Here is a 72,089-nt window from a genome sequence, read left to right on the forward strand (position 1 = left end):
GAAATTAAGTTGATATTTAGAGTTAGCAATGAAAGAGAGTACGAGACTTTAATTCTTACTTTACGTCTGAGACTTTAGATTTAATTGTTAATTTAATTCAATAGTCAATCAACAACGTGACGCAGTCTTAACACGAAAAATGTTTTGCAATTGTGTTGTGTGACATTTTTCGGTCTGGCCAAAATTGGTGGAATTGAAATTTCCAGCTTTGCCTTGCATCATTGGATAAAACTAAAATTGGTCGAAATTTGTAAAACAGAAATTGGTCATCATGGGATTGGTAAAACTGAAATTGGTCCCTACGCAGTGATTACATTTTTTTTATATTAGAAACTAATCTTTGTTAAATACTTAATCAGATTAAGTGCGTGCCGGTGTCTACCCAACTATTCACTTAATCAATTTAACAATTGATTAGGTGAATAAGCTGCTGGGAATATTCAAGGAGCTCTTCAGTATGTATTTTTTAGATGAATGATATTGAAATTTGATAAACAACGATATAAAAAAATATGATTAGATAAATACTGATAACTGTCGAGTTACTGGCACAGTAGAACTCTTAAGAAAATGCACAACTATTTTTTCCAAAAATATGTTTTTTGAGAAAAAGAAAACTACATTCGAGACATCACAGAAAAAATTACAATGTTCTTCTAAAATGCTTTAAAAATTTTATGATTGTTAAACAATTCAAAATTTTTTTATTGGAAACCACATTTAAAGTAACTTTTTGCATTTATACCTGAATAATGAATCATTTCATGAATGAAGGTTAATTCAAATACATATATAAAATTTCTCCAGGGTCTATTCCATCAGAAATCAATTTACTCGAATTTTTCAAATGATTATGTTTCCACTTTGCGAGAGAATATCCAGACGAGATTTTTCGAAGAAATATTACCCCACAATTTACGCACGCAATAATTCACATGATATAATTAACTTTATTATATATATTTGCTTATTATTATAAGCTTGCCGATATAATCATTTATCAATCAATTATTCATTCTTGTTTCTCTCATCGATAGTGATCAATTATAGGATATGATAGAATGCATATGAAATGAGGAAGCATTGAAAATTACTATATTCATTCTTTCACACATTTTTTTCAAGTTCCTATGACAAACATTTTAGTTCCATAACACTTTCACTCACCACAAGATATTATGGGCCATTCAATGTATTAAAAATTCCTTGTTACCATATTTGTAATGCCAATGTATTAAAAATACATTATGACCATATTCTCGATGACTATGTCCCAAAAATACATTCTCATCACTAATATACACGGAACAGCCGTACATAAAAGCCTTTATTTTAGTATACGCAAAAAAAAACTTTTAGCTCGCAAAAAAGAGGAGTCGGGATTTCCATGCTAGATTAATAATAACTTTTATCTAGGCGTTTCTCACATTGATTTCATTAAGTCACCATTAAACTATTATAAAGTAATATATGTCTAATGTAAGCAATAGAAAAAAGTTATTTCGGAAAATTCACAGAACTGAAGACATTATGACATTTTAAACGAGCTTTACAGTAAATCATTTCAATTGTCTCAGTTGAGTGACATAATAAATGAATTAAATTATTGGTACGTCCTACCACCTGTAAAACATCAAAGTTGAAAATTCCTGTACTAAACTGCAAGTTGCATTTTGAACGTACCAGCCCCTGAATTCAGAACAGACATTATTATTCAGGGTGGGGCAGAACCGATTGAGCAGTTTTGAGGCGAAATAAAAGAGTAATAGAGGTACATAAAGAAGATAGTTTATTTTCTTCGAGGTTAGCATAACATACCATTTAGAATAGTTATGTTTTGAAAACAATATCAGGAAGATGGTGGCCGTTAGCTGCAACACACTGTTGGAGTCGTTCTCGGAGGAGGGAGTAACCGTGACAGTGAATTCCGATCGCTATGCTGCAATGTTGCAAAATTTCTTGCAGCCCATGATGAAAAACATTGTTGAAAATGAAGCATTGGGAGACGTGTGGTTCCACAGGATTGGGCTACAGCTCACACAGCCCGAATGTCACTCAATGTTTTGAAACGCATGTTTCCCGGACGTCTGGTGTCTCTGAGGGTTGATTTACAGTGGCCTGCGAGGTCACCTGATTTGAGCATTTGCGATTTCTTTCTTTGGGGACATCTAAAAGAAAGGGTGTTCAGAAGTCGCCCTCACACCCTACCACAGCTAAGGGAACGGATTGTGGCTGAGGTTATGGCCATACCTCGCCATATGTGTGAATGTGCTGTAGGAAACTTCCGAGAACGGCTCCAACAGTGCGTTGCAGCTAACGACCACTATCTTCCTGAAATTGTTTTCAAAACAAAATTATTCTAAGTGGTATGTTATGCTAACTTCGAGGAAAATAAACTTTCGTCTTTATGTACCTCCATTACTCTTTTATTTTGCCTCAAAACTGCTCAATCGGTTCTGCCCCACCCTGTATATTGTCACATTTACTTCGAAAATTTATTTTCAATATTGCAAATAATATTCTAACGCTGGCAGTTCTTCCAATTAAGCATACATAATATTATTATGTAGTCATAGTGTCGCTGAATTTTTTCTTATTATTGCAGGTTACAATCTAACTTTGATAGCTCCTTGAATATAGTAAAGATACTATTATCTATTATAATATTTCTTTCGATGATACTCTATAGACAATCAGCTATAGTCTAAAATTGCAATTTACTAGAATTCAGCGCAGATATTATTATCTATCATCATACTTGTAATTTATATTCTAACATTGCCATCATACGTAGGTATGGGTTATGTCAAAGAACCCGAACCTGTAAGTTCTAAAAAAGGCTGGGATGTTACAAGATCAACAGCTGTGTTATTTGCACTTCTCTTGATGCTACAAGTGGGATCATTCGCTACATTGCTCCATCTCCTGAATATTAGCAATACTCAGCTCTCTACTGACCACCGAAACCTAGCCGAACAACTTCTACAGTTCGGAAATCAACTTAAAAAGTTAGGTCAACATTGGAAGAAAAATAATCATGCCACGAGCAACATTCAGCACTCAAGTGTAAGCCAGAAAAATTATTTCCAATCCCTACCTGTGACCGATCAATTTGAACCACAACATGATTACTTGATTGAACTTGTGAACGGAAAGAACCAACGCTCTGGCGGCGAGGATGAAGGGGCCAGCCCTCCATATGCTAGAGGAAAATATTTCAGTAATGAAGTCAGACAAAATTCCATGAAGGAAATTGAAATTTTTGGAAGCAGCACAAGAAAACTCAATGTTGGATCCAACAAGGAATCTGAAATGAGCAATTTCAATAATGATCGCTTTAGAGAAAAAACAGTAGCCTTTGAACCAATTGATGGGAAAATGGATATGGGAAAGCACTCAATAGAACAAGAAACTCCAAGAAAAGCTTGGGAAAGCAATGTAATTAATTCAAAGATGACAAACCATTTTAATTCAAATTCGGGATTGCAAACACCGAACCGTAGATCGAATGCCGAAGTACAAATTCATGAAGAAAAATCAGAAGTCCAAGATATTCCGCGCAAAAATTTCAACGGCAGTTTTGAATACGATCGCACCAGCAACCTACATCCGGAAATCATGATGGATTTTATGAATATGAATAAAAAATCACATGCAAAAATTTTAGAATTCAATCAATTAAAAGACGGAGTAGGAAAATCCAATCAGGGGTTTAAAGAAATCTCCAGTGACTTTCAGAGTAACAACGAAGAAAGCGAACCGAAAAATTCACTTTGGTTCGTTTCCCAAGATGACCTGCCAAACGCGAAAAGATTCAACATCAATATCGATGGCCAACTTGTGCAAGATAATTCGCAAAGAAAGCATTCCCCTGAATTTCCTGAAAATCCTAATAAATTAGACATTGGTGTCCAAGAAGGCATTTTAGGAAGTAAAAGAATACTTAAAAGACCTGAACGATCGACGCTGCATTCAAAAATAAGAAGCTTGAGGTCCCTGGACACATACGAGGGTTTCCCTCAAGAAGGCACCGCTAGTGCTACGCGACCCTGGCTTGCCCTCACTGCTCTCAGCGACATCCCTGTGAGTCTTAAATATAATTATATTATGAATTGATTTAAAATATTAGAATAATGTTCTCTTTTTATGTTTTCTTTAGATTTTTTCTCCTGCGCTGTGAGTTAACGTCAGCGACACTTTGGTCACCACACTGCAGATATTGAGTCATGACTCTGTATAAATCACCGCTCGTAACTGAAAATCGTATAATACTGAACAGACCTATTATTTTTGGGTTTCAATTGCCGCATGTTAACTGCAAACATTTTATGATCTTAATAGAAAGTTGTTGTTCTATTTTATTTATAGAATAAATCGATTCTGCAGAAGGCCGGCAAAATAAGTGCGGTGCCGACGTAGTTTTACAGTCATTTGTGCACTGCCAGGCTTCAAGGTTAACTGAAATAAATTCAATAAATTATCTAGTCACGTTGCATGGACTTTATGCTTTCCCCTTACGAGAAAGAACAATGCAACATAATTCTCTTGATTCAATTTCTCGGTTGAAGTTACTACTTCAAATCTCAGAAGCAACAGAGATTATTAAAAATAAATGAATAATTTTCTTTTAGAAATTCTTCTTCTCTGAATTTGTCACAAGTTCAAATTTATTGTCGGCTCAACTCGAACTTTAGGCAAGGCATTCGTTTTAGATTTGTAAGACAATACATTATTTTTATATATCTCATAATAAGCACATAATATTTTAGAATACCTTAATTGTTCATATTATCTACAGTTTGAAAAACGATAACACAGGCAATAATTTCCCCAAATAATCAATTAGTTACAACGCAATGATAGATATATTTCGAGTCAAGATCCCGTTACCTAAATAAATACCTACATTTTTTATTGTTATAATTTTAGGATCATCTAAGCGATGCTATGTGATGTTTTTTATATTACTAGGGTACAATTTTCGCAATATCCTATTTTCAAGATTTTGTAAGAGCGATTTCTTCAGATTTCCTTTGAATGTAACACAACTCAACAACAACACGCTTCAGTAAAGGCCCTCAAGCTACCTCCACTTCCTGTGCACTCTGAGAAATTAGTGAGACTTTGTCCGAATATCGTTGCAACTTTTTTCCTTGAAATGTGTCTCTCTGACACAATTTGGCTCGGCAAAGAAGAGTATGGCATTCGGTTATTCTCGGCTCACGCTGCGGGTTAGAAACTGTTTAGATAAAATGATACATTAACTTTTCTCAGAGTATAATATTGTTGTTAAGACAGAAATTTTTGTATAAACTTTTTTCATACATGAACTTCTCACTTCGCGAAAAAAAAGTAATTTCAGATTTCACCGTCAGAAACATTTTTCCCGTATTTGCCGGACTCTTTCTCGCGAATATTCGCGCGTCTGCCACGTTTACTCAGAGCCAACCATTCGTACTCCCCTCGCCACTTAGCCCCAACCTGTGGACAACTAAAGACTTCCCCACTCTGCAAGTCATTTCTGCAAGTCATTTCTGCAAGTCATTTCTGCAATGCCTCACTCTGCAAGTCATTTCTGCAATGCCTCACTCTGCAAGTCATTTCTGCAACCATTTCTGTAATGCCTCACTCTGCAAGTCATTTCTGCAATGCCTCACGCTGCAAGTCATTTCTGCAATGCCTCACTCTGCAAGTCATTTCTGCAAGCCATTTCTGTAATGCCTCACTCTGCAAGTCATTTCTGCAATGCCTCACGCTGCAAGTCCTTTCTGTACCGCCTCACTCTGCAAGGCATCTCTGTAACGCCTCGTTCTGCAAGGCATCTCTGTAACGCCTCGTTCTGCAAGGCATCTCCGTAATGCCTCACTCTGCAAGGCATCTCTGTAATGCCTCACTCTGCAAGGCATCTCTGTACTGCCTCACTCTGCAAGGCATCTCTGTACTGCCTCACTCTGCAGGCTTCCTCTTCGAGAAGTCACTCAGAAATTCTTCCGCCTGCAGAAAGTCCGCCGCTAACAGGGATCCTTTCCTTTCTTTTTATGGAGCTTAAGCATGACAGAATATTTTTCAGTTTCTTCGTTAGTTGTCACGGTGAGGGAAAATAACGCGCAGTTTTTCAATGGTGGAAGCTTTTCTCGCTTATTCATTATTCAGGATTGCATTTTTCAGTTTCCCCGCTCGCTGGAAGACGAAAATGTAATTTAACTCCAAACTCGTCCCGTTCTGACTCCATAAAAATCTAATTAGGCTCGAGATAAGCCAAGAAACAACTTTTTTCTCATAACTGGAATATATTCTCATTTGTCTCGTGTCGAAATTGATTTTTCAATATGAATTCTGAGTATTTAATAATACTTTTCCCAGAATTTTTCTGTATACAAATGTATATTACTTAATCTGTTGGGATAAAAATTTATAAAAAAATCACCAGTTTTCTTATTAGGATCACAAGGTAAAATTTAATTCAATTATGCAATGAGGTTTATAGCGTTCGCGTAAGGGACGGCGATCCAATAAAATGTCAATGTCAATAAATTAATTTCCATGCCGTGTGAAAAGTTGAAAAAAAGATCCCAATTTCTCATTTTCCGCAGAACGATAGATAATTTCCGCTTTCATAGTGCTTTCTTCCAAGCAATACGTACATAATCTAACTATAAATTCCAGACGAATGTCGAAGGAATATTATATTCCAAAAATACTTGATGAAAAATTATTACTGAACAATTTCAAACTTGAACCCATATACATACATTTTTTTACCTGTATCATTAAAATCGTTCATTGAAACTTAACCTGATATCATGTAATATTTTATAAGGAAAAAAATAACAAATTATTATGAAGAAAAACCACAATAAAGATGTATTAATTAGGATTGTTCCCCAGAAAAATGTGTACAAACGTAAACGTCATAAACCGAGAGGTGAGAACACAATAATAGTAGTTATTATGCTGATAATAATAATTAATGATGATAATAATTGAAAATAATTATGGGAATACATAACAAAGTGATGTGTTCACAATTTCCCAACTGATCAATTGATGAGATACTTTCATTATATTCAATCTGCCGAAGTTCAACCTGAAGTCATGACGTGCAATTTGAACAGTTCAAAATCTACAAAAATAAGGAACATATCTAAGTATGGATAGCTTCACATCCTGAACATTAGACATTTTAAGGTTGATTTTCCCCATGTCTGCAAGATTAACAATATGCGTTTAAAAATTGCATTTTAAAAACAACACTACTAAAGAGGCTGTGTCTCCGATGTTTACACATGTTCAATTAATTTCTTAATTTCTTCTTAAATATTCAAAAAATAGTTTCTTAATTTATGTAATAGAAATTTCTTTTACTTTTTTAGATTATATATTTTGTCAATTGATTCAAGCATTGTCTCCGACTTTACGCAAGTGTACGATATTTCGGATCGATTGGACAGGTAGAAGCGTGCTGAACATCATTTATAAGATTTGCAACAGACAAACAAACAAACAAACAACAGGAAGCAAAGTTAATGAGAAGTGTTGGAAAATAAATAACTCAAATTTAATAATTTTAAACTTTTTTAATTTGCTGTCCTTTGAAATCAACAAAGGAATGATTTTCAAACATCAAAATTCGATCCAACAGGGAATGGTAAAATAAGCTTTAATTAAGTAAAAATGAACGTTTCGTAACAAATTATTCAAATATACGCGTCGGACAACATGTATAGGATAAAATAACTTTGCATCTACAAATTACCTTTTATTCAAAATAACAATTTTGTTTTATATGCAAGCAACAAATCGCTTAAATAAACGCAATTTTTGTTATAATAGTAATGCAATTAGCTCTAGAACTTATTTACAGACAAACTGTGAAACATAATTGGTTATAAAAAACAGTTTAATGTCATTACATTTTTTAAAGCGTATCATCCCGTAACAATGTTAGAACAATGCAAGCTTTCAATAATTTTCTGGCAATGATCAATCAGCCAATCGTTGCTGTTGGAAGCCGACAAATGATAAATAGTATAATCTTCATTTTGAAAATAAATTACGCTAAATCATTACTAAAATATCTATTATCGAAACTAATTCTATTTAGCAAATGCATATCAAATCCAAAATGGATTTTATTGATGCAATATATGGCGAATTCACAGCAGTAACAATTCCGGCCATATTCCATTTCGAATTCACGTTTTTATTCACGATTAATTCGGAATTTAATTACGTTACAACGCTGCGTTGCCATTGGGTGTTGCTCAACGAGATTCATTAAACTAATGGCCTTCCCAACCCATTCGTTGCGTTTTAAAGAATAATATTTCAAATAAACGCTGAAAACATTTTTGTAAATAAATTGCAACAGCGCAGCTCGCAGTTCATATTTTTCCAGAGGTCACGTCGCTGACATCTGAGTCGTTACAGACTGATGTGTTTGTACGAAAAGTGGTGACCTTGTTCCTTTTTGTGGGTCATCCTGACCCAGTTTGGCCCCTGCAAACAATCGGATTAATGCTACGTCCTCTCTCTGCTCGTGCTGTGAGTAAGAAATATTGTTGCATTGTTTGGACTAAATTACCTATTCATTTTCTGAGTTGACAATTTTCCGATCATTTTCTGCTTTACTTCCTGTGTTCCAATATCAAGAAAACTTCACTCAGTTCTCACATTTTTTCTTCATTATTTCGTTCATTAAATAATACTAATTACCATTAAATAAATCGAAATCATTCTGCTAAGGCAAATTAAATTCGATTGAGAAATTATTCGGGATTGGCCACCGCATGTCGCGGGGAATTCACGAGAAGACTTTAATCTAATTTTAAGAATGATTCTGAAATCACGGTACATGTTGAAAATTAAATTTTCAATTAAAATTCTGTTGCATTAAAGAAAAAATCCATCCCAAAGATTATGTAGACGTTTTGAATTTTCAAGCTTTATTGCTAGGTAACTTTAACCGTAAAAATGAACTTTTCCATTGCTAATGCGTTTATTGCAGTTTGGTGACATCTTGGACAGCGATATATCGAATCCACCTCTCCGATCAGGCTTGATGAAAAAAATCTAATATGGAACTAGGGATCAATGGGAGAGTCGGATTTCATTCCAGATTTCGGGCCCCAGAAAAAGACCTTGAAATTTCGGAACCCAGAGCCCGGGGCCCGCTTGAAATTTTGGGTCCATGACCTTGAGCCCGCTTGAAAATTTGTGTCCATGAGCACGGGGCCCGCTGAAAAAAGAAGGGGCCATGAGAACGAGACTAACCTGAAAGTTTGGGTCCATGACCTCAGGCCCAATTTTGTTCCTCGAGCGCGAGACCTGCTTGAAAATTTGGGTCCCGGAATTCGGGACCCGCTTAAAAATTTGGGTCCAGGAGCACTAGACCCGCTTAAAAGTTCGGGTCCCAAATCCCGGGACGCGGTTGAAAGTTCGGGTCCCGGAACCCGTGCTTCAAAGCTTGCCTGTTATCGCCATTTGAATTTCAAAGGAATCACTGATAAGATTTTCATTCGAGTTTCCCATGCAAGAAAAAATCTGAAACTCCGACCTTTTCTCAGCGAATAGAATTACGGCTGAAGCTTACGGGACATTTTTTCCAGCGAGCAGCGCTTAGGCGTCGTAAAGAATAGCCGGTAATGCACAGAACGGCCTGAAAAATATCTTACAAGGTCCTTTGACAGTTCATTTTCTCTTAACTTTGAAGAGAAACAAACACTAGGCGACTAGTAAATGTGAACTGACACGTTAATGGATGAGCTGAAAGCAAGCCCGAGCTGAATTTACGTTAACATAAATTTAATTTTAATACTGGAATAAATTGCAAAGTTGTTGTTCAATTTGCACTTCACACGGTTACATTTAATTTGATATTCAACCTAATAACTGGTAAACAAACTTATGCAAGATTGTGCTCAACGACAGTCATCGATAATTGAAATTTCAGTAATCCTTATAATGTAATATAACTTTATTATAACAAAAAAATTATGAATTTTCACCATCAGCTGTGCACGGCAACTGGCAATCGCGTGCTCTGCGTAATTTCCTATTGAATCTCTGGCTCAGAATGTTTAGCTCAGAGGTTACTGGCTGAAAATGCTTAACTTAGAAGTCTCTATCTGGTTAAAAATTTTTAGTTCCTAGGTCTCTGACTAAGAAGGTTGAGGTCAGATATCTCTGACTCTAAGTGCGTACCTAGAATGTTGCAGACTCAAAATTTTCAGCTTTGTGGTCTCTGGCTCAAATTGTTTAGCTTTGAGGTCCCTGGACCAGAATGTTTAGCTCTGACGTTTCTAGCCCTGAATGTTTAGCTCTGATGTCTCTAATACAGTGTATTTAGTTCCGATGTCTCTGGCCCAGAATGTTCATCTCTGATGTCTCTGGCCCATAATGTTTTGCTCTGATGTTTCTGGCCCAGAATATTTAGCTATATTATGTCTTTGGCTCAGAATGTTTTGCTCTGATGTCACTGGCCAAGAAAGTTTAGTTCTGATATCTTTGGCTTAGAATGTTTAGCTCTGATGCATTTAGCCAAGAAAGTTTAGCTCTGATATCTCTGTCTCAGAATGTTTAGCTCTGATGTCTCTGGCCCAGAATGTTCATCTCTGATGTCTCTGGCCCATAAAGTTTTGCTCTGATGTCTCTGGCCCATAAAGTTTTGCTCTGTTGTCTCCGGCTCAAAATGTTCAGCTCTGATGTTTCCGGCTCGGAATGTTTGGCTCAGCAGGATCTGGCTTAGAATATTTATTCATTATGTCTCTGGCTCAAATATGCCCCATAGGTCAGGCTCTGAATATCCATCTCGTAGGTCACTGACTCAGAATGTTTAGCTCAGCAAAACCTCATTTGACTCTGGCAATCTGGTGCATCAGAGCAGCTGCTTTCTGTGTAATCTTGATGCTCCGCTCTGCGATCAAAGACCAAAAAGTGGGCCCAAAATTACGGAGCTTTGCCTTGATCTTCTATGGGATTGAACTTCAGTGGCGAGGCCTGAAAAGTAAAGCAGCGATCATTGCAGGGCAGCAAGCGAATTAGAGTCGGGAAATGCATCCAGTACTTACACTACTTGCACTACACTAGCATGTAGTGCATGTAATTTCTACTACCTAAGTATCATTTCAAGTGTCATAGGATCGGTATATGTATCATCAAATATCAAGTAAGTATCATTAGAAGATGTCGTTAATATGTATCACTAGCAAGTATCATAAGTAGCATCATTATTAAGTATCATTAGCAAGCATAATTACTAAGTTTCTACAGAAAGTATCGTAAGCATTGTAATTCTTTGGTATAATTGGGGTGGATGCTTATATTATATTATATTATATTATATTATATTATATTATATTATATTATATTATATTATATTATATTATATTATATTATATTATATTATAAATGCCAAATTAACGTGCCAAACTGGGTCAGGATAACATGCATAAGAGCAAAACTTGCATCGATTTTCAAATAATGTCACTCAATTCTCTGAGTGAAGGCAGGGAAATAGTTAAATTGTTAAACGTTAAAAATAATTGTAGCAAAAATAATGGTGATTACTATATCATAAGTAAGTAACTGTTTCTGTAGAACAAACAAAATTTACGGTACATAATTGATCAAAATTCCAACTACTTTAATAAAATTCATAGAACGCTTAGACTTCTGCCCATAAGTCGCTACACTAGGTTTACAGTCTTTCTGGGTCTGCTTGTCCACCAGATCGAAATCAGTCCCTAATCCGCATCTCTTTTCCGACTTAATAGTCGCCTGAGAGTATATGACAAGGGTTGGCCGAGGCGAGTCTTACCGAGATTGCAAGCTGCCCAGAGTCTATCCTTCAAACCCTGAGCCGTAGCGGACATAGAGAAGCTGATTTACGTGCTTCCCGAGCCCCAGACGTCACCTATTGCAAAGTCGAACAGGCGTCTAAATTTTGTTTGGGATTATTCGATCTCACCATCTATATTATTAGAAATCGCTATCTCCATAGCTAAAACTCGTTATCTCTATCGTAGAACTAGTTATCTATATTGTTGGAATTAGTTATTTCTATTGTTAGAATTCATTACCTCAATTAATAGAACTCTTATCTCTATGGTTAAAATTTGAAAACAATGATTATCACGGTCACGTTGAAGAACTTGATATGCATATACAACGTGATATATGCATACACAGTCCAATTTGTTCAAATATATCGCAGATTTTTTTTCATATTGTTGTGGATCTACCTCGTCATTCCGCGGCATTCAAGTCATATAAGTTATTTCAGCTCAGCTCATCAATTACTCGATAAGAGATTAATGCAGAAATTTTATTCTGAATCACTCTAGAGTCTGGAGTGATGGAATTTATTCATAAATTATTAATGATTATTAAATTATTAAATTTTTCATAAATTATTAATGATTATTAAATTATTAAATTATTAAATTAAATTAAATTATTAATGTAATATTACCTGAATCATCCTCATAATGCCGGTTCACGGAGCTTTGAAGTTCTCCGCATTGTGCTGTGTTGTTCCTGCAACACAAAGACAATAGCGGCCGAACAAAGGTGCCTGTGTGCTTACGATGGTGAAGTCGATATATTGCCGTTCGTATATATGATCTGTTATTGTATATTGTTATTCGTAAAGATGACATGTTATCGTATGGTATTATTCGTAAAGATGACATGTTATCGTATGGTATTATTCGTAAAGATGACATGTTATCGTATATTGTTGTTCGTTCAGATGACCTGTTATCGTATATTGTTGTTCGTTTAGATGACCTGTATCGTATATTGTTGTTCATTCAGATGATCTGTTATCGTCTATTGATGGTCGTTGAGAAGAAATGTAAGAGATGAGAAACCAGAGTCCGTTCTTCAAACCCTGAGCCGCAGCAGAAATTGAGCGGCTGATTTACGCGCTCCCCGAGTCCTGGGCGGCGCTCAATACAGATTCGAATTGCTAATGCTTTATTTTTAGCTCATAAGAAAACACTATGCATTAAACGGTGATAATAAAAACAGTGGTGCAACTTCAATCGATAACTTAATATTTTCAGAGAAACTCGACATAATCTGAGCAGTTACTCTCGGATTCATATCATTACTGAACATTTTCCTCGGAATCGTTTTATAGTTAAAAATATCCCCTCTTACCTGTGTCATAACTGAACGTTTTCCCTCTAAATTGTTCTATAGTTCCGTTATATATAATCGTTATAAAGTTTAAAGTATATAATTATAGTTATATAAAAATTTTCACATATTTTTAACAGAACTTTTTCTTAGTACTTGTGTCATATGTGAACATTTCCTCTGGTCTCGTATCATATTCGGCATTTCCCCTCGCCAGCATTTCATCTTTCCGCCGTCAAGCGAGAGCTTAATTAAAGCAATTGCACGTAATTACAGCGATCCATCTAAAGCACTTGCGGGGCACTTCACTTTCATGAGAACCCGGACTGCTTTACTGCACTCAATGCACCGCACTCAGTGCACTGTATGCACTGCACTGCACTCAATGCACTCAATGCACTGCACTCAATGCACTGCACTCAATGCACTGCACTCAGTGCACTGCACTCAATGCACTGCACTCAGTGCACTGCACTCAATGCACTGCACTCAGTGCACTGCACTCAATGTACTGCACTCAATGCACTGCACAAAGTGCTTTCAATGCACTATATGCATTACGGTTTAAGAATTGAATGCACTAGCTAATGCAAAAGATCATCACCATTAATGCATCAAGTGCACCACACTTGATGCACTGAATTTAATTCAATAAATGCATCGATGTAGACACTACATTTAGGTCACTTTGTTAGACACGGAATTCATGAGATACTTTTTCATAACACTTTAGCGGATCAAAAATGTCAGAAAAAATTTTAAGGCAAATTTCATACACTCGAATAAAGGAATTATTCTTATTGTCAAAATATTGACCACTTTCTTGTTTACAGCTCGCTCAATGGACGGACGTAGTTCTGATAAACCATTTTTTCGGGGTAAAGAAACTGCATCGGAATGATCCAGTTGCTAGCACAATAAAAATAAAACTGGGTCTGGTTGACCCATTTTTTTACCCACGCCAGGGAGAAAATGGAATCGCTAGTTGGAAAAAATCTCACTCGTTTGTCGGAGTGCTAGCTTGGATGATAAAAAAATTAGCATTTTCTCGATTATATACTACCAATCCGATCGTGAAATAAATAAATTAAATGACTTTTTCCGTGAATATTAGAATATTAAGTTCTCCATATATTCGAATCAGATCAATCACTCTTAATATATGTTTCTGTCAAGGCTTCATCGGATTTTTTTTATCCCTTCAACAATTTGGGGCAACGAGCACTCAATATTAGTTGCTAAAACCCTCTAATAGACCGACTAAGATCATATTTTAATTTAAATTCCTTATCCTTTTCTTTCAGGACGACCAGAAGACGGTAAGTAGAGTAATATCACTGGCGTCACGGTAAGTTGAGTTGACTCCACTTATAAAATTTAAATTCGAGAAAAAATCCGTTGAGTTTACCAAAATGATCGATGTAATTGCTGTTTATTTTAACGGTAAGTCAAACTTAATGAGTTAGAAAATGTTCTCATATCTTATGGAAAGCTAACGCTTTTAATTTTTAAGGACAAGAGACCTTGGTTCATAAAATACAACAGTCTTCGTAGCTGAGGAGCTACAATCATTGTGGCAGGGATCAAAAATGATGCCCATTTAGCTAATGGCAATGATTCATCAGTAGTCATCTTCAAGTTGCATTCATGAAACAGAAGCTAGTACTACTGTAAAGTTATTTGTCATACACAAAGTGAATGAATGATGTATTAATGAAATAGAAAGCTGTTTTATGGCAAAATTGTTCATATACAAAAATAACGAGCAAAATACATTAATTTTTTATTGAAGAAAACACTTGAGAAAAAACATGTTTTTGCAACGTGGCACTGTAAACCTGCAATTTCTACGAGCCATCTTCCATATTAAATAAAGTAATGAATAATTATATCATTAACCATTTATTTCCTATACACAAGCACATAAGAAGCAGATAAAAAATATTTATATGTCAGTTTCAAAAATAATTTTCAAATCCCTATTAATATAATCCGCGTTTACTAGTACAAGGCCGTGGAGCAGTTCTGTGCGGCGTCCCGGGCGGCTTGTCCAGCGGTGCCACAAGGGCCCCCGGGCCCCAGGGGCCATAAGGGGGCAAAAGGGGACAGTGGGGACCGGGGCCTACCTGGCCCGCCGGGAAACCGGGGCCATCCGGGCCTGCCGGGCCCTGGACCCGGCAAACTCCTGGGACGTCCTGGTGAGGGCCAACGTTTTTGTTAAAATTAGAAAAAAATTAGACCACAGGTGTGACTAAAAAAATCTGAATGTATATGTAAGGACTGAAATTAATTAATAATTGTGAAAAAATTAATGTCTTTATATAACTTCTCTAAATACTTCATAATTCTATTTAATTCTCTGGATAATTGTTAATAATTCATACAAAATTAGTTTATTGCAAAGTGAGATTTTCAAACTAAAAAAATCGTTGAACTCAATCAAAGGAGGGAACATCTTTAATGGCTGAGAAATAAATTATCGATTATTTCATTTGCACATACAATTGCCGGTCATTATGCTTCCTAGAGACTATTACTTTGGACAATAACGTATGAACACAATAAGAGTTTCACTTAAGTTTTGAATATCCCCATAGAAATTCATAATCAAAATATGAATTTATCGGGGGTCACTTCCAATTGAAGTCATATTAGCAATATAATTAGATATATAACAAAATTTGTCTATGCGTTACACTTTAAATTCCAGAAATTCAGATACAATGAACCTATAAAGCGCCGAATGCTAATTTAGATATAAAATGATCATTTTCCGTTATATATACAGTATATCATCCAAAGAGAGTGGATCTTTTCGCTTAAATGAATTACTTGACCGCCACTCTGAAAATTCCAAAAATCCTTTAAAATTTCAGAGTATTTCCAGCCTGTCCATTTCTAAATTAAGAACGCCGCCAATTTCTTAATTACTGAAGTCCATTTTGTCCTTTAGAGCTGTTTTGTATCCAACGTTTTCGCAGCACAGTTAACATAATTTATACCTCAGGTATAATTATCTATACCTCAATTATGATTATAAATACCTCATTTAAAATAGTTTTATCTCAATTAAGGCGATTTTTATCATAATTAAAATGATTTTACCACCACCTGAGTATTTAAATGAACCACTGTTTTACGTACTCATAGATGTCTTCATTTTCTTTAACATTAACTTGTGTGGTTAATAAATTACTGATTATACCAATTAGTCAGTTTTTAGCGCATTTTCTCATTTATGGAAAAAATGCACTATTGTGCTAGTCATGTCCGTCTGTCTGCCCGTCCGTGACTTCATGTTTTTGTCGATGAGAAGATGCGGTCTCTGTCACTCACTGCAGTGAGTACTGAGTTATATTTTTTCAAGATTCACTATTTGAGTATCGACTCACTGGGCTGGACGTATAGATAGTCCCCTTGATTGGGGCTTATTCAATACGCATAATTCATATTTTATCATTTCCTGATATTTGCGTCGCGCACGGTTCACTATCTCAGTCACTCCCAACACAATATTATACGTACCCTAAAATACTAAACTTCGATATATGTCACTATAACTGCCACACTTAAGTATACGTCAACATAACTGCCACACTTAAGTATACGTCACCATAACTGCCACACTTAAGTATACGTCACCATATCTACTTCACTTCGGTATACGTCACCATACCTACTATACTTCGGTTTACGTCACCTAAACTTCGGTATACGTCACCATAACTACTATACTTCTGTATACGTCACCATAACTACTATAACTACTTCGGTATTCGTCACAATAACTACTGCACTTCGATCATTCAATTGTCAAAAATTACGTTCTCTGCATAAACAACTACTGATGAATATTGAAATGGTGACTCTGAAAATAAATTTCGTTGCTAACAATTTCACCATTGAAAATTGTAATCTTAGGTGAATTTTTGCTTGAACTTCCAGAGATACTTCAGAAAATTGTTCAAATACTTTTATAAAACAATAATGTATTACTTGTCAAGATTGGATACAGCTCATCAACATTCAATACTACCTACCGACATTAGATTCTTCCTATCAATATTGGATATTAACTGTCATATTTGGACAAAAAACCACGTTATAGAATTTAATGATAAGAATCTGATCCCAATTTATGCATTAATGATAATTCTATATATAAAATGGAATTATATTAATATTATATATATTATATTATCTATATTATATATAGAATATAATTATAATAATTCTAAATATTCCTGGATGGCTGGAGGTCCCCCAGGTCTGGACGGAAGGGACGGTCTGCCAGGAGAGCCTGGACTGGACGGAATCCCAGGACGGAATGGCCTGGACGGAATACCGGGGACGAACGGGATGCCGGGGCTGGACGGAATGCCTGGCAAAGACGGGCGGGACGGAAAAGACGGTAGGAACTGGAAAACTTGTCCAGTATTATGGATTTATTTTGTTTAGCATAACTCAACTTCATTAAATCCAACGGAGCTTGCTTTTATTTAGTCCAGCGGCGCTCGTTTTTATTTCATCCATCTCAGCTCACTTTTTATATATATATCATTTTAGTCCAGCTCACTTTTTTGATCAAGCAGATCTCACTTTTGTTTAGTCAAGCCGAGCTCACTTTTAATTGATTAGATCCAGCCAAACTTACTTTTGTTTGGTCCAGCTCACTTCTATTCATTGTACATATATTTATTCAGTAGACTTCAACTTATCGCACATATATATAGAAGTTTTAAAAATGTCACATCGGTTAATTCTGTTGAATTTCCAGCTCGGCGACGCGTACGTATTAACAAATCCTAAATTATCCCAAAAACCATCAAGCTTGGTAAATCGCTTTCGACTAAATCTTGGATTAGAAGTAAAGAACTTATAAATAAGCTTGGAATAAGGCAAATAACTTTTTAATACTCATTAGTATTGATAAATAAGTACCAAAGAAATCGTAAGTATGACTATTTAACTTCCAAGAAATCAAAAAATTGGACTTAAAAATCATAAATAAATAGTATGAAGTGATAAATGACTTTCGAATGAATCGTGAATATGGGAAAATAATGCCTGAAGAAATTCAAAGTTTACTAAATTAAATCTCACATAAATCGTGTGTATGAGTAAACAACTTCCAATGAGTGTTTCAATAAAAATTTCCCTGTGCTTAGCAAAATTCTTTAATGAAATCAAATGAAATTCACATCGAAATAATACAATAATTTTTACGAAATTTAACAATTTTCTACTGCGATATCCCGGGCAGGAATGAAAGGCAGTAAAGGCAGTGCTGGGGAGATCGGCCCCGTTGGACCGCCAGGTAAGAAATTCTGTAATTGAAATTTTTACGTTATTTTAATCATATAAGAAATCATGTAAAATTTTTAAAAAATTCTACACAATTTGCAGCCACTTGTAATTTTTAAGATGGAAAATGTTCTCTTCAATAATTCACCGACAAAATTTTTGTGCACCATGAGTTTTATATAAAAAATCATAGTCAAATTTCTAAAATTTTTTATAAAATTAATTGACTCTCATAATTTTCAGGATAAAAACTTTCTGATGAACAATATTCTAGTGGATGATAAAACAAAACAATTTCCAGTAAGCGTTTAGGGAATCAAACCAACTTTCATAAAATTCTTTCTAAAATTTGACAAAGAAATTAGTCACTTAAACGACAATTTTTTAACTTATAGGCTCATTTTGATTTAATTGTGATATACTTTATCGTGTATATTCCAATTCTTCTCTCTGCAATTATGATCTGAATCGATAAAATTTTTATAAAATCAATAAAAAGTTTTAAATTATAATTTTTGTAGCCTTTTTTCACATATTTCTACTGTAAACCCACTGAATTTTACAGAACGTTTGCATTTAAACCACTTTCACAATATTTTCCTAAAATCAATCACATAAATTAGCTAAGTTAATATGAAAGTCTACAATTATTTCATCATCACTTATTTCAATAATTATCACTTCCAAATGTTTAAGCAGAAAATTTGTGGCATTAGACCAATTTTCATTTCATTTTTATTTGCATTCAATTGATAAACAATAAATAAATAATATTGGAAATAACTAAAAATAATCGAGTAAATAATCGATGAATAATATTTGATCGAAATTCACTGAATATTCGATAAAAACTATAATAATGGATCAATATTCAACAATAATCACTGGATTATCGAAGAATACAACATAATAATCGACTTTGACTGCATTATTGTTCTGTGTGCTGCCGTCCCAGGCATGACCGGCCCGCGGGGACGTCGGGGACAGGATGGGGACCCGGGCAGTCCCGGCGCCCCGGGCATCAGCACGTGGCGGGTCAACGGGACCGCGGTCCGGGACCTGCTCATACCACCCTCTATACCAGGTCATACCACCCTCCATGCCAGGTCATACCGCCCTCTATACCAGGTCATACCGCCCTCTATACCAGGTCATACCACCCTCTACACCAGGTCATACCACCCTCTATACCAGGTCATACCGCCCTCTATACCAGGTCATACCACCCTCTATACCAGGTCATACCACCCTCTATACCAGGTCATACCGCCCTCTATACCAGGTCATACCACCCTCTATACCAGGTCATACCACCCTCTATAAAAGGTCATACCGCCCTCTATACCAGGTCTTACCTCCCTCTATATCAGGTCATACCGCCCTCTATAGCAGGTCATACCACCCTCTATATCAGGTCATACCTCCCTCTATACCAGGTCATGCCCCTCTATACCAGGTCATACCGCCCTCTATGCCAGGTCATACCACCCTCTATATCAGGTCATACCGCCCTCTATACCAGGTCATACCGCCCTCTATACCAGATCACGCCACCCTCTATATCAGGTCATACATTATGCCATATCATGCCACATTTTACCATGTCATGCTACATTATTCAATCTCATGTCACTTTAAAACATGTGATGCCACATTATATCTTGTCATTTCCACAATATATCCTATCATGCCTCGTTTTACAAGTCATGCCACATCATACCATGTCGTGCCTTGTTTTACATCATATCATGCCACAATATACCATGTCATGCCACCCAAATGTAGATGGCGCTCTTCGCCTCATTTCCGCTGCTCTTCCATGACGGCGCTGGTTCATCACTTGACTTCTTCCTATCATGCCACCAATAATAATGAAAATAACTATACAAATGATAATAAACAAAAATAATAATGTAAATAATTATACAAATGATAATAAAATGAAAATAAAAATAATTATACAAATTATAATAAACATAAAAATAATAATGGAAATAATTATCCAAATGATAATAAAAATAAAAATAACTATACAAATGATAATAAACATAAAAATACAGAAAAATAAATACGTGCTACGGTGCTAGCGCCATTCCAGAGGCTTATGACTGTGATTGCTATATTTTTCTATCATATCTTCACTTCTGGGAAAATTTATATAGTCCCTTGATTCAAATAAAATCTTAAATGAGAACCAAAAAAAATTAATAGTGGCTAAAAGAATTGTATTTTTTTTCGCGCAGGCTACAGCCGCGCCGACGACCCGGCGGTGGTGCGCGAGGGCGACCACGTGCGTCTGCGCTGCACCGCCGCCGGCCACCCGCCACCCAAGGTGGTGTGGCGGCGGGAGGATGGCGGGGCCATCCCGACAGGGCGGTGGAAAGGTGGGGATCTGGGTTGGCGGGGCCATCCCGACAGGGCGATGGAAAGGTAGGGATCTGGGTTGGCGGGAACGTCCCAGGTGGAAAGGTAGGGATCTGGGTTGGCGGGAACGTCCCGACAGGGCGGTGGAAAGGTAGGGATCTGGGTTGGCGGGAACGTCCCGACAGGGCGGTGGAAAGGTGGGGATCTGGGTTGGCGGGGCCATCCCGACAGGGCGATGGAAAGGTAGGGATCTGGGTTGGTGGGACCGTCCCGACAGGGTGGTGGAAAGGTAGGGATCTGGGTCGGCGGGACCGTCCCGACAAGGCGGTGGAAAGGTAGGGATCTGGGTTGGTGGGACCGTCCCGACAGGGTGGTGGAAATGTGAGGAACTGTGGTGGTGGTTTGTTGGTGGGGAATTGGAGTGTAAACAATTTGTAATTTTCTTCTAATTTGTTAAATTACAAATTTTACTGCAAGATTATGGAAACTTTTTTAGAAGATCCTGGCTTGTACAAGAATTAGTGATTATATGGTTTATTGCATTCCTTTAAAGAAGTTTGGCCGTGTTGAACTCGACATAATTCATACATTCTTCTTAGTATCCTCTTGCATTAGTTATTGATCTACCACTCAACTCTCTAGCATGTAATGGACTTATTTCATTTCCTTTAGTAAATGAAAAATATAAGCAAATTAGTTTTTCGCTGCTTTTATCCAACAAAGGTGAAATTGTCACACAATTGAAACTTTTCTTTTTTTACTACATTTTACTTTCTTCTTTCTTTAGTGTCACAAGAAGTTAAATAATGTTGTTTGCACTGAGCAGGTAACAATTTCAATACCGTGCTTCCACGAAAAATGTTTTGTTGCGAGTAAATAAATTACATCTATTTATTATAATAGATGTAATGGATGTAATGTAATATGTATAATATAGATGTAATATATGTATATATATTATAAATTACATCTATTTAATCTATACACGAAGGTTGCGTTACCTCGTCCTAACAAAAAGTTTCTCACGCGTGTCTGTTTTATAAGCGAAGCAACTATTTAGTTTTTAATTTCATTCTCATTAAATTTGTACCGAGCCCTACCTATCTCAAAAACTCACATTCTTTGCAATATTTAGCTTGCCCTGCAATTAGGCGCTTCAATTAATGCTAATTGGACTATTTCTGTGACGCGAAATTACCCTCAACAATTCAGTAAAATTGACAGGCAGCAACTCCAGGTAAAATATTATACATTACAGATGAAAAAATAGCAGGGATTCTGCTCAAAATGGCACGTGTGGGATCCATTATTTATTTTAATTTCCTCGAGTGCGTAATCGACTGCAATTATTTCAAATAACTTGATGTCATTTTATCACTTCAAGAATTCTTTCTGTAAAGCACCAATGCACCAGAGCTTTCAAAAGTTTTAAACTCTTTCTTTACCACAATTCATTAATGAAAGTGAGCAGAATTTGAATAAACTTTAAATACTATAAAAAATTGTCTATCTGTAGTGCGCATTTAACTAATAACATCTAAGTATAAATATAATTCATGTACTTTAAAGAATCTAATATGTGTAGTTTACATCTCATCAATAAAATCAATCATATAAAGTTATAAAGTTAAAATATATTGTATATTGTAAAGTTCAAATACTCTAAAGAATCGTCCATTTGTAGAACGCATTACATCAATAATATCAATCAAAGTTTGAATAGATTTCGTGTACCCTAACGGATCGTTCATTTACTGTACGCATTTCATCAATAATTTTAATAAAAGTTTTTATATAATTCTATCTCTCAAATTTGAATTATTTGAAAATTTATTTATAACCCGTATTCTCGCTTTATAACCCTATTTATCCACCACGACTTTACTCACATTGCACAGATGCGTCAGTGGAAGGTTCAGTGATGAACTTGACTCACGTGAGACGTGACCACGCGGGACGCTATCGCTGCGAGGCCTTCAATGGAGTCCCACCGGATGCCTACAGAACTTATCACCTACTCGTTCAGTGTGAGTAGAAATTATAGATAATATTGCCTACTTTTGAAATTAGAGTGATGAATCAAGGGGTTATATATCAGTCAACAAGGTTATTAGAAATGATCTTCATAATACTGAACAACAAGCCCTCAGCGCGCTATATATGATCGGTAACTTTTCAAGCACTTATTACCAAACGTCCAATGATTCATCCATTAATCATAAATAATTGCTATCAATATATGACTATATATTTTATCAAAACTAGACATTACACCACCCCCACATAATTTGAATATTTAGATAGGTTGATATCTAACTTACTATACTAAACATATAGTATTATTCTAATATAATATACATAAATATACTAAATACATAGTGTTATATTAATATAATATGCATAACTATATTAAATGTATAGTGTTATATTAATATAATATACATAACAATCCTAAACATATAGTATTACACTAATATAATATGCATAGCTATACAAAATATACAATATTATACTAATATAATATACCTACATAACTATCCTAAATATACAGTATTATACTAATATAATATACATAACTATCCTTAATATACAGTATTATACTAATGTAATATACTTAACTATACGAAATATATAGTGTTATATAACATAATATACATAACTATCCTAAATACATAGTATTATACTAATATAATATACACAACTATAGTAAATATATAGTATTATGCTAATATATTATACATAACAATCCTAAATATATAAATATTATACTAATATGATATGCATAACTATCCAAAATATATAAGTATTATACCAATATGATATACATAACTATCCTCAATACATAATACTATACTAATATAATGTAAATAACTATACTAAATATATAGTGTTATACTAATATAATATACACAACTATACTATATTATTTTATTATTATAATATACACAACTATACTATATTATTATATTCATATAATATACACAACTATACTATATATTATATTAAAATAATATACACAACTAAATATATATCCTGCATATCACGCCCCAGTCGAGCCGTACCTGAAGGTGAAGGAGTGGAAGGTGGGGAGCCACAACGGCTCGTCGGCGCGGCTCGAGTGTCTCGTGGAGGCGCACCCGCTCGCCGAGACGCACTGGGAGGACAGGCTCGGGCGAGCCGTCGAGACCACCGACAGGATCGTCGTGAGATACGAGCCCGACCGACACGTCGAGTGGCGGGTGAGGGGGGCGAGTGGCGGGTGAGGGGCGCGAGTGGCGGGTGAGTGGAGCGAGTGGCGGGTGAAGGGGGGCGAGTACCGGGTGAGGGGGCGAGTGGCGGGTGAGAAGGGAAGGGTGGCGGGTGAGGAGACGAGTGGCCTTTGATAGGGGACGAATGACGAATGAAACCGAACAATTGGCGGGTGAGACCGAACGAGTGGCGGAGAAATGTGGAGAGTGGCTGTTGGGAGGAAATTAGTGGCGGTGAAACGTGGAGAGTGGCGGGTGAGGCGCGACGAGTGGCGGGCACTTAACAATTAACAAAGCTAATAACTTGCACCGCCGTCTCAGGCTTTTGATTCTCACAGTGAAAAATATCGTTTAAAAATTGATCGTTTTGAGATTACGTATATTTTCTTGCCATTATTCATTAAAATTCATCTTTAATTCCATTTTCAATTATTTGTATGTGTCTCAATATTTTTTTTAGTTCATTTCTGTTATTATCGTATCATACAATTTATAAGTTAATCTGTATTATTCAGTCTAGCAACCCGGTTGTTGATAATTGTAATCAAATAAATAAAAGACGTTGTTCAAATCGCGATGCACGTTTTGCGCTTCTGTGAGTCATCAGTACTTGGTCCGGCAAAAGGGTATTTCTGTCCTCTCTCTGCTCATGCTGTGGGTAAAAAAGTGTGTCACTACTTGAACAATATAATCCATCTATTTTTCCGAGTGTATATTTTTTGCATCAATGGAGGTTGTTGTCTCTAATGGACAGCGAAGGCTGATAATGGAAGAATATCACCTCCATTATACCAGGTATTAGGCGGCCATCAGCGACGCGTCTTGCCTCGTTGTTCTCCTCCGTCAAATGCAAAACATTTTCCGGATTTTTTTTCCGACAATTTCTTACAATTTTATTCAAAATATTTTCAGCTGAAGTTAAAAGTTGCATATGTAATGAGAAAGTAATGCAAATTGCAACTCAAATTTTACTCCGTGTTTAAACACTACATTTCCTTTTCAGTGTAGAAAAAGGGTGTGACATAATAGCTTAATCCTGATTAATTTGTGGCAATATGTAAATAAATTTTTAGTTTTTCACGTATTTAATAAATTAATTTCTAACAATAAATTAATATATTTCACTAATAATTTGTAACATTTTCAAGGCGTTTACAAAATGATGATGAAGTAGAAGCTACCCGTAATAATTAATACCAAATGGAAAGGGGCTTGGGAAATAAATAGGAACCAAAATTCATCAATATTGATGCTAATTGAAGCCATATTTTTTCAGCCTTTGACAAAAAAATTGAAAGAAGAATTAGTATTGAAATAAACAATGATTATTCATTACTATTGAGTACGTGAACAAAATGAGGCATTAATTACTAGTATTCTGATAACTATACATTTTTTGCGTGTCGCAGCTTCGAGTATTCAGAGAAGTAAAAATTGTGTTATTGACAATTATAACATATATGAGAAAAAATTTATAATTTACGCATTGTTAAATTTCCTAGAATAAAATATTGGTTGATTGGAGATCAGCCCGAAAAAAAACATCTAAGACATTAACATCAAAATTGATACTGTATGTAACAAAGAAGAATTTTCTTCATGCATCATATCCTGTACGCCATAAATTCTCCTGGCAAAATAGCTTATGGCAATAAAAAATGTGAAGAAATTATTTTTAGATATTTTCATTCATACTTGTTTTTTATACAGCCTATTCGTAATTTTATTTATTGGATAGAATAAATGGGCAATATAGCGTAATATTTTCACGCTACCTATGTCATTTATATCAGCTTCAAATTTATTATTATTGTTCTATTCAATCCTGAATGTATTTATTAAATGAATTTGGTTGAACGGGCAAAAAAGACGTTACATTTTCAGACATGTCAAGATTTTCTCACTCCTCGAATCTTATTGCTTTATTGTTTATTTAATTTACCCGCTAATATTATCAATTAGCAAAATCATTGTTACTCATTATCATTAATCATACTGAAATTCAGTAGGATGCACAATTAAAACATTATATTTTTACCATTTTCAGGGCCTGATGACGCTGATAGTGACGGACCTTCAGCCTTCAGACTTCGGCGACTATCACTGCATCGCCAGGAACTCTCTGGCCATCACGCGTGGCCTTGTCAGCATCTACGGTCTGTCCTTCAGTGTATTGTATATTTTTATTTTTCCAAAGTCATAAAATATATATATTTCATAATACAGCTCCTAATATATATATCTTATAATACGAGCAATAATTATATACTTTATCCATCACGCAGAGCCTTGTCGGCATTTACGGTCTATCCTGCAGTGCATCGTCCGTTGCTTATCTGTTCCCTAAAAATTTATACTAATAATGATTTATATAGTAATTTGCTTTTATCATTCGTAGCACCACACTGTTGTAATACTAAGTTTTTCATTCACGAATTATTTAGTACTCCCTTTCGTCACCCTAAATTATTCATCATGTAGTTATGCTTCAGGTTATTAAATTTTAAGTTAATATTTTAAAACTTAAGTTAGGAAGTTAAAAGGTGAGTTGAAAAGGTAAAATTTGAATAAAATCGCTAAAATTTAGGTAAAATAGTCAAAATCTAAGTAAAATAGTTAAAACAGAATTGTAAACGTTGAAACTTGAGTTAAAATGTCAAAACTTAAGCTAAAAAATAAAGGTAAGTTACTATTCATATCACAGCATTTTTCATTCATTCATGAGCAAGTGCTACGTTAATTATATTTTGATGACTGCATTCACTCCAATTAATTAAATTATAGTTTATTGTCAAGCATCGACACGCAGTGCCGTTATTAAACTCAGGAAATTGGTAGGTCATATCATCCAAATTGTGATACTTTTTTTGCGGGTAGAAAGTGAGTCAATATTTGGACAAACTCTCGCCCGTTTCTTTCAGTGTATCACGTCGACGCTGCCCAATGAATGCAAATAGAAAATAAATGTCATTAATTAGCCTAATCTGCGATCGAATTGATATGATTTAGGGGATCCATATTACTGGAGATAATAATGATAATTGAGGTTTTATGCTCATTAAAACATTATTGCCTTAGTTACAGGATAAATGAAGCTACGAAATCGCAATAAAAACAATCTAGCTTTAATTTACATTAGTTTATTGATAGGTCAAGATAACACAAGATACACAATTGTTGTATCTTTCTGATGCAATTATTGAAAATAATCGAGGAAATCATTACCACTCATTATTGTCGTTAATCAAAAGGGTCTAATGATGTAAATATTTTCAACGATTAAAATATTTAAAGCGATTGCAATCATAAAAACCTAAGTGCATTTGTTGGTCCTGCCTTCATCATGGACATAAAAATGTGCTTCCAGCTACACGTAGGTTACTGGACCCGGATCCCTGGTTGCACTTAGGATCCGGGTTGCACGTAGGGTGTCTGTTACACGTAGGATCAAGATTGCACGTGAGGTTCCAACTGCACGTAGGGTCCCAACTGCTCGTAGGTCCACCTGCAACAGAGTTGCCAGATGGTCTTTTTTCCGGACAAATACCGCGATTTAGTTTTTTTCAGTTGCGTAGGCCGGCTTAAAATTTATGATGGCGGTACGTAAGTATTAGATTATAGATGTGCGAAAAAAAATGAAAATGAAATTTTTACACAGGAAGCTTTAAATCTACTAGTATATATTGAATTAAATGCCTTTTTGGCCTTTTTTCCACGAACTTGACCGTTTTTACTACATCTGGCAACCCTAACCTGCATTATTCCTTCCTATCCGTCCTACAGAAATAGGGTCCCGGAATCACGTGTTGGCCCCAGGGACCACATCTGGCATCACTTACGGACCCGACCCGCCGGAATACTCGGAGCTTTTCAACGACCTGTGCCCACCCCCCACCGTGTGCCCCACGTGCCCCAGGGCCCCATCGGGCCAGGCTGGGGGCCAACAGCAATGCCTCGACATCGGCCAGTTCGCTGGGCGCACCTACGAAGGATTCCAGAACAGGAGCCAAGGTGAGGCTTTATTTGTTATTTCGTAGTCTGCTATGAAATTAAAATATGATGCAAGTATCTATACAGCTAGTCCTTATAAATTCTTGAAAAAAGGATGCTTATCTGCATCTATGAATGATTTCAAAACAGGAGCCAAGGTGAGACTTTATCTATAATTTTCGTAGTCTGTTATTAAATTAAAATATGATGCAAGTATCTATACAACTAGTCCCTTTAAATTCTTTGAAATCAGGATGCTTACCTGCATCTAAGAAAGATTTCAAAACAGTAGTCGAAATGGGGATAAATCTGAAATTTTTGCCATCTGTTTACATCCAAAATTAGGACTTCAAATTGTTTATGGCGGAACTGGTCTCAGAATCTGTTTCGATTATGTCATAGCGAATTTCCTTGTCATTTTTTTTTCTTTTTGAATTTAAAAATATATTTATGCCTGTTTGCGAATATGAATTTAACAAATCAGAAGTCATGGTGAAACTTTACCCGAAATTTTTATCAGCTGTCAATAAATTAAAATAGGATGCCTAAAAGGTTCCAAACAATAAACTTTATTTTGGTCTAACGAATGGCAAAAAGTACTTAGTCTACAGGCTTTTCACAAGATCTGGCATCGATATTGAATATTTTCACCAACAACAAATTACTAAATCTTTATTTAGACCTACTTTAACATTAAAAGACTTGCTATTAAGAAGACTTTTTAAGACTTACTATAAAGACTTACTATTCAGACTTTCTATTAAGACTTACTATTAGGACTTACTATTAACAATAAAATATATTATTTACTTACTTTAAATTAATAAGGCTTACCATTAACATTAAATAAATTATTTACTTACTTTAATTTAACAATATTTTCCCCCAGAATGCCAAGTGTCAGCCGTAGGCAAGCCCGTATTCCACCGCCACACGAACGCGTCCCACGGTGCGTGGATGCAGGAGGCCTGGGCGGCCGACCCTTCGTCCCAGAACACACCTCGCTTCTACACCACCGACCCCGCCCACCCCGCCAGCCTTCTCGAGTTTACTGATAAGGATAACTTCAGGATGAACTTGTACCACAAGAACCACACGCTGCCCTACCACTTCACGGTGAGAACCACACGCTGCCTTACCACTTCACGGTGAGAACCACACGCTGCCTTACCACTTCACGGAGAGAACCACACGCTGCCTTACCACTTCACGGTGAGAACCACACGCTGCCTTACCACTTCACGGAGAGAATCACACGCTGCCCTACCACTTCACGGTGAGTTCTGGAGACAACTTCAGGATGAACTTGTACCAAAAGAACCACACGCTGCCCTACCACTTCACGGTGAGTTCTATTTTGGTGCGTATTAATACGATTAATTTATATCAGGTCACAGTGCATAAATCACCTAGGCGGAGTGGAAAGTTCTATGTATAGAATTAAAAGTATTATTATTATATTATTTCTTCGTACGAGCTTTCTCTTCCGGTTATTAATTTACGGCTTGTTATTGTTACAGTAACGAATCAAATAATATCCTATTTTTTCACAAGTATGCATTAAATATTTAAAATGGAAATATATTCACAAACAATTGCCGGCCTTTAAATGTGTACTCATCCAATTATTCATGTTGTTGCGTATATAATTTTCAATTCAATAATATTTTTGAATCACTCATATATTTCCGTTCACTCATATGTCCGAATATGGCCTCCAGCTCATATGAAATAATACTAATAAATAATAATGCCGAGGAAAGCCTCAAAAAATGCAATCGCAATTCACTTGTCAAATAATCAATTATGATTTCAGGCAAATATCTCGTTAAATAATCAATTACATCAACCAAAAACCTTAATGCATAATGAAAAAATATTCAATAAAATACTATTTCAATGTCACTTGTTATTTCATGTAACTTGGCTGAGCTTACAGCAGCACGTGTCAAGCGTCAATTGGCAAACCAGAAAAATCATGGATTTTAATTGCGATAAAATTTCCAATTAAGCAAAAATATTCAATCAATCGCGCTACAAATTTATGCGCTAATTTTATTGTTTATTTATTAATTGAATTAGGGCCGCTTGGATATCACATATTTTATAATGGTATCAAGTGAATATAAAATAAATATATAAATCTGAAATATTTAGACCTGTTGAGCAATACTTGGTACATCATTAGAGTAGAACAAAAAGATCTGTTAATAATGAACTTTTTTAAAACATGACCGGGATAAAAGAAAAATTGTCGTTAAATTGAGCATTTTTTTATGCTTTTTATTTACTTGACGAGGTTTCGTTTTCAGCTTCTTGTAGTGGAGCCATTCGCTTTTATTACACCGAGACTTGCAAATTTTAAATATCTTAATTCCCCTTCTATGTTAACATAAATTTGAAGTCTAATGCAGAAAAAGTGTTCTGAAAATTTACTAAATTTTAATTTTATTCAATTAAAATTTGATCCTAAGGGGTTGGCTTATTTTTTCCTGCAATTTAAAAGCGTAAATAATTATATAGAGCTTCTGAATTTTCCTCTTCATATCGACGTCTTTCACTTCACGTCGTGCAGTTTCATTGCTATCAAACGTCGCTTTAACGTACCTGTCGAAGACACGTTGACTTTAAGTTGAAAGCACAACAACATCACGTTGATTTTACGTTGAAAGCACAACAACATCACGTTGATTTTACGTTGGAAGCACAACAACATCACGTTGATTTTACGTTGAAAACACAACAACATCACGTTGATTTTACGTTGAAAGCACAACAACATCACGTTGATTTTACGCTGAAAGCACAACATCATCGCGTTGATTTTACGTTGAACGCACAACATTGCCATGTTACTGCAACATCCGCTCAGCTCCTTCATTTCCTGGCCGTGACTAACGCTGCTCATTTGTTGGTTTTCAGGGCAGTTCCCACGTGGTCTACAACCAAACTTTTTTCTACCACCAACGCAACTCGTCCAACTTGGTGCGCTACGAGCTGCAGTCGGGCGTTGCCATGAAGTTAGAGTTGCCACAACTCTCCGCCAACTCCAACCATTTCCTTTACTCACACAGCAAAGATAACCTGGACCTGAGTGCTGATGAGAACGGTCTGTGGGCCGTATATGGCCTTAACAACAACACTATTGTCGCCAAAATACACCCCAGGACACTAAAGGTAAATTTTATCCTCTCTCTTCCATGAGAGAGAGGAAAAAACTGAGGAAATTCTTCAAATTTTATTTCATTTTATTTGCTTAGCCATTGTTTTTTATAATAATTGTAGATTATGAGTACTTGCACTGAACTGTAGATGATTTAGTGATACATAACGAGTATCATTTGTTAAATCAAGCTTGGATATTTAAGTAGCTTAATTGATTGCACGTAAATATTGTTAAAAATATCGATTGGTGAACACAATGTAAGTAAAAAACATGAAATTCATACTTGAATTGTAATGTAACTTGTTTTCTCAATTATTACTCATATGAAGGCTGTTCTCTATTGCTGTTCCCACAGATCGAGTACAGCTGGAACATTTCCCTGAACCACCACAAGTTCGGCGAAATGTTCGTCACGTGCGGCGTCCTGTACGGCATCGACAGCGCTTCCGAGAGGGAGACTAAAATAAGGTGACGTATTACAATATCATAAGGCCTTATATTCGAGAAAATATACCAAATTTTAGTAAACATAACTGTGAATCATAAATTATATTATAATAAGCTATATTATTTAATATATACAATATTCTAAAAACCTATGTTATGTAGTATATTAAATAATGTAATAGCCTCTAATACATAATACAGTATGTACTGTATTCTAATAACCTCATTAGAATCCCTTTTTCGTACCTGCGTAAGAAGCCATAAATTTCCAAATTTATACATATGTGCATTATGATCTACGGCCATAAATGAAATATTTTATGATAAGTAATGATTATTTTCCTGCAGTCAAAACGGTTAATTTCATAAAAGGTTTTTTTCTTTTTTCATTGCAGGCTTGCGTTCGATTTGTTCACACAGACTTTAATTGAGGTTGACATCGCCTTCACTAACCCATTCCAGCACACCACCATGCTCAGCTACAACCCCCTCACCAAGGTTGGTGCTAAAATTATTTTAATAGTTATATATGTTAAAGTTATTCGCTTGATAAGTCAAAATGTTAGTTTTATCCGTGAACTCCTCTCCTGTGACTGAATTCCCTTCTACCGGCTGTCTAACTTAGAATTCTAATAATATAAAAAAAAAATAATTTTTATTGGGTGCCAAAAATCTAAATACAGAATTTGTTCCCGTGACCTGCATTACAAATCTGATTTAACGTGACTTGCTGGAATTTTTCAAGGAGTTTTAGTGAATATAATTAAAGTCGACCTGAATTCTTTGAAAATCAACGGTGTTCACTTACATTGTAGTTACGATGAAATGCGCGCTGAAAATCACTTAATATACAGCTCAGCTAAAAAATAACATGATAAAAAAATGAAACATGAACGCTTGACAATTCTAAACAATTTCCTGAGCAACAATCAAATTTTATAAATATTACACCTCATTTTCTTTTGTCGGCATTAGTCGCCTCTACCCTTTAATTTCTATAACAGACAAAATATTTTTAACTTCATTGTTCACTTTAACCAAATCTGTCGACTTGGTTGAGGGAAATGATCGAGAATTAAAGGGAAGAAAAAAGGTCAAGGGTTGGAGTGAGGGGAAAGAGATAAGAGTTGATGAGAGGGCTGAGAGTTGGAATGAAGAGATAAGGTCGAGGTCGAGAGTTGAAATGAAAAAGGGTTGATGTACGTAGTAAAGAAAAAAGATCCAGTGCTAAAATGAAGGGAAAAGGTATGGAGGTTAAATTAATTTGAATGATTTGAAGTCAATAATATTGAAAAGAAGTTTTGTAGATAGAATAATTATGTAGGATCTTCATCCATTAACGAATATAAATACTTTATCTCTTTGCTTGACGAGGTTTTATGTCAAGTATTTCGTACATATGTTTTGTTTGCTATTGGGCGTAACTGTAAGGGGTATAAATCTTTTGAGTATTACTTAATAATAGTTCTTATTATTATTAATAATTTACTGGTTACTGCCTGGCTGCAACGTCGCGTTTAAAGTCATTAATTCCGAAAACAAATTCTCAGATAATGTACGTAAATGTGAGAATCTGACCGCTGTGTGACCAGAATAGACATGTACTTTAATTAGATGTCATCGTCCATGTTACGGGGACAAAGGCATTTTTTGTGAAATATTTATTACATTATATTTAAATATTTCCGCTTTTTTACCATGCAACCTGGGAACTATTAAAATTAATACTTTATACAATTGTAAGGCTAGTGTTAATAATTTTTTATTGCAGTGCTAGATACAAGATTGTAAAAAATTACAAAAAATTAATACATTCCAATGAGATTTCGCTGATTTAGTGTAATCAATTTAACTCGTGCTAGAAGTTCATATTTACTAAGGTCTATTGTTTTCCACTTGATAATTTTAGAAGCAAATAAATCGAATTAATCGATTAAAACTGAATGATTATTCTCATTTATGGAAATATATTCATACCATTATAAAATGATTGTCATTATTTTCCACAGTTATTGCAACTTAGTTGATTTAAGCCTAATTTCGTCACGTAAACAATAAATAATAATTTTTAATGTTATGAATAAATATTAGTTTATTTCTTATTCACAGGAACTTTACTCATGGGATGCGGGCAACCAGTTAAGCTACCCAATCAAATACGCGGAGCACAAGCAAGGACCTTCTCCGACGAGGGCCAGAGGCCGAGTGCCATCTTTGCTAGGCTTAGGGTAGCGTTTTGCATAATCGAATTAAGTAATGAATGTGGCACGTATGTATAAACAATATCATTATTGTTCATAGCTGCAGTAAAGTAGTAGTGTTAGGAATTTTGCAACATTTTCAGATAAGACTGTATGTTGAACCCAAAAATTGAAATCAGGGTCGCTGACAGACGATAATTCGACTATGACTTATTATAATATGGTTGAGACTCCGTTGTGTCAATTAATAGTACCCGTTTACTAATCAAGTTTCGATATTAGAGATTAAATTAATCGATTTTAGTGTGAAGATATTACAGATAACCGCAGAAGTGTATAAGTGCGCATGTATATTTTGAAAATTGTAAAAACTCAAATGCGACAGACTGTCAACAATTTCTTTGTGAACTGGAAGGCTTTTTCGGAAGCCGTGCGAGTGCTTCACAAATTTGAATATATTTTTCGGCACACATCCCTAAAAATTAGCCGGCAGAGGACCTCAAGGACTTTCCATATTTGAACGTTAAATAACAGCGACCGTTAATTAGTTAATTAATTCATTTAACAATCGTCGATACTGACTTACAAAAGTATCAATAAACGGATATTTTTCAATAATATTATATTATAGTATTATTCTGAATTTTTCATCGAAATATAGAAAAAAATAATTGTGCTTATTTTTGCAGAAGACAATCATTTTTGCACTATAAAAAATGATGCTGTGTAAAGTCCAAAATAATTTGTTGTGCTTATTATGTTCTAATCTGAGAAAAAATGGCATAACTTTTTACAGTTGTGAGTTTTCGTATGAGTTATTTGCGATTTTTTGCAATTTTTAGTGTCACACTTCGTTGCCAAAATTCTAAGCGTTTTTCTCCAGTCCTGACTTCTTGAATTTTCTGATAATTTTCAACAATCAGTGACGTATTAATGGAAATCATGCGTTGTATTAAAACTAATCATGTTTTCACTTTATTAAAAATTATTCTGTTCCGCTCATAATTAATTTTTCCAATCCTTGCTACGTAGTTTTTAGACTCGAAAACCACTGCTGGGTTTTCCTAACACAAACCCTGCTCATGACGATCATTTTATCTCTAGACTAACCATCTCAGAAGACTAACCATCGCAGACGACTAACCAACGCAGAAGACTAACCATCGCAGACGACTAACCATCACAGAAGACTAACCATCGCAGAGAACTAACCATCACTGAACTGTACACTACCAGCAGGATTAGTTATTTCAATTATTTTGTGTCTGACAGAACATGAATTTTAGATAATCTCGTCTTGTGTTTGCAACCGAATAAAAATATAAAATAGATTTATATTCCATAAACATAGTTCGTTATGAAGCAGTGCAGAGCGAATAGAAAAATCTATAATTACGTTAAATTATATTTTAGGTGCAATATAAAATTATCCTTTTGCTTTAATAATAATAAAACAAGCATAATTGCCAATTACAGTCAAGACTGTGTAGCCTTTGTTGATTCATTAACATTTTCAAATACTTCCTCTGGTAGCGCATCAACATTGCGTTAAAGTTCCTTATTAAATAGCGCCCTCTTTTAATTGTAAAAAACTAATGAATCCAATGCTAGTTAACTGACAGTAAAAAGAAAATTATTATTTCTAGTTTATTCAAAGTCAACATTAATTTTGCCCCAATTAGTGAGAATTTTAGCGATATTTTTTCCAGTGTTACCTGTATTTTCGTACCTGCTTTATAGCGAACAATAATAAAAAGAAAACTCATTTTTTGGTCCAATTTATGCCAATTACGCTGCAATGTTAGTTGGAATTTATATTAAAAATTATTTTATTTGCATTTGTCCCTGTAGCCAACGTTGAAATTTTATCCTAAGTTTGTTTCTGATTCCATTTAAAATCTTTTAACGAACCTCGAAAATAATTTTGAAATGTATGCAAAAATATATCATAATGATACGATTAATATGAAATATTTTTGTTGTCAAGTGGCACAAATAACGAAGTAAATTATCAAATGACCTGTAGTGCATCCTACAACTTTAATTAATATTTTATTAAAGTAGATTAACATCAAATGTCATCGAGGCGAATCTCTCTAAATTTTCATTTGTAACTCAAATTTTAACCATTAAACTAATTGCCAGTTTAATTCCGAGGCGCTCGAGGATTGCACTTTACAAAATTAACGAGCGACATCTTACATTTTTTTCCTCTTTGCACCCCATGGATGCCGTTTTCAACAAAGTCTTCATCAAAAATTTAATTTCATTTAAACACGTGTGTTTAAAAGTAAACACACGAGCGTAGATACCTCCAACAACTGCAGTTTTTTCCTCTGACAATCCCATCAAGAAAATGTGAACTTTTCTCTTTTTATCAAATAATGTAATAAAATGGCATAACTTACAAAGAAATAATACTTAAGTAATAGGAACCGATAATACTTATTTTTTATTAGGAAGTGATTTGACTAAAATATCCTAGAGCGTACAATTTCCATGTTATTACTAGAATTAGCTCATTAGATACCATTGTTTTTAAATTGTACTTGTGCCATATAGTGGAATAAAATTTAATGTCGTTTTTGCTTTCGAATCTTTTCATGCCTCAAAATTTTTAGACAGTAGTCTCACGATTTATGACTAAACACTCCTCGGACCACTAGAATATTCATGGCTCAATTATGTATGAAAGACTGAATAAAGTTCATTTGACGTACACTTTAACTCGAATTCTTTGCTCAAGCCGGAAGACTTCCACAAAGTTTCAATGAGCAACAAGAATTTAATTAGAGGGCAGACTCGACCAACTGCTTACCATTGCTTCAATGTCGCTGCGCTAGTCACTGCCAAAATAGCGGAGCCTGAGTAGCCATGCTACAAAACTAGCGGAGCCTGAGTAGCCATGCTACAAAACTAGCGGAGCCTGAGTAGCCATGCTACAAAACTAGCGGAGCCTGAGTAGACATGCTACAAAACTAGCGGAGCCTGAGGAGACATGCTACCAAACTAGCAGGTAATGAATAGACATGCTACGAAAGTAGCGGAGCCTGAGTAGACATGCTACCAAACTAGCAGGTAATGAATAGGCATGCTACGAAACTTGCGGAGCCTGAGTAGACATGCTACCAAACTAGCAAATCCTGATTAGACATGCTACCAAACTAGCGGGTATTGATTAGACATGCCACCAAACTAGCGGATCTTAATTAGACATGCCACCAAACTAGCGGATCTTGATTAGACATGCTACCAAACTAGCAGATCTTGATTAGTCATGCTACCAAACTAGCGGATCTTGATCAGACATGCTACCAAACTAGTGGATCTTCATTAGACATTTACCAGAAAATTTCGCTGCTTCTGGTGGACTGAATAAGATTTTTTTTTTGTCAAGTATTTTTTTAGACTTTAATGCTCGCCGGGCATGAAGGGTTCACTCAAAGAAATGAGTATGACTTTGTGCAAATTATTATGCGCGTTGTGCCCTGCGTGGGTTATCCTGATCCAGTTTAGTACCACAAAATGAAGTATCAGGCCGCTCACTTCTCGGGCTGAGGGTGAATAGAGTGTCCTCATTTGGACAATTTTACCAATTCATTATTCTGAGTATTCGTTCACTGGCCTCTGCAGCTCGTGTGTCGTTCAAAAGCACGAGGCTTGAGTGGACAAAATGTTAGAGTTTTAATAGAATGATTTGAAGTTCATTCAAATGAAATGCCGAAAGTTGTGGGATGGAATATTCGAAATTTTGCTGCAGGAATAGCGTGAGTTCTATATTATTAGTACACGAGGTTTACGAAGCTCACTGCTGCCAGTGAAATTTTTATAGACCATCTTAATTAAATGACTTCAGTAGCGATTCTATAATTCGAAGTTCATTCCATTCGTATTCTAGCCTTCCAGCATCATAGTTGACGCTGGAAGTCTAGCCTTCCAAGCCTTCCATTTACTCAAAGGCCTTCCAACCTTCGAGTAAATAATTTTAAACTTAATTATACTAAATTGTAGGCTATAAGGAAAAATTGCCTATTTCGCTATTGAATTGAATTTTCCCAGGTCATTAATATAGAGCCAATATAATGCAAGTAAAATTAATTAAGATCTATTAGTGAATTATCACAAGTGTTCCGCTGGTCACGACAAGAATTGTTCAGGAAGAGAACTTGTCACGACAAGATCTGGTCGCGACAAGCACTGGTCACGATAAGAACTGGTCACAAGAGGAAATGGTCACGGCAAAAACTGGTCAAGACAAGAAATGGTCATGACGAGAACTGGTCACGACAAGAAATGTTCAAGACAAGAACTAGTCACGACAAGTACTTATCACGGCAAGAACTGGTCACGACAAGAACTGGTCACGACAGGAACTGGTCACGACAAGAACTGGTCACGACAGGAACTGGTCACAACAAGAAATGGTCACGGCAAAAACTGGTCAAGACAAGAAGTGGTCATGACGAGAACCGGTCACGACAAGAAATGTTCACGGCAAGAACTGGTCACGACAAGTACTGGTCACGGCAATAACTTGTCATGGCAAGAAATTGTCACGACAAGATCTCGCCACGATAACAAACTGTCACGAGAAGAACTGGTCGCGACAACAGCAGGTTCAATTATATTTTTTATATTATCTTGAAGCATACATATGTATAATATTGATGCAACTATAGGTCACGGAAATAAATCATATATCGAAAGATAACACCCGTATTTATATCATATATCGAAATGCCAGTCACGAATACACATTACGTTTCGAAATAAATATAACTTATATCAAAAAATATTACTAAATATTACTTTTTATATAAATAATCAAGCAATAATGTGATGCTGGGTTTAAGATGATATGTAATCCAGGAAAGCATAAACGGTTAACAGAAAAAACATATACATTGTACCCATAAACATCATGGGAGTTTTTAGAGCAATAATAAGGTTTTGTAAAGTGGAGATGTTCATAAGAATTCGTGAATGAAACTTTTTGCATGAAACTATTTTGCTGGTTAATTTTACTAAATATTTCTAAGATGCTGACAAAATTAGCTGACCAATGCTGCTGTTAATTTGAACTAATCTGGCAAATTATTCAATCGATACCTGGAGTGAAAGTCTACGGTGATTACGCCTGAAATTTAACTATCTCCGACATTACTACATGTAACGTAAACTACGCCTTAATTATATCATAGGGTTAACTCATTAGTTTATATTATTTTGTGGTCTTTGAGTTTATTCCTTGAACCTCAAGTGTAAATACGTTGAAAATAATCGAAACTCACTCTAACACACAAGTGAACAATTGATTGATAATTTTTTTACCCAAATAAGATTATAAAAATGCCAATTGGTAGAAATTTCGCTTCAGAAAAAAACGAATATTTTTGGTACTTTTCATTAAAGAAGATATATCTTGGAAATATATAAATAAATGAAATTTACTAATTACATAACAAATAACAACTAGATTGGAACAAAATGACTGATATATGAATTTGTTAATTGAATTGGTAGATTAGATCCAACATCAAGTGCATCAAACATCAAGTGCTGTCAGCATCAAGTGCATCCAACATCAATTGAATTCAACATCAAGTGAATCCAGCGTCAAGTTCATCCAATATCAAGTGCATCCAACATCAAGTGCATTCAGCATCACGCGCATCCAACACTAATTGAATTCAACATCAAGTGCATCCAGCGTCAAGTGCATCCAGCATCAAATGCATTCAACAGCAATTGAATATAATATCAAGTACATTTCAGCGTCATGCGCATCCAACATCAAATGCATTCAACAGCAATCAAATTCAACATCAAGTACATCCAGCGTCATGTGCATCCAATATCAAGTGCATCCATCATCAAGTGCTTCCAACATCAAGTGCATTCAACATAAAGTGCATCTAGCATAAAGTGTGTCTTTATTTGAATACCTTAACCCATTATTTTTCAGAGAGAAGCAAGTTCCCATCGCAGTTGATAAGAAATACTTGCAACAACGTTGGTCCACACCCCTCTAAAAAATTATTGGGTAAAAATTTACAGATTTTCTCCCCCGCATCCTAAGCAGAGAACGAACGTCCTGTTACATGGCAGAATTATGTCAGGAATGGCAGAATGGCAGAAGAATTATGTCAAGTGAAAAAGATGTATCAAAATTCAGACAAAGTTTCCCTATTTCTCTCAGCGAGACTTTGGCCATACACACATCGACCCACGTTATTAGTAGTGCAAAGTAGATAAATTTTCAAGTTAAATAGTTACGAATAGTAAATAACATTAATTCTCCTGTCATATCCAAGCTATTTTTCAATGTCGGTGGTGAGCTTTAATCGAGATTTTGTTTGCGTCCATCCATTTGTTCAGCGGAGCTCGGCACTCGAAAAAAAATTAGTGTCAAAATTTCGATGGTATTTTGGCTCGTGTTTGGGTTGCATGGCCCAGATTAATCAAAAAATGGCATATCATTGCTAGTTCTTCTATTTGCTCGTCTTGTGGGGAAGAGAATATGTCACTAATTGGACAATATGACCCATTCATTCTTCTGGATGTCGGACATTCCCCCATGCATTTTTGGTCCCTTGGAAGCTGAGGAAATTCTTCGCTAATTCCAGCCTGGAATTCATAAGGGCTCCTGGAGCGAGGGAGTTCTACTCTTGCACACTCAGACAAATGACTGAGACTTTATCCTAAATCTGTGCAGTTTTAGCCTACCGTTTGTGTGGGTAATGCTGACCCAGTTTGGCCCAGCAAAAGAACGTATCAGTGATAAGTGCAGTTAGTGTGTCACTATTTGTATAATATGGCCCATTCATTTTACTCAGTGGAGCCTTGGCATCAATTAAACGGAGAAAATCTGTTTTTAGTCCTAAAATATATACAGAAATTACTGTGATGATCAACAACATTTTTTTAGTTTTATATTCGCGAACGCGATCAAGTAACTATGTTGTTATTTTTAAAAATTCAATATATTAGAAAGATGTGGAGCATGTCCCACATATTTGATCATCAAGTAACAAATTATTTAGAAAGAAACCAATTCATACCAGTCTCTATATCATACACATAATTAATACAAAGATACCCTCCAAATTCCAACCTGCGGCAGAATTACTCGTAGCATTTATGTTAATAAATAACTTATTTATTTGAGTATCCTTCATATCCTTCATATCCTAAACTCACTTATGTCTTTCATCCGTTAGCTCAATAACTGTTATCAAAATGAGTAATGTGTGACGAAATGGGTTTATTCTTATATGAACGCAGAATGATAAATAATGTCTTAAGGTAATTAGTGTCCTTCAATCATTAAATATTGATCACTTATTAATAATCATTAATGATTAATAATTAATCATTAATCTGTACAGTAAAAAAATCATTTATAATCATTTATTGGAACTCGATTGTCTCGAAAACGATAATAAAAATATTTTTATTCAAACAATAAAAGCAAGGTGCTGGCTGTATACATGTACAATAACAATATACGTATATTAACAAAGTATCAAAAAATACATATTAACAATAAAAGCTTTTCAAAATACATTTAATTTCAGTTAGAGCGTTTAGGTCAAACGGCTACCTCACGAAATGAAGTAAAATAATTTATATCTCAAATGATCAAATTAATTCATGTCTTTACTTTTGTTGAAATAGTTTCAGTCATATAAAAAATAAAATTAAGAAATCTCGAAATCAAGCCTAAGACACAATAATTAATGAAAGATTTCATGTTGAATTTGCTGATAAGTAATCCCATCGCAATATGATTAACCAAAATTTTATAAAACCTAAGCAAAGAGACTTGCATTGGAGATCTAGTTAATATGTATATTAATATATATTCAATATATTAATATATCTTATGTACCTCTCCTCAGTGATTATAGTTCGAAGTTCAACGTTGCGTTTACAACCTCCATAATTTCGCGAAGCAGTTCCTGTATCCTCCATTTAACACGATTTATTAGTACGGGTTTGACGGGCTGTATGTTTACCGCACTTCTCTCAGTGGCGTTATGGGGGACGGTCAAAATTCAGATTTAAATTTAGCGTCGATTAAAAAAAATAATTTGCAGCCATAAATTCAGTTCGCATCCATAAAACAATACATTTTACATAAATTTACAGGCTTATTAGAGTAAGCATATTCCAGGAAAAAACCTAAATTAAATTTGGAAAGTATTACTGGCCTTCAATAAACGTAAAAGTTTTTACAAGATTTTGTCATAAATCATCAATTCACTCAAATTAACTAATTATTCTACACCTATGCGAGTAAAATAAATAATTTCAAATAAATTATAATGCAGTTTCGTAAATGTGACCTCTGACACAATTCATTCTAATCTTCACCCTGCAGGCGTGAGCAATGAAAATTGTATATAAATAAATAAATAAAAATTAAATCTAAAATTCTCTCAAAATAAGACATAAAAAATCCCCTAAAGATTGTTTCATAAGCGACTCACTTTTGCCACAAAGTAAGTCATCCTGACCTAGTTTGGCCCGTAAACGAGTGTATCAGAGCTACTGTGGGTGCTGTGGGTAAGAAAGTGTTATGGTAATGGGACAACATGATCCATAAATTTTCCTGGCTGTTTGCGTCATGAATAAATTAGTTCTCTTTATTTTGAGATAGGCCTCTGCATTGGGAGTGATATGAATTATTATATGATTCTTTTAATTCACTCTGTGTCACTGCCAAGTTCTAATCCTTGCCCACTCATCTCATGGTTCTACCTCACTGCCAATTTTAAACTCAATGCCTGCTCATTTCACTGCTCGGTCTAACTCCCTGCTCATTACACAGCCCTGCATCATTGCCTATTTCAACTCACTGCCAGCTCATTACTTTGCTCGGCCTCGCTGCTCTGCCTCTTTGCTCTGCCTCACCGTCTGCTCATGTCGCTGCTCTGCCTCTTTGCTCTGCCTCACTGCCTGCTCATTTCACTGCTCTGCCTCATTGCTCTGCCTCACTATCTGCTCATGTCGCTGCTCTGCCTCTTTGCTCTGCTTCACTGTCTGCTCATTTCACTGCTCTGCCTCATTGCTCTGCCTCACTGTCTGCTCATGTCGCTGCTCTGCCTCTTTGCTCTGCTTCACTGTCTGCTCATTTCACTGCTCTGCCTCATTGCTCTGCCTCACTATCNGCCTCATTGCTCTGCCTCGCTGCTCTGCCTCACTGTCTGCTCATTTCACTGCTCTGCCTCGCTACCCTGCCTCGCGATTCTCTTTAAGATCAGAGCCCAAAGGCCTGCTGGCCTTTTGCTTTATAAGGAAGGCTTCATCTTGAAGCCAAGAAGAGTGCTTTACTTTCGTTGAGAAAATGTTTAAGAATTTTCTTTTATGAGTTTATCTTTGTCGGCACTTCTACATCTTTCAGAATCTTTTCAAAAGGAGATCGGGACTTTTCCGGTTTTGTCGTCGCTTCATTTTTGAAACAGTCGCTTATTCTTTATTTTTTGCGACATTTACAAAATTTTATTTGCCTTACATTTACTTATTATAGTTTAAAATGTTTATTTATTTAGCACCAGATTGCAATCCCTTGATCCTGTAAACTTAAATTAGATAAATTAATTGCAAATTGAATGAGCTTGAATGAAGATTCTGAGAATTGCATTTTTAAAAATAGAAATGTATTAAGCTGATTCGTAGCATTACCTATTTTCTTCTTGATAGAAATAATCTATTAAAATAAAATATAAAATAACATAGTACAATTTTATCAACCTGTACCTGCATAAAGCGATAACATCTTGTTTTAATTTTACACTGCAGTCGACTTGCGTATCCACGCCTACACTCAGAAGAATGAGTGCAGTGTTTGTCCAAATAACCATGCTCTTTCTTTTAGCACTTGAGTCGGTCATTCTAAAGCACTTGAGTCGGTCCTGACATTTTTTTAAAAGGCCTCCCACACTCACCATTCCAACAAAAAGGAATTAATTTTATTAATTAAATTATTTTTATATATATAATATTTTATGATTATCCTGATATATTGGCGAATCTGTGGTGCGTTTAGTGAGGGTATCGCTATTTGGACAATTTAACCCATTCATTTTCCTGAGTACAAGATCTCGATTATGATATTGTATTTACGTAGAAGGCTCTTTATATAATCCAGCTTATGAATAATGCTTTGAAATTTAGCAGGATTATCTTTTGGTATCCTGTGGACCTGAATTCTTTACAAAATTCATTTTCTTTACAAAAAAATTAATTTTCATTACTGAATTCATTTTCTTTGCAAAAAAGGGACTCCATCTACAACGCAAAAAAGTGTTTACATTTTCAGTGCAAAAAAGTAACACCATTTCCAGTGCAAAAAAGTGACTCGGTTTCCAGTGCATTCTATTTTACATTGAATTTTCCCTGCTACCCTTCACTGATCCCTTTCTTACTGACGGAACACTTTTTTTAGCACTAATATTCTAACACGCCAAAGATATGTATTTGACTGCGGTCAGAAATTTTATTGATTCCATTTGTAAACTTCACTGAAGTTCATCACTACATTCCGTTTCCAAAACCTACATTCGCATATCTTAAAAAGTAGTTATATTTTGCACCCTTGTTAAAATTTTGTCAACACTTTCTTGTATTCCGGAATGCACATTAATAAGCAAATTTATGAACCAAAAATTTACGATAACTTCCTAATTTTATTCAATTTACTTATTTCCACGGCTCAAGCCTCGTAAACTTGGAAATTTTCCTCAACTACATAGTATTCTCATGAATTCCGCACTATGAATAATTATTAAACGAAATAATGGTTATTTTTATTACTATTGAATAGAGTCGTTCCTTAAACCTTCGTTGATGTCCTACATGCGTAATCCTAAATTGTTAGGGTCCCTCATAATTTGTATAATATACAACCTACGGAAATAAATAACATAATATAATCACATAAATAATCACATAAATGTTGTAACTCACAAATGTAATGTTACTTACTACTTGAAAGGCAATCTATCATCAAATATAATCTTTTTAATATTGAATTAAAGCATTCAACTTGATCAAAATCGAAAATCTATTCGTGATTTGACGCTGCAGAACTGGGACGAAATTCCGTATCGCGTCGCCACATTTCGCCCGCCTCTCGTTTACTAATGGTTACTTTCCCGGTGCGTGTGGTGTGTTTACGAATGTCTTCTGAAACTTTGAGGTGCTACGCAACTTTTGTGACGTGATTCACTAAATAACTTGCTAATTATTCATTGCCAAATACGTGTGATATATTATAATTTCTTCAAAATACCGTTTTGCCATCCTAAAATGAATGAAACTGTAATCTCCGAACGGTAGAACTAAATTATTCTTAAGGTTGAGTGTAATCCGAACTACACAGAAGTCCTGATGCGCATTGCAAGTGGAAGTTGAAAATAGCAGTTCAATATATTAATGTAGTTAGACTAAAATAGTTTGAGCATGGTGACACGAAACTATAATATAAATCTCTATATTTCCTCAACCCAAATACAAGATGATTTAAATTCCCGTCTGACGAGATCATTCGAAATTTTTAAATCTTCAAAGCCTTGAATTTCCTTCTGAACCAAGTTTATCTCGGCATCAATTTATTTTAAAAGTGCGTGCGAATACTATTTACTAGAAAGTAGATTTGCCCTTGTCCTCTGAACCTCAGTAAAATTCGTATGATGACCTGTTAATTTTCTGTTCGATTTGTTCGTAATATTTCCCTCTCAATCGTTTTCATCTTTTCGTTCGATCCCTTTATCTTCCCATTAAATGCATTCGTCATCCTCTTTGTTCTATTCTCCGTCATCTTTCTGTTGGATCTATTCGCAATCTCCCCATTTTATCCGTTCGTAATCTTTCTGTTCAATTTGTTTTAAAACTGTCAATCAGTTGATGATCATTGTGCCAGCGACGTGAACCTATTTACAGCTCCTATTTACAACTCCTGTTTACAGCTCCTAGAAATGTCACTCTGACTAAATTTGACCTTGTCGCACACCCGGAAATTTTTTAATTTTGATATATAGGGGGTGCTTCTCGATGATAAGGTGGCCATCGACAAACCTCTTAGTCGATGAGTCTTAGTCTTAGAAAATTAACAACGGTCAATTATTGCAACTTGTAAGTATTCGCTAAGATTTAGTCGTGTGACCTAGATACGCATATAATTTATTTTATATACATACCTTCGTAAACTAACTGGTCTGGTATAACACCAAACGTTAGAATAATTTGTTCAATACGACTGGTATAATATCAGACCCTTGATTAATTAATAGATGGAATGGTCTGGTATAATCCCCGCCGTAATAATAATTGGTTTAATACGTCTGGTATTCTCACACTAACACAGATTTAATTTTCCGTATGATGCCATTTTTCAATTTGCTCTATTTCTTTTTTAATAACATTTCAGTCTTTTCGATCTGTGACTTTAATTAGGCGATAAATTCGGGGAACAAAGTGTTTACGTGGCCATGGTTTTTAACTCAAGGTAATTTATTAATGATTTTAACAAGGGCGGAGCTACAAATGAAAAGGTTGAGAACCCAGAAGAAAAACATAGGAAATTTAAAAATACATTAATTGATAACGGCGTAGCTAGAAAATGAAACCATGTGCACCATTTCAAATAGATTATGATAGAAATACTTATTCAATGCCTAGCTGATCAACAACACTAGTGTCGCTACTCAGCAGTCACTGCACTTGAATCGGCGCTAATCAATAAAAACTGTACTGAACCATCGAGAATTACCACTTGCTGAGTAATAATACCACAATTACTATGAAGCTACACTGATCCCAATAGAAATTTGCCAGCTGTTTAGTTTATACAATCAATCTTTTCTAATGAAGGCTGATGGCTGTGGTAGCTTCAGGGGCATTGTCTTCGGAAATTTTTAATTGTCCCAGGAGGTGTCTTTATAAAATATTCGGCGTCTGAAGTTAGGCCGAACGGTCAGTTTTTGGGGTTGCATCTTTCCTTAAAATTTCTGTCGCTATTCATATAATTTTTTCAGCTGTAGATGTTAGTGCTTTTCTGGCTATAATTTTTTAATTTTTTAGATACTTCTCCATTTCTGGACATGAGTTCCCAAGTATCTCAAGTAAGTAACAATAAATTTACTTCTCAGTCTAATTTTCATGTATTTAATTTTGTCTTCGAATGTTTAAATTTCGTGGTTAATGTTTGAAAAATTGCGCTTTTACATAACTATTCACGATTTCTGACGCGCTCGATTTTTGCACATGGAGTTAAGGCTCGTATGATTTAAATAAGTGTTAAGATTAAATAAATTTAAAAACACATTTATTAGCTAGGAATGCCTAATTAAAACTTTGAATTCATAAGAAATAGTAATTATTAAACAATAGTACGATAAACTGAAATTAGAATTTTATTGTCTGTGTTGATGCATTAAATCTCACACCTCGCATCAAATTTCCATAGAGAAATTGACGCATGTTGACTGCAAAAATGTGCCTAGTGGTGAATGAGAAACTTTTTTTCTCATTAATTGAATAGGCTATTAATTGTTATGCCACTTTAACCATGCCACCTTATCCATGCCACTTTACCCGTGCCACCTTAGCCATGCCACTTTACCCGTGCCACCTTATCCATGCCACCTTATCCATGCCACCTTATCCATGCCACCTTATCCATGCCACCTTATCCAATGCCACCATATCTATGCCACCATATCTATGCCACCTTATCCATGCCACCTTATCCGTGCCACCTTATCCGTGCCACCTTATCCGTGCCACCATATCCGTTCCACCTTATCCGTGCCACCTTATCCGTGCCACCTTATTCCTGCCACATTTATCCATTCTTCCAGGAAAATGAATCTGAACGTCTCTCATCACAAATACTCGCGATACTACGCCGGGCCCTGCAACGTCGGGTAACTCAAACACGGTGGGTTACTCTGCTGCGCCGGGTAACTCGGCAACGTCCAGTTACTTTTCAGCGCCGCGTTACCCTGCCGCGTAGGGTTACTCATCCACGTCGGGTTACTCTTCCACGTCGGGTTACTCTTCCACGTCGGGTTACTCATCCACGTCGGGTTACTCTTCCACGTCGGGTTACTCATCCACGCCGGGTTACTCTTCCACATCGGGCTATCCTGCCACGCCTGGTTTCTCTGACGCATCGGGTTACTCTGCCACGTCCCGATTCTTCGCCCCGCCCCGATGCTTTGCCCGGCCCCGATGCCTTGCCCGGCCCCGATGCCTTGCCCGGCCCCGATGCCTTGACCTTGCCCCGCCTCGATGCCTTGCCCCGCCTCGATGCCTTGCCCCGCCCCGATGCCTTGCCTCGCCAGATAAATCAGGTATGCCACAGTAATTAACGCTGGTTAAAAACACCAGTCACTCGCAATTTCACTGAACTTTGCACTGAATTCCTCATGCAATTGTCATGTAAAAGCTTTTGGCTTCTTCCTGTGTAATAATGTAATCGGTATTTCAACGACACGTTATTTAAAATCTAATTAGGTATACGAAATGAAACACTTTTGTTATAGTCTTTACTGTTTTCGATAATAGAGCTTTCATGTCTCATATTATTAGTCATAATTTATTTTCCACCAAATTACTTTCGATTATGGCTCTTATATCATTCTTACTTTCAGGTACTGCCAGAAACCGCCTTCAACTTCCTCATCGAGGATCAGCAGCATTTGGAGGATCTTTTTAGGACGACGGACGCCGCTGTGTGGATGATCAGCAGCTTGGATGAACTACACGAAAATTGGCCGAAAATGTTGCTGCCTCACGTCTGGCGGTATTCTGATTTTAACCCCGAGGGGAAAAAAGTTGTTGGTTATGATTTCAAGTATTACCTAGTCTTTTTCGACGATGGAAGCGATCTCCGCGTAGACGTTAACAATTGCATTGATTACATCGAAGAAGAAGAGGCGCTGCCGCGGTTCCTCAAGAATCAACTACGCATGGCAGGTTTGGCTCCCTGGTTTTCTATTGTAGTAATGTTGACTCCGGTTCAATAAATAATTCTTTGTCCTATATTTACAATGACAGTTTAAAAGAAACTTGTGCACTAATGATGAAAAAACGTTTAATTCGGGCAGAATTTGAGAAACTAGACGCGAGATGCTGGAGTTGATTGCATTTGAAAGGATATAGACTCCAGTCTCTGCGTAACATAAATAACAACATAACGCCAGTAGTATAAGCAATTGAAGTTAGATTGCGTATCATTCAATACAAGCACCAAAAAATGAAAAGTATGAAGAGTGCAGACTTGCACCTTGTAATGGCTTAGTGTTGGGCAAGGATGGAAGATATTCCACCCCCATCTATTCATTTAGTATTTAAATAATATTTTATCCGAATTTCCACTTCGAATGAAGAACCGCCAATAATCTTGATTCTATCTGATCAGAAAGTTTGTTGAATTTTTACTTGTATTTGATACCTGATAACTGAATTATTAATAACCCATTTTAAATTTTTTTGGAACCGCCTTGGCTTTGGCCGAACAGTCGCCATACTCTGATTTAAGCTCCTCTGGGCCTACTTGCCCACCCGATCAAATTAGCTTAGGGTCAGGATTTTCTTTCCGACTTTATAGTCGCCTGAGAGTATGACATGGGTGGACCGAGCTGAATCACAGTGAGCTTGCAAATTGCACAGTGGCCTCCCTTCAAACCCAGAGCGGAGCAGACATAGAGCGGCTGATTTACCTGTTCCCCGAGTCCTAGGCGGCACCTATTCCAGATTCGGGCCCGCATCTAAGTTTTGTTAGGACAAAAGTTTTATATTTTCCTTTATCTCAGAAATAATAACTGAAACAACCAATTGCTGCATGGTGGTCTATCCTTTTCTCAGCGCATAATTTAACATAATCTGTCTGTTTCGTAACTCCATGAACCAACAGGGCTCGTCACGCCAGGTGTGGGCTTTCCCCTTTCCCCACCCTACCCAACGGTCACTGCAATGAGAAAATTTAAAATGCTTGTAAGAAATGCCAACATCTTCATCATTATGATGGCCACTCGCAATGTGAATGACTTCTTAGAGGACGCCGCCCTGCACCACAAATACGCTTTCCGCAGCCGAGAAACTCCAATGTCCGATGTGGACAAGCGGCTGGTGATGATGGCCTCGTGGAATACTTACGTCATAGTTCTGAAATTTATGGTTAAAACTTTATTTGAAAATTGTCCGTCACTGCCGGTGATTATGTTGATAACTCACCACCCCCTCCTCAGGACGTTCATCTTGCATTTGCTTGTAAGGCATTTCGTGCTGGCGTATTGCGCCTCATCTCCTGATACTGATATTAGTGAACATTTTATCAATGTTGGTGAGCTGTTGATGCTTGATCTCCAAAATATAGTGAGACGTGAGCTGAATATAGTCAAGAGTAATGTCATGGTGCCATATTTAGCATTATTGATTATTCAAAATATAATCACAGCCATCAGATTTTCTATAACTGCTTCTTTTCGGTCATAACCAATAATTTATCAATGGTTTGGCTCTTTTAAAATGTTTTATAAATTCCTTCATTTGAGTTTTGTTGGAAGATTATTTGATAACTGTTATAGCCTGGTTCGTATAAAACTTGTCCTATATTTCATCATAAATCATGTCATGGCTAGAGAAGAAAAAATTAGAATTGTGTTAAACTTAAATGGGTGTGCCTATTTGGTAAAGAACTGGGGAAAATAATACATTTTTTATGCATGGCTGTCATTTTTAAGAAAAATATCATAGAAGTTTTGCCGTAGTGATTTTGAATTTTCATCCCTCACGAGCGTTGTTACTAGATTTATAGTGATTTTTGTTTGTTGAATTCATCATTCCTGTTTTAAAAAGAGCGCAATTGACGGATGACGTGACAAAATGTTCCGATTTTTCTTAGATTGTTATAAATTGACTATTGAATCATTCAATGATTTTAGTGCCTTAGGTTTTTACATTGTTGTGCCCCTTCATTGACGAATAAAAATATTTATGAAAATCGTTTTATATATATCACACCCTTTTGTTTTCGGTGGCAGAAATTTTTTTCTTTTGTTCAGGGGCAAGACAAATGTCCAGTTTTCAGTTTCGATACGAATTGTACTTTGCCGTAGACAAACTGGACTTGTGTTTTGGGAGTCCTCTATGAGAAATGAGCCTCGAGTTCCTGGCATCAGACAGCGAGTCTCAACGGCCGACTTCGAATACCAACCTCGAGTTCTTGGCATCTGGCAGCGGGTCTCGGCGGCCGAGTTCGAATACCAACCTCGAGTTCTTGGCATCAGACAGCGGGTCTCAGCGGCCGAGTTCAAATACCAACCTCGAGTTCTTGGGATCAGACAGCGGGTCTCAGCGGCCGAGTTCGAATACCAACCTCGAGTTCTTGGCTTCAGGCAGCGGGTCTCAGCGGCCGAGTTCGAATACCAACCTCGAGTTCTTGGCATCAGACAGCGGGTCTCAGCGGCCGAGTTCGAATACCAACCTCGAGTTCTTGGCATCGGGCATCTAGTTTCAAGGGCTTCATTCGAAGACTGTGCATTGTTCTTCTCGCCTGTTCCTCGTTGATATTTCTGCGGTGCAGGAAACTGGTTAATTTTCTTGACTGCTGAAACCCGACACTTTCGACCCTTTTTCCCACCTGTAATCGCTCTAGTTCAGTGACTCGCTACAATGGAGATCTGAAATGAAAAATAAAATATAAGTGTTCATCACACTAGGTGAACGACGCACGAGGATTTTGTATGCCCCCAGAAATTAACGCTTGCAAAATGATGAAATTAAAAACCCTCTGGTCATTTATAATGGCTTCCTCTGCCCGCTTTCGGACCGCTGTTCATCCTAGAGCTTTTTTCTCGCAGCCTCTGGGAAAGAACCTGTCCCTTCTTGATTGACTAACTCGATATCTTTCAGCGCAAGTATGATTAGATTTTTAGAGGTAACCTTCACAAAAGTAAATAAGTCGTATTGGACAAGTTACACAAAACATTTTCTACATATCGCACGAGCTGAGAACGGAGTAGCACGATAATCCCCTTTTGTTTGTATCCCATCTGTGAAGTCGAAAAGCACTCGATTTTCATTCTCGATTTACGAAAATCTCGATTGAATGTAAAACCATATCAGTGCGTCAGGAAATTATTCACAGTACATAAGATATAAATAATATATGTTAAAAAAGTACTTTTTAAAGACAACACTTCTTAAGAAACCAGGGTCTCCAACGTTACAGATGTACAATGAATTTGTCATTTTATTTTCGAATATTAAAAAAGTTAATTTTTCAATTTTTTAATATATAAAATTTTGTTTCAAATGTATTTATTCTGTCAATTGATTCATGCATTGCCTCCGACTTCACACAAATGTGCAAAATTTCAGATCAATTGGACAGGTAAAAGTGTGTCAAATATCAGTTATAAGATTTGTAGCTGACAAAATTATTTTTTTGATATTGGAATATTTAATGTTTTCAATTTTTTTATTGGAATATATTTTATTGGATAATATTGCCACTCAAGGACAAAATGGGCATCTCTACTTGAAACTAGTCTAGGAGATTACTGTAAGTATTCAATTTTCCGAACTGGATATAATATGAAGCTTTATTTGTGCAAAATAGTGGGAAACAAATTCCAGGTACTGGTACCGTCCTATCACTCACTGTATTAGTAAAAGACACGCAAATTATCTCTAATGGATGTCCATCTTAGGGGAGTTCTTTCAAGCTCGCATTATGCGTGAAAGAATACTTCACTTAAGGTAATAAGTGACAATATATAGTTCACTGATATTTTTGAAATGATGTTAATTGAGAAGTTAGTAGGACGGTACTTATTATGTCTTCCGCTGGTGTTGAAACATCAGTTACGCAACCTCATTGAGCATGTGAATGCGAAAATATATAATCATTTTTCTTCGTGAAAAGGCAAATAGTCATTGAAATAAAGTCAAGGATCTCCAAATTCTACAATTCAGAAATCAATTGATAAAATTGCCTGAAGTCCAAATGTAATATACTCAATGATCTTACCGAACGTCGCTTCGTAAGGAGAACGCTAGACGTATGTCAAAATGTTTGTGCTTTTTATTAAAGCATAACTGTTCAATAACTACAATATACAAACTATGTAGGAATAATATAAAATTGTATAAAATTGTGAATCTGATTGTAGCACATGATTATTAGAGGAAATTTTCCCCTCAGGAGGCAGAGGAGCAGCGTGGGAGAAGCCGAGTCTACTTATGAGCAATGGTTGACGAATTTTTTCAGTCTTCTGCTCTGCCATGAGCGTAAGAAATGTTCAGTAACATGATGTGCCTTACAAACATTATTGTTGTAATAAAATTTTATTACTGAGAGTAATTCGACAATAGTTCCTGACCGAATAGTAAAATATTTTAAATTGCTGTGTCTTTATCTTATTCTCAAGCAGTTCCATATTGTGTAGCAGCAAGTGTAGAAAGCCGGAAGGACTTGCGTTGGCCGGCAAAAATTTATGTTGGCGGTTCTTTCTAATATTTCACAAATTGAAAACATTTATATTAAATTTAAGCAAATTTACTAATAAATATTTAATTTTATGCCCCTTCTAACCTTTTTCGTCCGCAGACTTGGCCTTTTTTTATGCCATATCTGGCAACCATGGCGTAGAAAGTAGTACAGATTGCCCAGTACCATGTCCGTCTGTATGCAGGACAGTATGAGATAGTCTTGCTTATACGATATACTATAAGAGCTATCTCAACTGTTGATAAGTATTTTACTCGACTGTAAGTAAACTAATTCTTGGTGATATACTATTGAAAAAAGATACAGCAAGTCCCGCTTCTCGACGTTCATGATTAAAGTTCCTCAGCATGTCAAAGTTCCTCTAAAGTTCAACATTGTAGTTCTCATTCACAACTTCCGTGCTTCTGATGTGTAGAATGTTTTAAATGATACATATTCATTTTATGGTGAATCCCTACATTGTTTAGAAGACGTGCTCATTCAAGTGGGCACTCAGATAAATTAAGACTTTGTCCAGATAACGATTCATTTATTGCCTATTGTGGCCCAGACCGGCCCAATTTTGCCGTGCAAACGTACGTATCAGTGAAACGTATGGAAAATGTGTCCCTATTTGGACAATATGACCAATTTATTTCCCTAAGTGAGATTCAAAAGTTGATGCGACGAGTTTAAAGCAATGCTGACCTGCAGCTAAAATTGAGTTTCAAGTTTGCTCATTGAAAATGTGACATTACGAGAACAGATTGGTTTTATTTTCAGGCATGTAAAATGTGAGGGGATAACGTAATTCTGACGTCTAAATGCTTTCTTATCAAAACGAATTACATTTTTTAGGCCTGAATTATTCCACGCATAAAATGAGTATCTAATCTAACATAATTTTCAACGACTATTTCAAGTTGAAATCCTTCTCGTCCATCTATTTTGCTGGATGAGCTGGAGTGCAATCTGAAGACATTATTATGCAATCGATCTAATTGTCAAGTCAGATGTCTGTCGGATGAGACTGTGTAATTGGAGACACCTTGCAACGGCAGAGTTGGAGTTTGGGTTTACTTCAGGTGTCATTATTTGTGTTTTTACGTCAAAATCTTATCAATTCTTGCATGCATTTCTCTTATCGACTAACGCATTCACTTCCGTAGCCAATCCGTGCATCAATATCTTATCAATTCTTGCATTACTTCCCAAAGAATTCTTAAATAGATTCTTCCTTCAATTTTGCTTGAATTTTCCATTTTGATGTGACATGATGAACATTTCATATTTTTTGTCGCATTTCGTTCAAATGAATCGACAAGCCTAGTCATGTGGACCGGCGGACTTAATGCGCTCCTATGGCTATATAATTAAATGTAAGATATGGTTATATGGTATGTAACGTTATGACTACAACCTTCCCCGCATTTTGTTCCTGGAGTCTAATGCAAACGGCTGAAGTAGCGCACCTTACCCAGCATTGCGTTCTGAAGTGTAAATGCAAACGGCAGAAGTAGCGCACTTTACCCAGCATTGCGTTCTGAAGTGTAAATGCAAACGGCAGAAGTAGCGCACTTTACCCAGCATTGCGTTCTGAAGTGTAAATGCAAACGGCTGAAGTAGCGCACTTTACCCAGCATTGCGTTCTGAAGTGTAAATGCAAACGGCTGATGTCTTTCCTGCTAACGCTTATAACTTCATGCAACTCACGCTCGTACAATTTCTCTCGCAGCAGGTGTCATGATTTTTTCTTATAAGTAATATTTATCGACCTGAAACTTCGACGATCGCCATGAGTTTTACATTCAGCGAAGTGAGTACGAAAGCATATAGTAAAAATAGATAACATCAAGTAGGTGAGCGGAAAATAGTTTGTTCATTAGTTAAACACGTATTTCCTAATTGTTACTAAACTCGGAAAGGTGAATGGGTTGTATTGTCCAAATTGCGCCTCACTTTGTGAACGTAGCACTGATACGCCCTTTTTCCAGACCAAACTAGGTCAGGATGACCTGCATAATAGCAAAAAAGTGTCTCGCTATTTGGACAAACTCTCGTTCATTTTCCTCAGAGTAGGTGTCAAATAATGAGTTAATTTACAGGTTCGGATGATCAAAACTAGTGCATTCATATTTCAATTGAAAATTGATTAATTTCCATGACTGTCAATGAATGATTTACTTGTACTTGCATTATAATAAAGCCTAATTCTATGTCCCGGGTCGCTTTCATGTGCAGCAAATAGCTACGTTGTTCGCCCTTATCCGACCTGAAGATGAGCGAAATTTGGAGCGACTGTTTTTCAAGACGGGTATCACTGAATGGATGCTTGGTAGCTTGGATGAACTCCGCAACAAGTGGGTGAACTCATTGCTGCCACACGTGTGTTGGTATTCAGATTACCACCCAAAAGGTAGAAAAATCACACGTTATGACTTCGAGAAATTTTCCGTCACTTTTAATGATGGAACCGAAATGCGCGTTTACGTTGACAACTTCATCAAGTACGCTGAAGAAAAGGGACTGAGAAGCTTCCTGAATATACAAGTACTTCTTGCAGGTTCGAGCCATGCTCTATATATCATAATTATTATATATCAATACATATATATTTATACGAATTTCTGCTCTAGATAGAACGCTGTGTATCAGCTGTTGTTCAGCTTTATCAATCAAAGTTTGTACATTGTTGATTAGTTAGGTTGTTGGGAATTATATAATCTTTGGAATTTCACGCCATATAATAGCAATTTCTATAACTCAATTATCACTAACGCTTGAATTATCATTATTATTGATAAAGGGCGCTAAATTATACATACTTAACCTCAACTGTTGCATGTTCATTAAGTCATTCTGAACAAACAGGCTTCTTCATGCCAACTGTAGAACGTCCTAAACTAATCCTCTACCCAACGGCCACCTGTGAAGAAAAAATTATTGAAATTCAAAAGGAATTAAGGAAAGCCAACATCTTCATCATCGTGATGGCCACTCGCAACGTGAAGGACTTGATAGAGGACGCCGCACTGCATCACAAATTCACTTTCCGCAGCCGAGAAACTCTAATGACCGATTTGGACAAGCGATTGGTGATGATGGCCTCGTGGAACACATACTTCATGGTTCTTAAGTTCATGATTAAAACCTTACATAAAAATTGTCCCTCACTCCAGGCCATATTGTTAATGATTCACCGCCCCATCCTAAGGAGGTTCATCTTGCATTTGCTTGTAAGGCATTTCACGCAGGCATATTGCGCGTCGTCTCCGGATACTGATATTTGTGAATATCTTATCGATGTTGGTGAGCTGCTGATGCTTAATCTGCATAAAAAACTGAGTCGTGAGCTGAATACGGTGAGAGGATATTGTAGAGAACCTTTTATAGCATTGTTGATTATTCAAAACATAATCGCGACCATCAGATTTTCAATAACTGCGTCTGCTCGGACTTAAATATTTTTCATGGGTAACTTTACTGTTTTTCTTGAATTTTAAAGGCTTCCTCCACGTGTTAAGAATTGTAAGAAGAATTTGTCTCGCGTCTATCATTAATTTTTTTATACTTTTTCTTCTGAAAGGACTAAAACCTAGTGCGTCTGGAACACAATGCAGGTTGCTTGTAAATTTTACATTCTAACGCAATCTTGAATTTGACATAATAAATGTAACTAATCTATGAATGAATGCGCATCAATGTAGAACGGTTAACAAATTTAAACCAAATATGCTGCGCTGAAATTTTTGGAATAATTAAAATTCTATAGTTGTTCGTTGCGATCTCGTTAGCTTATCGTGAATAACGTGGCTGCTAGATAGTTTTGCATTTTTTAGCGCATCGTTAATGTTCTTCAAATGATAACAGCGCGGTAAGATGTTCTAGCCTGGTGAAATGTTCTCATCGTGTTTTTAGCTAAGACTGTAATGATATTAGTTTTACTAACTATAAATCTTACACGTTTTCCTATGTTTTAGCATGTGTTTAATCTAAAGACTGAATATTTTTTACAAAAGATGTGACTATCGCTGCACGTACGTAAATAGCGATTTTTAACTTGGTAATACATATGTCAGATCGCTTTGCACAGAAGCTTTATTTTCTTTTTTTATTCCGGTGGCTGATGTATTTTATTTACTGATTTGCTTTCTATTTAGAAACCTGTTTTTTTTCAGTCAGGGTCGTTGATTGTGAACGGCCATGTACGATTTTGAACGGCCTGCTACGATTTTGAAAGGCCTGCTACAATTTTGACAGGCCTTCTACGATTGTGAACGTCCTGCTGCGATTGTGAACGTCCTGCTGCGATTGTGAACGGCCTGCTACGATTTTGAACGGCATGCTACTATTTTGAATGGCATGCTACGATTATGAATGGCATGCTACGATTATGAACGGCATGCTACGATTTCGAGCGGCCAACTACGATTATGAACGGCCTTCTACAATTTCCACATCTACCTAATTTTCGCATTTGGTACAGAAACCGAGGACTACAATCATAAGTATTAATGAGTAAGAATATTGTCCAAATAAAAACACACTTTATTACACACAGCTTGAGCAGAGATCGGACGTGGCACTGATGCGCCTTATATTGATGGACCAAACTAAGTCAGGATGATAAACTGAGGACCAATAAAGTACATCGTTGCTTGAAAAAATCTCGTATTTTTTTAGTGTATATAGGTGGAACCCGGCAGTATCTGTTGACTTTATTATTCAACTGTGTTTCATCTTTAATTAAGAGCTACCCTGCAAGAAGGGGGAGTTGAGAGAAATGCAAGCGTAGTTGTTGACTAGGGGACCGTGCTCGCGTAAGAACACGTAGTGGCCCAAGTACACGTAGCGGCCTAAGTACACGTAGCGGCATGAAAAAAGTTTTGGGCCGCCCTGGTACACGAAGCAGACTAAGTTATCGTAGCGGTCGATTACTCGTCTGTGGTTGGTGTGATTAAATCGAAAACCCCTCAGTGAGGCTGACGATTATCGAATTCGATATACGAATTCGATATACGAATTCGATATACGAATTCGATATGCGAATTCGATATACGAATTCGATATACGAATTCGATATACGAATTCGATATACGAATTCGACATACGAATTCGATATACGAAATCGATATACAAAATTCGATTTGATTATCGATATTACGACCCATGGGCTATTGGTGCCAGTAACTCGTGTTAGGGCTGGGACCTTGTCTCTTCCGCTTCTGTTTGGCACACCAGGGATGTTTAGATATCTACAGAAAATTTGCCATAATTTTAGTTTTTTATGGCCGGGGGGAAAGCGCTGTCCATTTGAGGATTTAAAAGCCTTCTGTGGCATTGAAGTGAAGTTTTTTTGCCAGTTTTCGGCAGACTCTTCGAAAATTGTTACCGCTGCTTTTTTAAATAAAAAAAATGATTTCATAGTTGGAACTTTAATATTTAAGTTCACAAACTCAAGCTAAGCATCTTATTACTATTGTAAAGCCGCGAACATTTCGGATCGCTGCCTTATTAATGAGGTTGATAAGATCTATGAAATCACGGTGATTTTTGTAGTAAGTGGAAAAAATAAAGCTCAAGAATGCAAGCAACATATAAAAATTTATCCCGACCAACACTTTTTTAAGATGAGGCTGTGAGATACAGTCTGGAAGTTTTACCTAATATTGGATGCTTCCAACTTCACATCTATTGACTTTAGCCAAGTTAAATTAAAACGAACAATTTACATCCGAGAAGGTTTATTAGAATGCGTATATTAATTTGGAAGACATTTTAAACTCACTGCGTTTAATGCGGAAGCTGAAAAATGGTCGCTAAAGTGCACGTAGTAATCACTAAGTATTAACTTGTGTTACGGATTGCTTATCTAAAACTTTTACCTATTTCATCGCGTATCAATAATTATTTTGTGAATAATTTAAGCAAAACTCGCCTTCGCCCTCACTCTTATTCACCGAAATTATTTCGATGACATAATGCTAAGAATAAATAATAAATTGGGCCTTTTTAAGCATTTTTCGGTGGAATAAAATATGTTATAATTTAAAATAAATAGTTTAAACTTAGACAACTTTATTACCACTTTTTTAAAACTCCAGCATAATTGTCAAACAATCATTAGTTATCAGAAAATTTAAATTCGGTTTTTTAGTTTTTATTCATAGAAATGAACAAAGTACACGAATATTTAACAGGATATAACTCAATTCAAATTCATCTTAGCCCAATATATAGTTATTATCGAGCAAACTTCACACAATAAATTCCATGAAATTTCCTTCCACTGATTCTTTATGATTCCTTGCCGTAAACAATTCATTCATGACACTTATAGTTCACTGATGGCGCCATCACAATTTAGAACGAGGGAGATTGTGCGTAGCATTTATAATGGAAACCTCTTCAACTATTAATAGTGATTAAATTTATTAAATAATCAAGTGTCCGACTGTGATTTGAATATGAAAATTGTGACGTTTTTCAGCCGTAGTTTAATTGATAACTTGTGTTGTGGTTTTCACGTTACAGGTTCTGTAAAATTCGTGGCTTGGAATTAAATTAGTTTCCTCCTGTCCTACAAAGTATATTAATTTATCACCTGCCTGATGCATGCAACAGAGTTTGAAACTCGGTTTTGCCAACTAATTTATAGTTTATTTCCCCCAATATCATTACCTACAATTCATGCCAAATACGCAAACTTCGTACATATGCCGTAAATTTAGGAAGCACACTCGTATGAATGAGCGGCTCATTATTCGAACAGCAGTGCACTTTATATTCTGGAGTGGGTCAGCCTGACCCATTTTGAGATAGCAAAAATTTGTGTCAGTGCTGCGTGCATAAATTTTCAATATTTTGAAAATATGGCCCGTTAATTTTCCTTTTTTCGTGACGTTAAATGGTTACGAATATCGTGAATTTCATGTGAATGTCATAAAATTTAAGGCAGGCTGAAACGAGCAACCATTTGTCGTAGCCAATATAACGTGGTGATTTAAAATTTAATTCGAGATGCACGAATTGACACGTGAATCGCCAGTCAACAGATACTACACTAAAGTCGCCACTTGTCAACGAGAACCGTGCTTATAAGACTGGTCAGTGGTGCGATTTGTGGGGTTCGATTACCACGTTGGGTTATCGATAACCACGTTAGGTTATTAATAAACAAGTTAGGTTATCAAAAACCACGCTAGGTTATCGAAAACCACGTTAGGTTTTCGATAACTTCGTTAGGTATTTGAAAAGCACGTTAGGTTATCGATAAACACGTTAGGGTATAGATGACCGCTTTAGGTTATCGATGACCACGTTAGACAGGTTAGGTTTGAGTTACACATGCAGCGTTCCTTCGATTCAAGTCAGTTGGTCTTTTTATGCAGAAGTACCAGAATTTAGATTACGTAATATGATGCCATGTGACGCACAATTAGTGCGTCACATGGTGCGGTCAATTAGTGCGGTAATTACTTTGCCTAATTTTTGGAGTTTGGAACTCTGCTGAAGAATAATTTTTGAATATGAGAATAAATTCATTTTAATTAACGGATGAAACTTAACGAAATGTATGAGATGAAAATATTTTCATCTTGGTCATTTATACTGGTTAATTCAATTCATTACTTATACATTCAATTAATTAATTTATTTAAGTAAGTTAATTCATTCAATTCAATTATGCGGCAAGTATGATTACTTGGACAAAGAAACTTTTTAGACTGATAATGAATCCTAATTTTCACTCAGAAAAATGAGATAGTGATTGTCCGAATAGCGATGCACGGTTTACCCATGTTGTGTCAGTCATCCTGACAGCGTATCAGTGCTACCACCGCTCTCTGATGGTGCTGTGGGTAAAATGTGTGTTACTATTTGGACAATATTACACATTTATTTTTCTGAGTGATTGTTCTGATGTTATTTATTTGCATGTAAATTTTGGCCTTCGTATGGCAAGTATGGCCAAAATGTCGACATTTTTTTCAGAATTTAAAACTCATGTCGTCTGACATGTCATCCGAGGCCAGCAATCCTGTAAGTTTCTTAACAACCCTGAGCGTTTTTTTTTCTTCATTATCATTGATTTCCAGCACTCGTGTCTTCCTCCTGCGTACTGTAAACTGTAAACTTAAACTAATTTGGAGCGAAAGTAAAGTACGAGTTATGTGTAAAATTTGGGTTCCATAAAGTCTAACTTTAACTAGCATTATTTATTTTATTTTTATAAATTTGTTCAGGGTTAGAAATATTCAAAAATTGTTAAGATTATCTAACCGGAGAAGGCCAGAATAATAATAATAATAATATAATGCACACTTATTCTGCATCGATGTATGCAATATTAATGAGTATCGATGAATGTAATAATAATGGTTGGGAATGAATTCGAAAATATCTTATGTTAGCAGGTGTTATGAAGCTATCGCTCCTGCAACTGAATTAAAATTTCATTTGAATTCAATTGCCTTGGGGCTCCTGGAACTCAAAGACAAATTCGTGTTGAAAAGCATTTGTTTATTAAAGTTAATCCTAAGTGCCGGGGTAAACCCGAACAAGGTTAGCCCTAAACGCCAGTCTATATCCTATAAAGTTAATCAGGGTTATCAGGGTTAATCCTACAGGGTTAATCCTAAGCACCGGTCTAGCACGTTAATCCTCTTTTTTTTCTCGTATTTCATAGGATTTATTCTTAGCTATGTTGATCATGTTTTCTTTTCGTATTGTTCTAGTTCGATTTTTTATAACCTCACTTTACTGTAATAGATTAACTTGAGAAGTTCAAAGATTTCGATTTTTCTATATAATGTAAAAACCATTACGAAGAGTTTAAAAAAATTACATTTTCGAAAAGTTCCCTGGAATATAATGAGCACATACTTGGAAAAAAGTTTTCCGAAAAAAAGTCATGAATTTATTTTTTTAAATAAAATTTCATTAGCTGTGTGTAACGTACACTGAATTTATAGAAGTACATTCGCCTAAATCAAAAACTTATTTCACATCGTATGTGGTGGCAAATAGCTGTATGACTTTTAGTGGGGTTTTACATTACTGTGAAATTCACCTAAACCAAAAACTTAATTCCAGGGGTTCGTTATCCCGGTAGAAATTCTGATCCAAGACCGCGCCGATCTGTGGGAACTTTTCCGCGAATCCGACATCAAAAGCTGGATGCCGAAAAGAATGAAAGATTTATGCAAACACTGGCTCGAGGTGTTGCTGCCGGGGGCTGCCGACTACAGCGACGACGAAACCAAAAAAATTATACGCTACGATTTCGAAAATTTCTGGCTGACGTACAACGACCATTGCGAGATATTAGTGGACGTCGACGCCTGTCTGGAGTACGTCGAAGAGGACCTGCATCCTGAGTTCTTGGAAATGCAGTTATTCATTGCAGGTGCGGGGTGTATTTATTGCAGGTGCGGGTGTATTTATTGCAGGTGCGGGTGTATCCATTGCAGGTGCGGGTGTATTTATTGCAGGTGCGGGTGTATTTAAGTATTTATTGCAGGTGCCAGGTGTATTTATTGCTGATGCCAGGTGTATTCATTGCAGGTGCCAAGTGTATTCATTGCAGGTGCGGGGTGTATTTATTGCAGGTGCCAGGTGTATTTATTGCAGGTGTATTTATTGCAGGTGCGGGGTGTATTTATTGTAGGTTCCGGGTGTGTTTATTGCAGGTGTATTTATTACAGGTGCGGGGCGTATTAATTGCAGGTGCGGGGTGTATTTATTGCAGGTGCGGGGTGTATTCATTGCAGGTGCGGGGTGTATTTATTGCAGGTGCAGGGTGTATTCATTGCAGGTGCGTGGTGTATTTATTGTAGGTTCCGGGTGTATTTATTGCAGGTGTATTTATTACAGGTGCGGGGTGTATTGATTGCCGGTGCGGGTGTATTTATTACAAGTGCGGGGTGTATTTATTGCAGGTGCGGGGTGTATTTCTTGCAGGTTCCGGGTGTATTTATTGCAGGTGCTGGGTGTATTTATTGCAGGTGCGGAATGTATTTATTGCAGGTGTATTTATTGCAGGTTTCGGGTGTATTTATTGCAGGTGTATTTATTGCAGGTTTCGGGTGTATTTATTGCAGGTGCCAGGTGTATTTATTGCAGGTGCGGAGTGTATATATTGCAGGTGCTGGGTGTATTCATTGCAGGTGCTGGGTGTATTTATTGCAGATGCTGGGTGTATTTATTACAGGTGTCAGATGTATTTATTGTAGCTGTCTGGCGTATTTATTGTAGGCGCTGGGCGTTTACGTTTACCATCTCGTAAGGGTAATGGATATTTGAGTATTTTATTGATTCCATTTATATATTTTACCAATGACATTAGGTATACGTGTTACGATTTAATTGCTGCAGGACAAATGTTGCAACAATGTAAAGTATTTCGGCTTCACCTTATCAAAAATGAATTCTTCAGCGACCCTTCATTAATGAATGAGAGCTTTTTAAGTTTCCAAGTATTTCATATAATTTCATTTCTTCATGTGTGCCCATGCATTTTATTGCATCGATGCGGCGAATTTTGTGCAGGTTGATTTAAATATTGACATGAGATGCATGGGCATCTCACAAAAAAATGAAAAAAATTTTTTTTTTCATTAAAATAAAAAAAAAAAATTCATTAAAATTAAAAAATTTCCATTTAAAATTTTTTATTTTCATCGACCAATGAAACGTCGACCTTCTTTCTCACCAAATCAAATTTTTAGCAATGTTGATTTAAGGTGCGTCGATCCCCAGCTAAGCCTTGCTTGGATGAACATTGCACGTACATCCACCACCAAGGCTTGCATGGATGATAAACATTGCATGGAAATCATTGCTAAGAAATGATACAAGTGTCACTTGAGGCGCCCAGAGCTCACAAAACTGCAAGTTTTTTTTCAGTGCACTCGTTGAATAATCAAAAACTCCTCTGGCTCAGCAATAATGCAAATTCAGAATCACTGTTCGACGAATTATATAATTTTCCGTGTCGCAATGGTGAAATATACCAGTTTGTTAAGAAATATCTTGTACCTATTTGTTAACAAATATCCTATATCTATTTATTAAAAAATATCCTATACCTATTTGTTAACTAATAACCTATACCTATTTGTTAACAAATATCCTATGCCTATTTGATAAATTATATCCTTTATTTTCTACGTGCAGAAGTGATCATGCAGGTCGACCTCCTGCCTCTACGCATGCTTTATTCAACATCTGGAGGCCCTCGAAGGGTTCGAGAAATTCGCAGGGATATTCTGAAGACAAATCTTTTCGTCATTGTTCTCTGCACTCGGAACGTAGACTCGTTCTTAGACAAGGCGTTGTCAAGTCATACGTACGTCTTCCGTAGCGACGATCATCCAATATCTGACCAAGAGAAAGAAATGATGCTGCATGCTTCATGGGAGACATACACGAGCGTGCTGAGCTTCATGTTCAAAATTCTGGAGGAGAATTGTCCGTCTTTACCTTTGGAGACTTTGGTGCGTGTTCCAGACTTCAGGAAAATAATAATGGTGCTGATAATGCAGCATTTTGCCTTAGCCTACAGTGTTTCGTCACCTATAGCCAACATAGAGCAACATTTTGCCCGAACCTGTGAATTATTGATGTACGAATTAAATAAAATCATGGAACATGAACTACAGGTTGAGAGATTAAATGCTAGGGAGCCTAATTTAGCCCTGTTCATCATTCATACTATTATCTCTACCATAAAATTTTCATTAACCGCTTCGACGTCGTCGTTTTAGCTATTTATCTTACTATACTTCATAAAATCGCTTGCACTTTCTTCTCATTTTAGTCCTATTGTTGTTCTCCATTCTACATATTTAAACTTTTGACAAGGCAATTGTCATCGTTCACGAGTGTGTCATCTTGCCTGTGAATAAAAATATTCAATTTATGATTAGTTTCAAATCAGATGCGGTATTTTTAACCACTACCTTGGTAATCGAGCCATGGTACTCAGTCCATTCTTCGATATCGCTGATGGACAAAGCTTGGTAGGCGTCGAGGGTGATGCTTCAGCATTGCCCATGCTTGAGCCCCAAAATCAAATCTTGGTACGTGTTACCGTGGCCATCTTGATGTTGTGACCAGTGCAATGAAAGGCGCCTATGATTTTGGAGATGAAATTAAAACTAAACAAGAATTTACAAATCCAGTTAAGCATAAGAAAAATTTTGATGACAAAGAATTACTTCCAAGATGTTGCGTACTTCGCAGAAATAGTCATTTCAAATTTGACAGTTCATTGTAAAAAGCGGTGGCCGCACATTGAACCTGAAGTCATTAAGGGTGGACAGCTCCTAAGTCCATTCATTGACCGCTTAGGTTATTTTTCTTGAACCTGATGGAAATTCGTCGTGAAAATAGGATTTAGGAAAGGAATTCTGCCAAAAATGATAAATTACGGCTTCGGGGAAGAAATGTGACCCTAACACGTGGAATTCAGGGGAAATGTACAAGTTCCTTGTGCATCTTAGAGTAATTGTGTGGGAATATCAGGAGAAAATATTACTGAAAACTGCCACATCAGTTTAGGCCGAGCGCAGCGGCTCCCGGGCTTTCAACGGAAGTTTGAATCAATGAAACTTTTTATCTATGGCAAAGTTGTCCAGGAAAAATGATGGTGTTGGTGTTAGAGAAAACATCGGTGTATGTATAGTGTATAATAATCTATGTAGACCATTAGCTCACCATATAAAGTTTTTATTAGAATGATTAATCCACCGATAGCATGAATTTCAAGTAAACCTCACTTCATGGTATAAACGGGCCTTCAATCTCATGTTCATGATCATTTGATTAATACTTCTAATACTCATGAAATAAAGCTACTTTTCTTCAGTAAACTTGTACTTTCCGAGCGCTAAAGTCAGGCGATTTTTGGACGATCGCGGCGCGCGGGGCGACGCAAGTTCGTGCATTTCTTCTGCTGCTGCATCGCACGGATTTCAATGGCCAAATAAATATTACGATGTCTAGTACAGCATGTAGCAAAATCTGCTTTACAAGTATAGTATGCAACAAAATATGCTAAACAAGTACGTAAAGTAAGATGTGCAATAACAGTTCAATGATAATAATATGCATTAACACTATGGCAAAATATAATGTAAAAGTATAGCATCTATAGCGAAGTTTGCAATAACAGTATAGCGTGTAACTGTAGCATAACATGCAATAACATTGTAGCCTAATTTCTGATCACAGTATATCATCTGGCATGATGCGAAAGTAACACTATAGCATACTGTATTATATGTTGAAATAGCATAGCACATATTTGCTCATATGTTCTTATGTAATCATTTTCCATTACCTCATTCAAAAAGCTTAAGCATAATAAACAGAATGAAATTTTCCCTAATTTTTAACTTTAATTATATCTTCTTCAATAATCATTTCCCAGTACTTCATTCAAAATGCTGAACCGCAATAAACAGAATGAAAAATTTCATAATTTTTAAACTTTATTTATATGTTCTAACATCACTTCGTACCCGAAAGTTTAAACAAGCACAGGCGCTGGAGATTAGGGTTGCCAGATGGCCTAAAAAAGGCCAGGTCTGCGAACAAAAATGTCAAAAAAGGCCTATGACTCAACATATACTACTATATTTGTAGGTGACGATGTAAAAATTTCATTCAATTTTCTTGCAGTTTTTTTAATTTTTTAATTTTGATGTACCCCTAGCATAAATTTTAGCCGGCCAACGCAATTGGAAAAAAACTAAATCACGGAATTTGTCTGGAAAAAAAGACCGTCTAGCAACCTTGCTGGAGATTGCTAACATGTTTCGCAAGCCTTAAAAGCCAACAGCCAACTTTCGCACGGTATTTTTGTGGCAGCGATGCAATGGTAAAAGCTTTAATTGTGTGCTTGACATCGCTAAAATAGTGGGTGTGGCGCACGCGAGAAGAGCTAATGAGCAACGCCACAACGCGCCATAATGGTGCTAATGTGTGGCAAAAGCCGCGCCACAACGCGCCATAATGGTGCTAACGAGTGGCAAGAACAGCGCCATAACGCGCCATAATGGCCCTAATGTGTGGCAAGAGCCGCGCCACAATGCGCCATAATGGCGCTCTAATGTCTGGCAAGAGCGTGGCGTAGCGTAGCCAATATGCCATGGCATTTCCAGGCTAAACTCTTGTGCCAACACAACCACTTCGTCTTTGCTGCCCCAACAGGCAATTTTTACGTCGTTATTTTACATTTGAGGAGCTTTCATGAAAATGCATTAATTTGAATATACAACACAAAATAACCTACAATAACCAAGAACAATAAACCATAAAGTGTAGTAAATTAATTTGATTATGAACCCAGCTTTTTTGGAGCATCGAACACTAATAAACACTAATAAAGGCAATGTATAAAAATTCTAGAAAGCCTCCTTCAAACGCAGATTATGCATGGAATATGAAACTCTAGTTTAATCTCGTTTTAAATAATGAAAAAAACACTTCGGGCTATTTTTAAATTCGAGTTATAAGCAAACAATTTTTACACAAAATACAATATAATTCAATACAACCAAAACACCGAATATCATTTAATACAGCCTGCTTGGCTCACTTCCAACACCTGATCTTCGATGCGCGTTGCAGCTCACGTTCGCTCGAGCGTAACTAAGTTTGCGGTTACTGTGCTTCAATGCAACGCGATTCCAAAACCAAAAAAAAAACTGTTCGTGTAGTTTCAAGTCCTGCCCTCGTGTGAATCATACAGATTCTTGAAAGTGAGTCACTAAAACCCGTTCATTTTTTTGAGTGGTGTCTGGCCCAACTATGACCAAAAGGTAAATAAAAGTAATTCAATTTCGGGCACGTAGGCAGCGGGCATCGTGGCTACCAGGGCATTGTGAGGCAGGAATTGATAACAACGATCAACTGAACTGAGATCTGCATATCGAACGCCGGAGAAATGGCGGCGAATACCTGACAAATTATTTCCGTGCATATATGAACGTACGAGTGTGAAGAGTGAGAATGTATGAATAGTCCTTAATTTCATTCGTTAAGTAAAAATTTAGTAAAATATCAATATCGAATGATGTATAATCAATATAAGTATGAGTTATAAGAAAATATGAATTAATATATAAATTTTTCCAAATATATTTATGATTCAGTATTAGCTGATAAATGTAAAATTTAATAAATTTGCAAAATATTTGAAAATGTTATAGGGCAGTTAACTTGACTAAAACAAGAAGCTTTATATAGTTTTGATTTTTCTTAGGTTCATCGGAGTTGATTGGCTGACTGAAGTTAACTGCTGCGACTGTACCAGCTATGTGGCAATCCACTGCCCTACCTCAGCAGAGAAATTCATTCAACCAATTGGGAATTCTACATCACTTATCCTCGTAATATCCGTAGAGGATACTACGAGGATATCCGATCTTTTATGAACTTTATGCCCGAAAAAATCAGTCAATCTTTACTTTAATACCCATTTTAAATGCTAATTCTTATTTTGCGTCGTTGATTATTGAAGTAATAAGTTAGAAATTTCCCCCCGATTATCCATAAAACTATGTTGAAGAATTACAGTTGTTTGGCCAAGAGTGATTTCGAATTCCCTTCAACATTTTTATCTGTATCATTTTCGTTAAAAATTTACATAAAAATTATCAATCATTTATATAATTATCGTTCTTAAAATTTGAAGCTCAATCGAAAGTGTCAGGGGATACGGCATTGGATTTAAAAGCTAATTATTGAACTCTAAATAGAAACTGACCAAAAATCACGAATTTTATTAACTATTTATTTCGTTACAGATGTTAGTTGCAGGCAGCTACCCTCCAAATGCGAGTTCGCAGCTACCCTCCAAATGAGAGTTCGCAGTTACCCTCCATATGAGAGTTTGCAGCTACCCTCCAAATAGTGTTCGCAGCTACCCTCCAAATGATAGTTCGCAACTACCCTCCAAATGAGAGTTTGCTGCTACCATCCAAATGAGAGCTCGCAGCTACCCTCCATATGAGAGTTTGCAGCTACCCTCCAAATAGTGTTCGCAGCTACCCTCCAAATGAGAGTTCGCAGCTACCCTCCAAATAGTGTTCGCAGCTACCCTCCAAATGAGAGTTCGCAGCTACCCTCCAAATAGTGTTCGCAGCTACCCTCCAAATGAGAGTTCGCAGCTACCCTCCAAATAGTGTTCGCAGCTACCCTCCAAATGAGAGTTCGCAGCTACCCTCCAAATAGTGTTCGCAGCTACCCTCCAAATGAGAGTTCGCAGCTACCCTCCAAATGAGAGTTCGCAGCTACCCTCCAAATGAGAGTATTTGAATAATCAGAGGCCAGTAAGGGGTTTGGTCGACAAGGTAACCGGATTATCCATCCTTTGGCACCCTAAACTCTGAAATAATTTGGGCTCGGATCTACGAAGACTTGATTTGTGTTGAAATAGAGGATTTGGCCTTCAGGTATTCGGTCTTCAAGCATTCGGTCTTAATGCATTTAGCCTTCATGTATTTACTTTTTATGTATTTGGTCTCCGTGCATTTGGTCTACAGGTACTCGGTTTTCAAGCATTACATTTAATCTTCAGGCATTTGGTTTCCATGTATTTAGTCTTAAAGCATTCAATTTTCATATATTTGTGCTTTTAGCGTTCGGTATTCATGCAGTTGGACGTCAGGCATTTGGTCTTCAGATATTCAGTCTTCATGCATTTGGTTTTCAACCGTTTCTTTTTTTGTATTTAATCTTCAGCCATTGTTTTCATCAGCCGCTACGCACGCATGCGTTGTTTTCATCAGCCGCTGCGTACGCATGCGTTGTTTTCATCAGCCGCTGCGTACGCATGCGTTGTTTTCATCAGATGCTACGTACGCATGCGTTGTTTACGCATATACGACTATAAGTCTGTAGCCATCGACTCAATCTGCAGACCATGAGTCCGGAGCTATAGTATCTGCAGACTAAAATTCTGTAGCCAGCTATAGGATTTGCAAACTGTAAGTCTGTTACTCGATGAATTATATGTCTGTAGACATGGACTCTGCAGAGTATAACTCTGTAGCCATAGACTCTGTAGACTATAAGTCTGTAGCTATAGCCTCTGCAGACTATAAGTCTGTAGCCATAGACTCTGCAGACTATAAGTCTGTAACCATAGACTCTGCAGACTATAAGTCTGTAGCCATAGACTCTGCAGACTATAAGCCTGTAGCCATAGACTCTGCAGACTATAAGTCTGTAACCATAGACTCTGCAGACTATAAGTCTGTAACCATAGACGCTACAGACTATAAGTCTGTAACCATAGACTCTACAAACTATAAGTCTGTAGCCATAGACCCTACAGACTATATGTCTGTAACTATAGCAACTATACTGAACACTCCAAGAAATCTCCAGGGAGAAGGAGAAGCTCCCGGTGAGTCGTGAACACTAGCAGCTCGTGTTTCTTTCATTTATTTCTTTAAGTGCAAGGCAGTAGAAAACAAAATTAAATTCGAAGGAAACTCTCCCGAGACGTTAACGTCGTAAAGTACATTGCTGCAGTTAGCTACAGTTGTCTGCAGTTAGCTGCAGTCACTGCAGTTAGCTACAGTTGTCTGCAGTTAGCTGCAGTCACTGCAGTTAGCTACAGTTGTCTGCAGTTGGCTGCAGTCACTGCAGTTAGTTACAGTTTAGTCGTCTCATTTTAGAAGGTAACTGCACGTTACAGCAGTGCAGTTAGCTACAGTTCTGCTGTCTGCAGTTAGTATAGCTAACTGCACGTCACAGTAAGTGCAGTTAGCTACAGATGCATATTTACTTTCACACTTAAAGAAATAAGCGAAACTTTCTCCTAGAAGCAATTCACTTCTGTCTCTTGTATGGGTCATCCTGACCCAGTTTGGCCCCGAAAAAAGGGCGTATCAGTGCTACGTCCGCTCTGTGCTCGTGCTGTGGGTGAGAAATTTTGCCACTTTATGGACAATATTACCCATATGTTTTTCTTTGAGCATGAGTTCACTAAATTTTCTCATAATGCAATAATAATTACTGGTATGTAATTATTATTACCTTCCAGTATTTACGGGTGAAAGTGAAGGTAATTACTCATGAGAAAGAACACCATCTTTCACATTCATATGAAAGAGCAGGCGGAAAGAAAGGTAAATTACTCACGTACAGAATACTGTTGCTAATGTTTATTTGAAAAAGAATGCGGAAGGGGAGATATTTACTCCTGTGAAAACCCCGTAATTAAAGTAAATTTAAAAGGGCGGATGGAAGGAAGATGATTACTCTTGTAGGATTACGTTAAAATTAATTTATTAGAAATAATGTATCAAAATTTCTTGAAAATTTCGTTTCCTCTTTCGAAAACACACTAACATTCATGCATGGTTCAATTTCGATAGATTTATATTATTTTTTTAAGATATTTTTTTCAGTATAGTACGGTCTGTATGTCTGTATGTATGTACGGTATGGTCTGTGATGAGTTAAAATATTTTATTTAATATATTAAAAATATGTAATAATTTTTTCTGAAATGATATTTCGGTTAATAATATGATAATAATAACATTTATTGTTTAATTTAATTTCTGACTAAATTAACTCACGGGGGTGTGGGAGGGGGGCTCGTCATGGTCCTAATTAACTGTCACCCCCAATACCCCCTCACACAACCCGCTAACCCCCCCACAACCCATCTCCCCATCCCCCGTGATGATGAGCACCAC

General features: G+C 36.3%; 4 protein-coding genes across 4 annotated transcripts; all 4 read left to right on the forward strand.

Annotated features, from left to right (window-relative positions):
* Positions 1 to 2,879: 2,879 nt before the first annotated feature.
* LOC108681962 lies at positions 2,880 to 34,510 on the forward strand. Its single transcript, XM_018171045.2, has 16 exons — positions 2,880 to 4,083; positions 14,448 to 14,462; positions 15,149 to 15,341; positions 17,402 to 17,554; positions 18,407 to 18,460; positions 19,403 to 19,531; positions 20,691 to 20,831; positions 22,710 to 22,838; positions 23,863 to 24,050; positions 26,107 to 26,215; positions 27,843 to 28,070; positions 28,939 to 29,165; positions 30,972 to 31,226; positions 31,571 to 31,683; positions 32,058 to 32,160; positions 33,772 to 34,510. The coding sequence occupies exons 1-16, from the start codon at positions 2,887 to 2,889 to the stop codon at positions 33,892 to 33,894; spliced, it is 3,357 nt and encodes a 1,118-aa protein (XP_018026534.2). The 5' UTR covers positions 2,880 to 2,886; the 3' UTR covers positions 33,895 to 34,510.
* Positions 34,511 to 48,168: 13,658 nt separating this feature from the next.
* Positions 48,169 to 50,877, forward strand: LOC108681966. The gene is made up of 3 exons (XM_018171051.2): positions 48,169 to 48,223; positions 48,524 to 48,848; positions 49,789 to 50,877. Exons 2-3 carry the CDS (start codon positions 48,611 to 48,613, stop codon positions 50,367 to 50,369), a joined length of 819 nt encoding a protein of 272 aa, XP_018026540.1. The 5' UTR covers positions 48,169 to 48,223; positions 48,524 to 48,610; the 3' UTR covers positions 50,370 to 50,877.
* Positions 50,878 to 55,102: 4,225 nt separating this feature from the next.
* On the forward strand, positions 55,103 to 57,466 carry LOC108681964. Its single transcript, XM_018171047.2, has 3 exons — positions 55,103 to 55,183; positions 55,609 to 55,930; positions 56,239 to 57,466. Exons 1-3 carry the CDS (start codon positions 55,163 to 55,165, stop codon positions 56,826 to 56,828), a joined length of 933 nt encoding a protein of 310 aa, XP_018026536.1. The 5' UTR covers positions 55,103 to 55,162; the 3' UTR covers positions 56,829 to 57,466.
* A 3,855-nt stretch (positions 57,467 to 61,321) lies between these two features.
* On the forward strand, positions 61,322 to 65,290 carry LOC108681965. The gene is made up of 3 exons (XM_018171050.2): positions 61,322 to 61,410; positions 62,464 to 62,776; positions 64,546 to 65,290. The coding sequence occupies exons 1-3, from the start codon at positions 61,375 to 61,377 to the stop codon at positions 65,133 to 65,135; spliced, it is 939 nt and encodes a 312-aa protein (XP_018026539.1). The 5' UTR covers positions 61,322 to 61,374; the 3' UTR covers positions 65,136 to 65,290.
* Positions 65,291 to 72,089: the final 6,799 nt, after the last annotated feature.

Source organism: Hyalella azteca, unplaced genomic scaffold (assembly GCF_000764305.2).
Source record: "Hyalella azteca isolate HAZT.00-mixed unplaced genomic scaffold, Hazt_2.0.2 contig2726, whole genome shotgun sequence".
Classification (NCBI taxonomy): Eukaryota; Metazoa; Arthropoda; class Malacostraca; order Amphipoda; family Hyalellidae; genus Hyalella; species Hyalella azteca.

Coding starts and splice junctions, on each gene's coding strand:
- LOC108681966 (XM_018171051.2), top strand. CDS start 48,611: ATGATCAGCAGCTTGGATGAACTACACGAAAATTGGCCGAAAATGTTG. Junction 48,849..49,788: donor GAATCAACTACGCATGGCAG/GTTTGGCTCCCT, acceptor ATGAACCAACAG/GGCTCGTCACGCCAGGTGTG.
- LOC108681964 (XM_018171047.2), top strand. CDS start 55,163: ATGAGTTTTACATTCAGCGAA. Junction 55,184..55,608: donor TGAGTTTTACATTCAGCGAA/GTGAGTACGAAA, acceptor TTTCATGTGCAG/CAAATAGCTACGTTGTTCGC. Junction 55,931..56,238: donor TATACAAGTACTTCTTGCAG/GTTCGAGCCATG, acceptor CTGAACAAACAG/GCTTCTTCATGCCAACTGTA.
- LOC108681962 (XM_018171045.2), top strand. CDS start 2,887: ATGCTACAAGTGGGATCATTCGCTACATTGCTCCATCTCCTGAATATT. Junction 22,839..23,862: donor TTATCACCTACTCGTTCAGT/GTGAGTAGAAAT, acceptor ATCACGCCCCAG/TCGAGCCGTACCTGAAGGTG. Junction 31,684..32,057: donor GAGAGGGAGACTAAAATAAG/GTGACGTATTAC, acceptor TTTTCATTGCAG/GCTTGCGTTCGATTTGTTCA.
- LOC108681965 (XM_018171050.2), top strand. CDS start 61,375: ATGTCGTCTGACATGTCATCCGAGGCCAGCAATCCT. Junction 61,411..62,463: donor CATCCGAGGCCAGCAATCCT/GTAAGTTTCTTA, acceptor ACTTAATTCCAG/GGGTTCGTTATCCCGGTAGA. Junction 62,777..64,545: donor AATGCAGTTATTCATTGCAG/GTGCGGGGTGTA, acceptor TTCTACGTGCAG/AAGTGATCATGCAGGTCGAC.